Genomic DNA, 72,089 nt, shown 5'->3' with positions numbered 1-72,089 from the left:
ATGTTTTCTTATTATCTCCTTCTATCATTTTGTTAAACTTAGGTTTGATCTGATCAACTTTCCCAGTTGTAACAAACACTTGATTTGGAAAGATAACATCATCGGTACACTTGAAATTTGGATACACAACTGAATGTGTTTCAAGGTAATGGGCACCTTTTTCTTTCATCACTTTGTCGAAATTTTCTGTTTCACCATACACCTTATCTACAACAAGTCTTGGTATTTCATTTTCTTTCGTAACATCTTTTGTTAGGGTTGATTCTTTCAAAATCTCGTCATTATCCTCCTCATCATCACTGCTGTCAGTTTGACTATCTCTGACACTCACATATTCATCATCACAAACTTTCGAAGTTGAGGGTTGGCAAGTGTCAGTCTTCTCCAATGAATCATTATATTTTTCTTTGCCTTTAACCTTTGAAGTTACATTAATGACAGACAACTGAGAGCAATCAATTTCTTCCTCTTCCTCAATTTCACTGATTTCGCTAATAATATCACAATTATCTTCGAGATCAACAAAATTAGATTGAGAGTCAGATTTCGAAGTCTCAGTCCTTTTCAAAATCTTTATTTGTTCATTCTTGGTTAAGGTTTCATTCACAATGTCAACTAATTCATTAGCATCAAAAAATTCATCTATTTTCACAATTCCATAAGCAAATCTATTATCAGGCACTTTATCAAACTCAGCTATTGTCTTTTCGCAATCATAAGACACACAACCAATCTTTTCTCTTTCAAAAGCTAAGAATGGTAGTAACTTCCTATGTTGCTCTTTGCTTATATATCAGAAGAGTGATGTAAAGCAGTTAATTTTGCATAAAGTCTCTTAGCGGAATTACAATATATGTTTCCTTGTGCAAATAACATGCAAACTTCATTATTTAAATTGTCCCTATCACACATGAGATTAGTAATTTGTAACTCAAGATATTCTACTTTAGTTTTCTTCGAATCCAACTGCTTCTGAACTTCTAGTAACCGAGTACTAGATTTCTTAGCCTCATTACTAGCAGATATAACCAAATTATCAAAATAAGCAATAGTATCATCAAAAGCAATTAATTCAGAATTATAAGCACTTAAAGGAATATTGAAAAATTGAAGAATAGAACGTACCTTCGTTGTCATGGGTGATTTGTCTCCATTCTAGGTCATAAAACAACGACCAGTCACCTCTTCTTCCACATCTTCCTCAAACTTAGCATACATTGCCCCATGCGTAGGATTACACATCTCTTCGTCATCGGAACTGGAAGACCAAATGTGATACGCTCCTTCGTCCTCACCTTCTCCTTTCGCCACCAGAGACAAACCTTTTGCCTTTTCTCTCACTTCTTCCAAACGTTCGACATAATACGCTTCATCTTTGATCTTACTCTTCTTCTCCTCTTTCTTTCGAAGCATACAATCACTTGCCATTTGATTTGCACCATGAAAATAGTGACAGTCGACACCTGAGTCACCTTTGAGCTTCTTTTCAACTTTCGAATCTTCAGTATTTGATTCTTTCTTCTCGGACTTCTTCTCCTCATTCACTTTTCCAGCAAAACTTACTTTTGCCTCTCCAATCCTTACTTTTGAACCAAATGGCTTTTTATAAAATTTCTTTACTTTGCTGTTGGAGTAAAAAGCAATGGCTTCATCATCTGAGTTAACGATCAGACCTTCATCATCAGAACTCTCTTTTTCAGTAGCTTCTTTCTCATGTACTTTCGAAACTAAAGCTAGTGGTCCTCCCAAGCCTATCTTTGATTCTTCAGCCATTTCGATAACTTCTGGCTCATGAGTTTTCAGCAGATTGTAAAGATCATTAAGAGTTGAGGTATCGAAGCTCTGTTGAGTTTTCACCATGAGACTAACATTTCTCCATTCTTTTCTTAATCCTATAATGAATGCGAGATTAAACTCCATAGTTGTCCTTGTAATTCCATTTCGAATGCATTTGTAGATAAGTTCATTCAAGCGATCGTAATAAAGTTCGATAGTTTCACCTTCCTTCTGCTTGAATTCTTTCAATTCCACCAAACAATGCTTCACAAAGTTGATTTTTGTCTTTTTACTTCCTTGAAACTTCTCTTTGAGAGTATTCCAGATCTCTTTTGCAGATTTACAACTACAAACGTAGTTATAAACAACAGGAGGAAGTGCACCATGTAGTTAACTCATACATCTTTTCTCATTATTCTTCAACCTTGTTGATTGATCAGTAACACTTTGTGTCGGAGCAGAAGAACCAATTGCTTGAACATTTGCAGGAGGAATTACATTGCTTTAAATATATCCCCAAAGCTCTTCATCCAGTCCATCCAAGTAGTCTTTCATGCGATCAACCCATTGATCGTAATACTCTGGAATTAGCATAGGAATCTTTATTGAAGATCCTAGCAGATGAGAAAAAGACGTCATCGTGTTCATGTTGAAATTTGCAATTGATGTACGGACGAATTCTCGGAAAACTTCAGAAATTTAAGAATTAATGAATGAATTGATTAGAAAAAGCAAGTAGAACACTCGATTAAACAAAATAGTTGCAGAATCGAATCACAAATGAAGATCAAGGATGATTTTCGGTATCAAAAGTGCGGAAACTTTTGAATCTAATTACGAGATTCAAAATACGATTGACACAAAATGAAAATCAGATCATTGTAGTATGATTCCTGCTCTGATACCAATTGTAGATGTTTATTTAATGAGTAATGAAATGAAATCAGATTTCTAAATGATTATGAACACCGAGAGTAAATATAATCTTGTTTCATCTCAATTATGCTTTCCAATACAGAGTGAGTTTAGACAGAAAAGTGACGCAAAATTTCTAGTCTATCTTCTGTACCTTCCCTATTTATAGGAAAAGAAAGCATACAAAAAATACAAAGGACTCGACGGTTAAGTTTCGAAACAACTATGCCTTTGTAAATAACATTACATCTAATAATGAACTCTATTATAATTTCGACACCTTGCAACTAATTTCGACTCCTATATGGAAATCATAACTCTCTTCCTCCACCTCCTCCAGTGATCCTCCCTGACCCACGTTTCCGTTGACTTGAAATGTTCAAGATCACTCAACCACTATTGGCATGCAAACACCTAGATGGAAATTTTGTGTGTGCACATGTTCTAAACATGAAGTCGCACATTGACAGATTGGGAATGTTGGGTGTCGTTTTCCCAAGGGAGCTAGCTGTTGACTTGGTTCTTCACTCGCTTCTTGAGTCGTATAGTCAGTTTGTTAAGGACTACTATATGACTGAAAACGACGTGACCCTAATTGATCTGACATATTTGCTAATTGTTGCTGAAGAAGCAATGCTTTGACGCACTGGTCAAGCAAATTTGTTTGGAGGATCAGTTTCCCAAAGTTCCATGGACATTGGTGATGGCAACGGTGATAGTCCAAAAATAGTTTCTCCTCCTAAGAGAGAGATATCCGTCAAGGTCAAAAAGTTTGACCGTAAAAGAAAGGCTAATTCTGAGATAGTTTCACATGTCACTCCTGAAGAGTCCATCTGTCTCTATTGCCGATTGAAGGGGCATTAGAAGCGAAGCTGCCCAGACTACCTGAGAGATCTTAAAGATGGTAAAGTCAAATTGTATGACTCTACTTCAAGTACATCCATTATCTAACTCTATTAACTTCCTATTTATAGATTCTTATTACATGATGTGGTAATCACATTTTGATGTTTTGCAGGATCGAATAAAATGAAGGAAGCTTAAGAGGAAGTAAAGGCTGATTTTGATATGAAGAAATGGATTTCGGTTGCATGGTTCGATGATCAAAATTTTGATCTGCTGCTTAGGAGTTATGATAGATTGATAGGAATATTTAGAAATATAGTTTTCATGTGTATTTGCATTGTAAGGTCAAGTTTTCCGCACATTATCAATAAAGTGAATTTTGGTTTTATTTGCTTTATGATTACTTGCAATGGCAATTATGAAAATTGGTGTTTATATTTCTATTATTAGCAATGTTGAAAATGGATTTGATTCTTACTTATATCGCTTGTTGTAGTGTTATAATTTACCAAGTGAGGAGGATTCTCATCACCAAAGTTTCAATTGGATAGAAACTTGGAATCATACGATTTGAATTATGTGATGTATGAGATTCTTGATCTTTGGAAAATTAATACTAAATTCCTTGCTCACGTGTATATGTGAGTCAAGTGAAGGATTAAAGGATCTAGTACAAATTGATGTGAACTAGTCACATCCACCACAAAGGGCGATAAAGTCTATTCGTCATGATTTACTGTTGATTTGGTAAAAATAGTTAAGCTTACAAGATTAAGTGTAATTCTGATACCTTGAAAAGTTTCAAAGTATAGCAGAACGAACAAGAATAATCTATTAGGCAGAAAGATAAAAGTTTCTCCAATCTTAAAGGAAAGGAGAGTACTTTAGTATCATGTTTTATGATCATCCTATGGAACCATGTCACAATTGATCCTCTAAGGATACCTTAGTGCATTTATATGACTAAGAAGAGGAATCATGTATTGTTGAAATGGCTAAAATCAAGAAGATCAGTCATACTTCTTTCCAAAATCAAGGTTTAGAGTCATACTTTAGTTACTCTAAGTTGTACCTTGAGTGACATGTTCTAAGTAGGTTTACAAAACCTCATGAAATGTGGAGTAGAAATGTTTCTTACTCTTGCACATTTGAAATTGGTAGTTGTGATGTTTTGGTTTGAACAAACACCAACTAAGACCAATTATATGAAGTGTTTTCTTGATAAGAACTCACATTAACTCTTGAATATTTGTTTATCGAGGAATGTTCCTTGACAGAGAATCTTATATGTCAAGAAGTCAGTGGGAGTCTTGTTGATCTTCACAATTTTCAGGAGACAATCAAGAATAAACCTTTTAGGAATCACTAGCACACGACCTAAGGTTAATAACCTATCGTGTTGACACATTCTTGGTTCTATGCCCATTCCATTTAAGTTGACTATGCAAGTGAGTTCTGTGAATTCTTATTTGACTGCATAAGGCAAAGCACCTTGATTAGTGAAAGTAAATTGATCTGTATGGGTGAGCTCCTCAATAACTTGGAAGCACGGGTAGGCCCTTGTGCTATTGGATGGCAAGAAATTAAGATTAAGCAAGTTCAGCCCATATGAGTTTGAATTTGTCATAAACATAAGACGATGGTTTGAAATGACAAAATTAACATGGATAGGAACACATACACCATAAAATATAAGTGGTAAGAAGTTTCTCTCTATTCATGAAAATGACTGTGAGGAAACACTTTCACGAGTAGATTTTAAAGGATTAGAGTAAGCAGTTGTGGTAATTGCATTCTCAAATTCGAGTATGATTACGACATCCCTTTTCATAGTTCGAATTGTGAGAAATGGCAAATAGTTTGAACATTCGTGACTTAGTACTGAAAGGGTTTAGACACGCACATAAGCTGTTTAATGAAAGGTGTATGAGCTTGATAAGTCTAGATAAAGACTTATCAAAGCACCGTGTATCAGATATCTGAACTTTGGTAAGAAAGTCAATAAGTATTGAATTCAAGAAGTCCAGCTGATTTCTGGATACATGTCAAAGCTAGTGGGAGCATAATTGTTATGCTGGTAAGAACATAATTATTAAGCTAGTGGGAGCGTGATTATTATGTTAAGTGTTGCAAGTTAGCAATGCTATGTATAGGAAACAAAGTTCTAAATCTACAAAGTTGCAGAATTTGGAAATTATTTCACTATAGTAAGGCTTAAGGGAGAGAGTATTTATACTTCATTCCAAATCTAAAAGCTTAGATTGAAATTTTAATGAAACTTAGTCATGGGCATATATGAATATCATGTTGAAATAGGAAATTCAATATATGGAAATATTATAGCAAGAGACTGATCAAGTATCATGTCTTTATGTAAGACATTATGTATCAGATCCTATATGCTTCGGATATAGGATCTATTGTATATGCTATAACATTCACTCATTCGAATTTTCCAAATGCCTATGGCATTAAGAGGGAAAAAGACTAGAACCAGATATGACTAAAGTTGTTAAAAAACTGTCAAGGACAATCTGAAGTTTACCAAAGATTGGTTGCTTGTGGGCAGTTGGAAGTATAGTATTAATTTGGACGGGCCATATTGACATGTTCTGAATAAAGGTAACTCTTGTTCAGAATTGACAGTCATGTGGCAATATGGAAATGTTTCCATAATGGGAGTTGGATATTGAGATCTATGTGTGAGTTAGAAATATTAATGCAAGAAGGATGTTCAAGAATGCTCTTTGAATGTGAGACTTCATCTCCATGGAATTTTTTTTGTAACGAATCTCCAAAGGAATGTTTTGTAGTGTCATTGGCAAAGTCTCTATGACTTTGGTGCCTTGACATTACAATAGGATCATTGCATGTAAGTTTAGAATATAACGGATTCTAGTAGTGGTAAGAATTTGGTATTCTTAAACTTGGGATAAGGATTTGGAATTGCGAAATGAGCATCATTGTAAATGTATTCAATTGATCTATTTCACAACGAAAGGACCATAGATAAACATAGTGTGCGTGTTTGGAGCATGACATGACTATTGTTTTAATTCAAGTATTAATTTGATTACTCGGAACATTATACAATGAATAAAGTTTAACTAATATGGTGATTAAATAATAAGTGGTTTATTTATATTCAAAAGTTTTGAGACCATAGTTAATTAGATTATTCTTGTGTTTCACTTCGCATGTTTTACATCCCAAATAACTAGGTTATTCAAACATCCACAGTCGATCATACTTTTGGAAGTGAGTAGTGAATTAAGACTGTCATGAATCCGACTGTAGATTGTCTAAGAGATTAGATATGGAAAATGTTTGCTGCAGTGTTCATGAGTACTCCTGAAATAGGAATTTGAGTATTCGATTAACCAACGCTCAGTGAATTACTTCATGGATTTTATCACGAGTAATTCTGAGACGATAATATCTTATATTCTTGAAACGGAGACATATGAGTTGTTGTTTACGATTCAGTTATGCATTGATAATACGTAAACACATTAGTAACTTGATGTTATAAAATGTATTGTTGTGTGTGGTTTGATGAGTAAATAGTACAAACATATGAGTCGAAGTTTATCCGTTCCTTTTACCCTTAATGGGATAAAAGCGATATATGTGGGCCCCTCGATGAATTAGTGATGACACCCTATGCGCTTGGCTAAGCCTGGACTGATTTGATTTGTTCAATTAGTCAGTGGTCATAAATCGGAAATCGGTAAACAAATCTTGGACAGATATTGATTATAATCCATGTCTCATGTTCATATGTTATCTTGTAAAACAGTGGGATATTTGATCACTTATCTAAGGACAAGTCATTGACTAGGTCAGAGTTCGACAACGGCTTTTGGTAGCTAAAATTTGCTAGTCAATTTTTGAAATTATACTTGCAACTATAGTTATTAGACTTATCCAAGTGGGAGACTGTTGGATTAGGTGTCTAAGCCCATAAATATAATTGGTATATACTTGAATTGATAGTAGCAATGTCCTTTTGGGTTGCCTTCAAACCTGGCAATTGAATGGGATAATTGTTAATGAGAGAAGAATGATTTATTAATTTATTACTTGGTTAATAAATTAATTTGAAATCAAGATAAATGATTTATTAATGTATTATGGATATAATATATTAATTAGAAATCATACTGTTTAATTAATATTTAATCAGAAATTAATTTGGAATTAATTTTAGGATTAAAGTAATTAATTGAAACTACAGGGAGTAAAGGTGACAATGTTCAATAGTTGAGCATTGAGCATTCTAGAACCTCCCTAAAGGGGGGAACAAATTCTAGGGTGTTCATAGGGTTTCGTTGGGCTCTAAGGGTGCCTTGGATGCCTTAGGGAGGAATTTAAGGGATTAGGGTTATCTTGGATACACCTGCCTAACCCAATACCTTCCTAGAACCTATATAAACCCTCTTAGGGTTAAAATTCGGCCATTGCACTCCAAAAAGAACCTAAGAGCCGAAATTCTACTCTACTTCTCTCTCTCTAAAGTATTCCTTAGTTGGTAGGTTTGTTTGTGAGCCATTAGAGGCGCAACACTTGTGGCGCTTGCTACCAAAGTTTAAGATCTTCAAGAATTTGATTGTTATTACAATATAACAATCAAGGTATGTATCATAACCGTAATTATATGTTATTTTCGAAAATTACATGTGCCTTTTAGGGTTTCTAGTTTTTTTGTTCAATGCTTCTATGTCTAATAATGAAAACATAGATCCTAAAATTAGGGTTGCATGCACACATAGGATTGTTTGCTATGTATAAAACCCATCAGAGGGATGCTTATTCACCTGTTCATGCCCTGCTGACCAGAAGGTTAGATGAGCTCCGAACCTCTTGAGGTCCGGAGCGAAGGACTGGTGGAGAGTTGTTACGGGATCGTACTCTGATGAGCAGAGAGCTGCAATGTCATGGGATCAGTTCAGGGAGATGTTCCGCACTCGCTACATTCCGCATGTTGAGCGAGAGCGGTTGGCTCAGGAGTTCTTGGATTTGAGACTAGGATCGGAGATGGTGACGGAGATCACACAAATGTTTACCGAGAGGGCGATGTTTTACCCAGAGTTTGCTTCTCAGCAGGCTCAGATGACTCGTTATCTGAGCATGCTCAAGACTGACATTAGACAATTTGTTGCTACCCAGCGTTGTGATACTTTACTGGAGTTACAAGAGGCCGCTAGGTGGCATGAGCTTGAGATTGGGTTGCAGTTGAGAGAGCAGAGGCGGGCCCCATCCCAGTCGCAGCCGGCGCCGAAGCGGACCAAGACCACTGATTCTAGGTATGGAGGTTAGCACGGACGCACTTGTGGAAAGTGCGGGAAGGGTCATTCTGGAGCATGTCGATCTAGTGGTGTGTGCCGCAAGTGTGACAAGGAGGGGCACTTTGCGAGGGATTGTTGCCAGTTAGCCTCGGTTCAGGATATGAGGATTTTTTAGAACTGTGATCAGATTGGTCATGTGAAGACCAACTGTCCGTTGCTCGCCGCTAAGTCGGCACAGGCTCCCGCGCCAGCCACATTGAGGATCACTGATAGGAGTCAGGGCAGGGTAGAGCCCCCGAGGGCTCAGGGACGCACTTTCCAGCTCATGGCCGAGGAGGCCAGGACAGCGCCAAATATGGTGGCTGGTATGTTTTCTATCCCTTATCTCATTGATTATGTTTATTGTATGCTCATGTGTTTGCACCTATGTTAGGTACGTTCCTATTGAACTCTTTGCCTGCTATGGTACTGTTTGACTCGGGAGCGAGTCGGTCTTTTGTATCTCGATCGCTTAGTAGGGAGTTTGGTTTGCCTTTAGGAGAGCTAGAGTGTCCGTTGCGAGTTTCCATCGCCAACGAGCATGCGATTTTTGCTTCATCAGTTTATCAGGGTTGCGTACTAGAGATATTCTGGGTGTCTTTTCCGATTGACTTGATTCCGATTCCCAAGGGGGATGTTTGTGTTATAGTGGGTATGGATTGGCTGAATCATTTCGGTGCCATGATCGATTGCGAGCGTCAGCATGTAGTAGTTCGAACCCCAAGTGGGGGCGAACTGGTTATCTATACTGAGGGCACCAGAATGGGTTCAGGGTTTTGCTCAGCTGCCAGGGCACGACAGTATATTCAGCATGGGTGTGCGGGTTATTTGGCGTATCTGGTAGACACGCGGGTCAGGGATCAAGTCTCGGTTTCTGATGTTCCGGTTGTTAGAGATTTCGCTGATGTGTTTCCGGAGGAGTTACCCGGAGTGTCTCCTGATAGGAAAGTCGAGTTCAGGATCGACCTTGTGCAGGTGCGGCCCCTATTGCCAAGGCGTCGTACCGATTGGCACCGCCAGAGATGGAAGAGTTGTCATATCAGCTGCAGGAGCTGCTAAGCAAGCAGTTTATTCGTCCGAGCAGTTCTCCGTGGGGAGCACCGATTCTCTTCGTCAAAAAGAGGGATGGTTCACACCGGATGTGCATTGATTACCAGGAGTTGAACAAGTTGACGGTGAAGAACCGTTATCCACTCCCGTGGGTAGATAATCTTTTCGATCAGTTACAGGGAGCATCTTGGTTCTCCAAGATAGACCTGAGGTCCGGGTACCATCAGGCCAGGGTAAGGGAAGAGGACGTGGAGAAGACTGAGTTCCGGACGCGTTATGGATATTACGATTTCGTGGTGATGCTGTTTGGGCTCACCAATGCGCCAACAGTATTCATGGACCTGATGAATCGAGTATGCAAGCCAATGCTCGTTTGCTCAGTTATTGTATTCATCGACAATATCCTGGTGTATTCCAAGACCAGAGAGAAGTATGGGGAGCATCTCCGAGAGCTTTTGGGAGTTCTGAGGTGAGAACGGCTTTATGCCAAGTTCTCGAAATGTGAATTTTGGTCACGATAGGTTCAGTTCCTTGGACACCTCGTTAACCAGGAGGGGATTTTGGTCGATCCGGCCAAAATCGAGGCGGTGATGCAGTGGGAGGTTCCGAAATCTCCCTCGGATATCAGGAGTTTTCTGGGATTGGCAGGGTACTACCGAAGATTTATACAAGATTTCTCCAAAATTACAGTACCCCTCACTCGTCTGACGAGGAAGGGGGTAGATTTCGGGTGGGCCCCCGAGCAGCAGACAACATTCGAGACCCTATGTCAGCGACTTTGCGAGGCTCCATTTTTGACACTCCCCGAGGGAGTTGAGGATTTTGTAGTTTTCTGTGATGTGTATATCACTGGGTTAGGAGCAGTCCTTATGCAGAGAGGACGAGTGATAGCTTACGCTTTGCGGCAGCTGAAGCCGCATGAGACGAGATATCCCATGCATAATCTTGAGCTGGGAGCGGTAGTATTCGCTCTCAAGATCTGGAGACATTACCTCTACAGGGTCCGTTGTACCATATATATGGACCACAAGAGCTTGAGACATATCATGGATCAGCCGAACCTGAACATGAGGCAGCGCAGGTGGCTGGACGAAGTCAAGGATTATTATTGCGAGATCCTTTACCATCCGGGTAAAGCGAGCATTGTGGTGGACGCCCGGAGTCGCAAGTCGGCCAGATCTTCGGTTTTAGCGATGTGTATGAGGATATTTGTGGATTCTCCACTCGTGAGCTTGATCAGGGAAGCTCAGGTTTAGGGTGTACGGCAGGAGAATTGGAAAATTGAGAGAATCAGAGGCAAGATCACCAGATTCGTGCGAGATAGTCGTGGATTGTTGACCCGTTGCGGGTGGGTGTGGGTTCCGATGTCTGGTGGGGTCAGACAAATTGTATTGGAGGAGGCTCATAAGTCTCATTTTTCTATTCACCTGGGGGCCACCAAGAGGTACCGGGATCTGAGACTGAGCTATTGGTGGTCGGACATGAAGAGGGAGATCGCTTGGTACGTCGAGAGTTGCTTGACATGCAGAATGGTCAATGCCAAGCATCAGACGCTGCATGGCAAGCTGCAGCCTCTGGCGGTTCCCATGTGGAAATGGGACCAGATCACGATGGACTTTATTGATGGGTTTTGAGCAAAACAACAATCCTATGGTGCACATGCAAAACCCTAAAGCTTTTGATCTAGGTTTCTCTATTGTACATGCAAATTTATCCAAAGCTTACAAACCCTAGATCTAGCATACAAAATCTGAAAATAATAACTAAAACAAGTTTAGATGATTACCTTTCACAAGTAGCAAGAATCTTAAACTTCAAGAGCTTAATATCACAATTGTAATACCTCTAATGGCTTACAAACACCAAGGCAAGAAGATGATCTTTGAAGAGAAGGAATGGAGGCACAAAATCGACTCTAAGACTTCTTAGGGTTTCCAGTCGTCGATTTCTGATGCCCTAGGGGTTCCTTATATAGTGGTGTTGCTAGGGTTTCAGTCAAAACCGTAATTGGATGACTTAGGCCTTAAGCAGTCCAAAGAACCTTCTGGAATAAGGCCATGGACGAAATCATAGTGGGCTTCCACTCTAAATTTCGTCCCCCTTCATATCCATAAGGATCTACAGCCCAAATCCAATTATCTTATAATTGGGAATACCAGTTCCCTTTATTTAATTAATCTCTTTTAGCCACAAAATTAATTCTTAATTAATTCTTGACCAATAATAATTAAACAATATGATTTTTCTTGTAATATATTATTCTTATAATATATTAATAAACCATAATATCCTCTCTCTCCAATAATCATCCAGTCCAGTTGCTTTGGTGAAGGCAACCCAAAAGAACCATGCTACAACCGGGTCAAGTACATACCAAATATAGTTATAGACTTAGACACTAATCCAACAGTGTCCCACTTGGATAAGTCTAATAACTATAAATGCAAGTACGACTTCAGGATCCGATTAGCAATCGTAGCTCTTAAAAGCCGTTGTCGAACTCTGACTCGTCCTTTACACAAGGGATCGTATAGTCCTCCGTTCTCAAGATATCGTGCGGACAAATAGATGGAACATAAGCATACTTATTGTCCAGCAGTTTGTTTCTCGATCTCTGATTCGTCTGACATAGAAATTAATTGAACACATCAATTTAGTCCTGACCGGGCCCGACACATAAGTCAAACCAAATCATCGAGGGGCCCAGATATCGCTTTTACCCTCTTAGGATAAAAGGAACAGATAAACTTCGACTTATATGTATTTACTATTCAGTCATCAAATCATGCACAACAATGTGTTTTATAACATCAAGTTACTGATGCGTTTACGCATTATCAATGCACAACCAACTTGCAAACAATAAACCATATATCTAGGTTTAAAGACTATATGATATTATCGTCTTGCGATCACTCATGATAAGTTCCATGAAGTGATGCCAGCAAGCGTGGGTTTAATCCAATGCTCAAATCTTATTTCATAAGCACTCATGAACATTGCAGCAAACCTTTGCTATGTCTATTACACTTTAGACAATCTACAAACCAATTCATGACAGTCTTCTTTCATACCTACTTCCAAAGTATGAGCGGCTGTGGACCGTTCGAATAATTTTATTATACAGGAAGTCAAAACATGCAAAGTGAAACAATAGGTAAATAATTAACACAAGATAGTAACTTTACTTATAAACAATACTCCTTTATTTAATCATCAAATGTTAATTACAATTTATTTGTTACATGTTTCGAAGCTATCTAATCTAAACTAATATCGTCCTCCAGCCCAATGCTCCTAGCGTGCTGCAAGTGCTTAACCCTACTCAGTCCCTTCGTAAGGGGATCTGCTGGGTTATCCTCTGACGATACCCCCTTCACTACGAGGAGTCCCTCTTCTACCTGATGTCTAATAAAGTGATATTTCCGGTCGATATGTCGGGATCTGCCATGATCCCTCGGTTCCTTGGTCAAGGCAACCGCTCCTTCATTATCGCAGAAAATCTCCATAGGCTCCTTTATGGCTGGCACAACTCCAAGGTCTTCGATGAAGTTATTCAACCATATCGCCTCCTTTGACACTTCGCTTGCCGCTATGTACTCTGATTCGCATGTTGAATCAGCTACGGTCTCTTGTTTGGAACTTTTCCAAGTCACTGCTCCTCCATTCAGGGTAAAGACCCAGCCCGACTGAGAGCGGTAGTTGTCCCGGTCGGTCTGAAAGCTGGCGTCACTATACCCTCGCACCCTTAAGTCTGTTGGATATAGTGTCTAAGTCCATAACTTTATTTGGTATGTACTTGACCCGACCCGGCATGGTCCATTTGGGTTGCATGGCATTGCAATACTTGGATAGACTAAATGAGAGAATAAGGCACTTATGATTATTAATATATTATAAGTCCTAATATATTAATAATAGTATTATTTAATTAGTATTGATCAAGTATTAATCTAGTATTAATTTGGTGATCAAAGTGAGACTAATTAAATATATAGGGTTGATTATGACAATCATCAATTCTTTTATGGTGGATTAATGATCCATGGTTTATGGGTTTGGTTATAACCATATGGAGCTCCATGGATAGTTCATGGGAGTTACAAACCCATGGGTCATGGGAAATCAAGAGTCATGACAATTAAGGGCATTCATGTGTAAACCCTAATTGTGACAACACTATAAAACGAACCCTATGGCTAGCAAAATCGTGACCTAGTGTTACTAGAGAGGGCATAACCGATTTTGAGTGCTAGAAGTATTATCTCAAGTTATTCCAAGTCTTGTGGTGCTGTGTGAAGCATTTGAGGCACAACATTTGGGGTGCTAGGCTCACAAAGTCTTGAAGGAATCCAAGCAACAACAAGGTATGTATTTCTATTAGTTTTTATGTTTTATGTAATCCCCATGCCATGCTAGTTAGGAAATAACCTTGAAAAACAAATTTGCATGTATATAGAGAAAACATAGATTCAAGGTTATTAGGGTTGCATGTACACTTAGGAAGTGTTAGAATGCTCAAAAACCCATCAGTGGTATCAGAGCCTAGGATTGTTTTCTGTATACTTGATGCAAAACTGCTTAAAAATAAAAAATTCTGCACTCTGAGGACTGAACTCGCCGAGTCCATGGGGAGGACTCGCCGAGTCCATGAACAAATTCATTCTACTCGCCGAGTAGAATAGTGCACTCGGCGAGTAGGAGCATGCTGGGCAGTTTTTTTCGAGTTTTGTTGTTGGAAATGGATTAAGATCATTATCCCAATCTGTTTTGGACTTGTAAAATCTGTTTTTCAAAATGATAATGATTATGTTAACCCATTTTACATGACTTTTATCAATTTTCAAGTATTGTATATGTTTATATGATTTCTTGAAATTGCTTGACATGAATTTGTGTTCTTATGAGTTTTTAGAAGATCATAGGAATTATGTGTAACCACCATGTGTGTTTAATTCATGATCTTAATGGCTATGATGGTGTCCATAACTTGTCCTCAAGTTATGGATAACCAAAAGTCACTTCTTTTAATTGTGATTAAAGAACTAAAGAGGTTTCATAAAATGAAGAGTCTTCATTTTATGAACCATTAAAACTCATAAGTTACAAATTGAAGAGACTTGGAATAGTTTCAATTCTTGCCCTCAAGTTTTGGAATTTGAAAAGTATTACACTCTAATACTTTAATTCCAAATTGAACCTTAGATTTTTAAAAGGTTTAAAAATCAACACTTATACTATTATTATAATTTTATTATATAGATATGTATAAGAATATGTCATTCTTACCGTTAGTAGGCCTCATTCACGAAGCCGGTCTATAAGGGGGGTATAAGGTTGTTGCCTATAAAATGGTGACTTAATGGGTGTCCACTCTCACCCACCGCTTCCTTGATCGGTGGAGGGTCGTTAGCCGAACGGGTAGGATACGACTTTAAATACTCGTTAAAAGTATAATGAATTATAAAGTAACTATACATTATAAATTCCCAATCTTAGTTACTTTAGGAAAATGTGAAATTGGTGCTAGCCCATAAAATTACACTTTGTACCTTACCAAGTCGTTAGTGGAGCGTGTGTGGTTAACCGGCACACTAACATGGACTAGTAAGGGTGGCAAAGGGTAACTTGACCTTATTATAGATCGGTGGAGCGTGTGTGGTTAACCGGCACATCGATTAGGTAATATTGTTGAGGGTACCAAGTCAATTTGTATGGTTATTCACACCTTGTTTGTGATCCTCGGCATCCCAGTCACAAACTTGAGAGGGCACAATCGAGATTCAAACATGCCATTGAAAAGTTCAATGTATCTCAAAAGATCTAGGAGTTTCAAAACCAATAAAACCTAGAAATAAAATATTTCGTTCTTATGGTGGAAATTGGTAAATCGTCATTTACCTACCTTCAAATATTTTATAGTATGGATTACGGCATCCCTCTTCCAACTATAAATAGTTTATTGGATCCTAGCCTTAATATTTCATTTGGGTGAATTATTAAGGATTCCTAATCTAATGAAACTTGTCTTTCTTTCCTTTCAGATGTCTTCCAACAATGCTTCTAGCTCAAACCCAATAGGCTCCTTTTCCCTTATGAACTTGTGTGGTAAGGTCATCTTTGATGGATCCAATTTCAATGAGTGGATCAGAAACATCAGAATGATTACCCGCTATGAGGACAAAGAATATGTCCTCGATAGGGAGCTTAAGGTTGTGAGTGAAGCCGCTGCTACTCCTGAAGAGTTTGCGGAGTTTGTTGCACATGAAAAGGATGCTACTAAAGTAGCATGCATCATGATGGCCACCATGACTCATGAACTTCAAAAATCCTATGAAGATTTCTACCCCTATGAGATGCACCTGGATCTGATGGAAAGGTACCATCAGAGCGCGCGTCAGGAGAGGTATGAAATCATCTCCTCCATGATAACCGCAAGGATGAAGGATGGTGAACCCATCACCGGTCACTTGCAGAAGATGCAAAGGTTCGTTGACCGGTTGTTGAAGCTAAATGTTGACTTTCCTGAGGAAATGGCGATTGACATCATTCTCCATTCCTTACCTCCAAGTTATGATCAGTTTCGTATGACTTATCATATGAACAAGGAGGAAGTCACACTTAGCAAACTTCAAGGACTCTTAAGGACAGCTGAAAATGGCCTTAAGGGTAAAGCGGTTGCTACTTCTACTCCTTCAACAACCCCTGTTCTGGCTATTGGGCAGGGAAAGGGTAAGAAGAGGAAAAACCCTTCGAAGGGTACCAAGGGTAAGACTCTTGATGGTTCCTCTTCAAGTGGGACAAAGAAAGGTCCCATTACTCCTTCTTCAAACCCAAAGGAAGCACAATGCTTCTATTGCCAGGATAAGGGACACTTCAAGCGAAGCTGCCCTAAATATCTGCAAGATGTAAAGGATGGGAAGGTTAAACCCACCCATGCAGGTATTTACACAATATTGTCTAATAACTCATCTAATGCTAATTCTTGGGTGCTTGATACAGGTTGTGGTATTCACATCTGTACTGATTTGCAGGCACTAAGAAGAAGTGAGCAAGTGGAGCACGGGAAGATAAACTTAGTCATGGGCAACAGGAAAGCATCACCTGTTACCAAGATAGGAGTTTATTCTTTATTGCTTAATAATGGGTTAATGTTAGATTTGAATAAGTGTTGTTACTCGCCCGAAATGGCGAGAAATATTATTTCTTTTCATGGCTTGTACAAACAAGGTTTTTCTTTTTCATTTGATAATAAAAATGGTGCTATTAATGTTTATTACAATGATGTATTTTACTTTAAAGCATTACCTTGTGATGGTGTATATGAAGCCGTGAATGTTGTAGACAATCTAGGAAATAATGTGTTGTATATTGATTCTTCAGATAGCTTGGATAAAGCATCCTTGTGGCACTGTCGTCTTGGACATGTTAACAAGAAGCGCATAGGCCAACTCCAAAAGGCTGGAGTCTTGGAATCATTTGACCTCAAGTCAGGTGATAGTTGCGAGTCTTGTTTACTTGGAAAAATGAAAAAGTCACCCTTCACAGGTACTTGTGATAGGGGTGAAGGTTTGTTGGACCTTGTACACACGGATGTGTGTGGGCCCTTCAGAGTTGCTACAAGGGATGCTAATCGCTATTATGTGACTTTTACAGATGATTACAGTAGATATGGATATATTTACTTTATCAAGCATAAGTCAGAAACCTTTGAAAAGTTCAAAGAGTTTAAGCAGGAAGTGGAGAATCAATTGGGCAGGAACATCAAGATGCTCCGTTCCGATCGGGGAGGAGAGTATCTTAGCATTGAGTTCCTTGACTATCTTAAGGAATGTGGGATTGTCTCACAATTGACACCTCCCAGAACACCACAGTTGAATGGTGTAGCTGAAAGGCGCAATCAAACCTTGCTGGATATGGTTCGTTCCATGATGAGTCGAGCTTCGTTACCAATCTCTTTCTGGGGGTATGCCTTAGAGACTGCCGCCCATATCCTTAATCTAGTCCCTACTAAAAAAGGTTGCCAAAACACCTCACGAGATGTGGACTGGGAAAGTTCCCAATTTGGACCACATCAAGATTTGGGGTTGTAAAGCTTTCGTGAGGCGTGAGACTCATGATAAGCTTGAACCTCGAAGTGAGAGGTGTATTTTCATCGGCTACCCACAGAGATCCTTTGGTTACCTCTTCTACAGACCCAGTGATAATGTGGTCTTTGTAGCAAGAAGAGGAGTCTTTCGTGAGAGAGAATTCATAAGCCAAGGGGACAGTGGGAGGCAAATTGACCTTGAAGAGCTTCAAGAGTCAAGTGGTGAAGGAACCTCAAATGCTATCGAACAACCTGAGGAGGAAACTCCTGTTGATCCGATAGATGAGTCTGTACCTCCAAGACGTTCCACTAGGGTGAGGAACACACCTGATTTTTATTATGGTTATCACATCACCACTGAAGGTGATACATTTATTAGTGATAGTACACTAATAGATTTGGATGAACCTAATAAATACAAGGATGCCATGGCAGGCCCTGAGTCTGCTAAATGGAAGGAGGCTATGGACAGCGAGATTCAGTCCATGTATGACAATCAAGTTTGGAACTTGGTTGACAATGTACCAGGTCGTAAGACAATTGGGTGCAAATGGATCTTCAAGAAGAAGACCGACATGGATGGGAAGGTACATACTTACAAAGCGCGACTGGTTGCGAAGGGCTTTACTCAAACTCCGGGAGTTGACTATGATGAGACCTTCTCACCAGTAGCTAAGATTAAGTCTATTAGAGTATTGTTAGCCATAACTGCATTTCATGATTATGAAATATGGCAAATGGATGTCAAAACCGCTTTCCTTAATGGAAAGTTGGATGAGGATGTTTACATGGCTCAACCAGAGGGTTTTGTCGATACAAGATACCCTAATAGAGTGTGTAAGCTTGATAAATCCATTTATGGATTGAAACAAGCATCTCGCAGATGGAATCTTTGCTTTGATGAGAAAGTCAAAGAGTTTGGCTTTTCTAGGAGTGAGGATGAGTCTTGTGTGTATGTCAGGGCTAGTGGGAGCATAGTTAGCTTCTTGGTGTTGTATGTGGATGACATACTTCTCATAGGAAACGACGTCCCAACCTTGCAGGAGGTTAATACCTGGCTTGGGAAGTGTTTATCTATGAAGGACCTTGGAGAAGCTGCCTATATCCTAGGGATAAGGATATTGAAAGATAGGAGTAAGAGACTAATTGGACTTAGTCAAAGTACTTACTTGGATAAGGTGTTGAAAAGGTTCAGCATGCAAGAATCCAAGAAAGGAGAATTACCAATCCAGAGTAATGCCAAGCTGAGTAAGACTCAGAGTCCGAGTACAGAGGCTGAGATAGTTGAAATGAGTCATATACCATATGCTTCCGCTGTGGGCTCGATCATGTATGCTATGACTTGTACTCGCCCTGATGTGGCTTTTGCTTTGAGCATGGTCAGTAGATATCAAGGGAACCCTGGCAAGGCACACTGGACAGCGGTAAAGAACATTCTCAAGTATCTGCGGAGGACTAAGGATTGGGTCCTTACCCTCGGAGGCAGTGATGACTTGAGAGTGGAAGGATATAGCGATGCTAGCTTCCAGACTGATAGGGATAATTTCCACTCTCAGTCAGGCTGGGTCTTTATCCTAAATGGAGGGGCAATTAGTTGGAAAAGTTCCAAGCAGGAGACAGTAGCTGATTCTACTTGTGAATCAGAGTACATAGCAGCAAGTGAAGCAGCTAAGGAGGCGATATGGCTAAAGAACTTCATCGGAGACCTTGGAGTTGTACCAGCTATAAAAGAGCCAATGGAAATTTTCTGTGACAGCGAAAGTGCGGTTGCTTTGGCTAAGGAACCGAGAGATCACGGGAGATCTAGGCACATTGACAGAAAATACCATTTCATCAGACATCGAATAGAAGAAGGACTCCTCGTAGCTAAGAGGGTATCATCAGATGAGAACCCGGCAGATCCCCTCACGAAGGGACTGAGCAGGGTTAAGCATTTACAGCATGCGAGGCGCATTGGGCTGAAGGATGATATTAGTTTCAATAATTAGATTCCTGAAACTTGTAAAATGTAATTGACATTTGATGATAAATAAAAGTTGTTATTTATTTATGAGTAAGGTGTTACTATCTTGTATTGATTGTTTACTATGTTTCAATTTTGCATGTTTTTACTTCCAGAATAATTATGTTATTATTCAAACCATCCACAGTCAGTCAAACTTTGGAAGTAAGTATTGATTTAAGACTGTCATGAATTTGGCTTGTATGATTTGTTTAAAAGTGCTTTGGACAATGCAATGGTTGCTACAACATTCATGAGTACTCATAAGGGCTGAGTATTGGATCCAACCCACGCTCACTTGCATCACTTCATGGAATTTATCTCGAGTGATCGTGAGACGGTAATATCATATAAATCTTCAAACCTAGAGATATGAGTTGTTGACTATGAGTTGGTTATTCATTGATTGCACGAAAACGCATTGGTAACTCGATGTCATAAAACGTGCCTTTGTGAATAATTCAACAAGTAGTTAGTACAAGCATATCAGTCGAAGTTATCTGTTCCTTCTAGAAATATAAGCGATATCTGGGCCCCTCGATGATTTGGTTTTGACCTATGTACCGGGCCCGGTCAGAACCTAATTGATGTATTCAATTTAGTTCTATGTCGAAACAAATCAGAGATCGAGAAACAAATGCTGGAAAGTAAGTAAGACCATGTTCCATGTGTTTGTCCGGCTGATATCATGAGAACAGAGGATTATATGATCACTTATCTTAAATGGCGTATCATCATCATCTCAGTTCCGAGAGTCTTTGAAAGAGCTACGATTGCTAGTCGGATTTTGAAGTCATATTTGCAAATATAGTTATTAGACTTATCCAAGTGGGAGACTGTTGGATATAGTGTCTAAGTCCATAACTTTATTTGGTATGTACTTGACCCGACCCGGCATGGTCCATTTGGGTTGCATGGCATTGCAATACTTGGATAGACTAAATGAGAGAATAAGACACTTATGATTATTAATATATTATAAGTCCTAATATATTAATAATAGTATTATTTAATTAGTATTGATCAAGTATTAATCTAGTATTAATTTGGTGATCAAAGTGAGACTAATTAAATATATAGGGTTGATTATGACAATCATCAATTCTTTTATGGTGGATTAATGATCCATGGTTTATGGGTTTGGTTATAACCATATGGAGCTCCATGGATAGTTCATGGGAGTTACAAACCCATGGGTCATGGGAAATCAAGAGTCATGACAATTAAGGGCATTCATGTGTAAACCCTAATTGTGACAACACTATAAAACGAACCCTATGGCTAGCAAAATCGTGACCTAGTGTTACTAGAGAGGGCATAACCGATTTTGAGTGCTAGAAGTATTATCTCAAGTTATTCCAAGTCTTGTAGTGTTGTGTGAAGCATTTGAGGCACAACATTTGGGGTGCTAGGCTCACAAAGTCTTGAAGGAATCCAAGCAACAACAAGGTATGTATTTCTATTAGTTTTTATGTTTTATGTAATCCCGATGCCATGCTAGTTAGGAAATAACCTTGAAAAAGAAATTTGCATGTATATAGAGAAAACATAGATTCAAGGTTATTAGGGTTGCATGTACACTTAGGAAGTGTTAGAATGCTCAAAAACCCATCAAAGTCATCACTCCCACCGAGGACAAGAAACCATTCTTTGGTCCTCTGAAGGTACTTAAGAATATTCTTGACTACGGTCCAATGTGCTCTGCCAGGGTTCCCTTGATATCTGCTGACCATGCTCAAAGTGAAGGCAACATCAGGGCGAGTACAAGTCATAACATACATGATCGAGCAAACTGTGGAAGCGTAAGGTACTTGGCTCATCTCTGCTATCTCGACTCCGGTACTCAGGCTTTGAGTCTTAATCAACTTGGCATTGCTTTGGATCGGTAACTCCCCTTTATTGGAATTCTCCATACTAAAACACTTTAGTACCTTGTCCAAGTAAGTATTCTGACTAAGTCCTATTAGTATTTTACTCCTGGTTCTCACTATCCTTATTCCCAGAATATAGGCAGCCTCTCCGAGGTCATTCATAGCGAAACACTTCCCATGCCAGGACTTAACTTCCTGTAGGGTTGGCATGTCGTTTCCTGTGAGTAGTATGTCATCGACATACAATACGAGGAAAGTAACTATACTCCCACTGGCTTTGACATATACACATGACTCATCCTCGCTTCGCAGAAACCCAAACTCTTTGACTTTCTCATCGAAACAAAGACTCTATCTGCGAGATGCTTGTTTTAATCCATACATGGATTTCTCAAGCTTACACACTCTATTAGGATGCTTCGCATCGACAAAACCCTCTGGCTGACTCATGTAAACATCCTCAGCCAACTTCCCATTAAGGAAAACGGTTTTGACATCTATCTTTCATATTTCATAATCATGAAACGCAGCTATGGCTAGCATAACCCTAATAGACTTTATCTTGGCTACTGGTGATAAGGTCTCATCATAGTCAACTCTGGGAGTTTGATTAAAGCCCTTCGCAACAAATCGCGCCTTATAAGTGTCTACCTTCCCATCCATGTCGGTCTTCTTCTTGAAGATCCACTTGCACCCGACCGTCTTATGACCTGGCACATTGTCAACCAAATTCCAAACCTGGTTGTCATACATGGACTGAATCTATCTGTTCATAGCCTCTTTCCATTTTGCAGACTCCGGGCTTGACATGTCTTCCTTGTAGCTATTAGGTTCATCCAAATTTATTAGTGTACTATCACTAATAAACATATCACCCTCACTTGTTATATGAAAACCATATAACACAGGCGTATCACTAACTCTACTAGAACGTCTACGAGGTAAGGACTCGTCAATCGGTTCAACAGGAGTTTCCTCCTCAGGTTGAGCGCTAGTGTTTGAGGTTCCTTCATCGTTCGGTTCTTGAAGCTCTTCAAGATCGATTTGCCTCCCACTGTCCCCTTGGCTTATGAGTTCTCGCTCTCAGAAAACCCCTCTCCTCGCAACGAAGACAACATTGTCACTCGGTCTGTAGAAGAGATATCCAAAGGACTTTTGAGGATAGCCGATGAAAATACACTACTCACTACGAGGTTCGAGCTTGTCGTGAGTCTCTCGTCTTACGAAAGCCTCGCAACCCCAAACCTTGATATGTGCCAACGAGGGAGCTTTCCCTGTCCACATCTGGTGAGGTGTTTTGGCAACCTTCTTGGTAGGGACTAGGTTTAGGATATGGGCGGCAGTCTCTAAGGAATACCCCCAAAATGAGATAAGTAACGAAGCCCGACTCATCATGGAACGAACAATGTCTAGCAAGGTTCGATTATGCCTCTCAGCCACATCGTTCAACTGCGGTGTTCTAGGTGGCGTCAATTGCGAAACGATTCCGCATTCCTTGAGGTAGTCGTGGAATTCAAGACTAAGCTACTCACCACCTCGATCGGATCAAAGCATCTTGATTTTCCTGCCCAGCTGATGCTCCACTTCTTGCTTAAACTCTTTGAACTTTTCAAAGGTTTCTGACTTGTGCTTGATTAAGTAGATATATCCATATCTGCTATAATCATTGGTGAAAGTCACATAGAAGCGCCTTGCATCCCTTATGGTGGATCTAAAGGGCCCACACACATCGATGTGTATGAGATCCAATAAACCCTCACCCCTTTCACAAGTACCAATGAAGGGTTGGTCATCTTTCCAAGTAAACAATACTTTCACACGTCATCGTCCCTAAGGTCGAATGACTCCAACACTCCATCCTTTTGGAGTTGGGCTATGTGTTTCTTGTTGACATATCCAAGACGACAATGCCACAAGCATGCTTTGTCCAAACTATTGGAAGAGTTGATATTCAACACATCATTTCCTAAGTTGTCTACAACCATCACAGTTTCATATATTCCATTACAAGGAAATGCTTCAAAATAGAAAACACCATTAAGAAAAGCATTAATAGAACCTTTTTCATCATCAAACAAAAATCTAAATCATTGTTTATACAAACCATGAAAAGAAATGATGTTTCTTGCCATTTCTGGAGAATAACAACAATTATTCAACTCTAGTCCTAACCCACTGCTAAGCACTAAAGAGTAAACTCCAATCTTGGTGACAGGCAACGATCTTCTGTTCCCCATGATCAAGTTTATCTTCCCATGCTCCACATCCCTATTTCTTCTTAGGCCCTGCAAATCAGAACAAATATGAAAACCACTTCCTGTATCAAGAACCCAAGAAATAACATGCGATGAGTTATTAGATTGAATAGTATAAATACCTGCGAAGGACGGCTTGATTTTCCCATCCTTGATATCTTACAGATATTTCGGGCAACTTCGTTTCCAGTGCCCTTTGTCATGGCAGTGATAGCATGCTGCATCCTTCGGGTTCGAGGAGGGTGCAGCGGGACCAACCTTGGTTCCACTAGAAGAGGTACCATCATGGGACTTTCCCTTGTGGTGGCTCTTTGAAGGATCCTTCCTCTTCTTACCCTTCCCCAGCCCAATAGCCAAGACGAAGGCAACAGTAGCGGGAGTTGATGCAACAGATTTGTCCTTGAGGTTGCTCTCAACAGTCCTCAACAAGCCTTGAAGCTTGCTCAAGCTGACCTCCTCCTTGTTCATGTGGTAGGTCATGCGGAACTGGTTCAAACAAGGTAGCAAGGAGTGAAGAATTATATCAATCGCCAACTCTTCATCGAAGTTAACATTTAACTTGAGCAGGCGGTCGACATATCTCTGCATCATCTTGGTCGTGATCATCGAAGTGATGATCTCGTACCTCTCCTGCCTGGCACTTTGGTAGTACTTGTCTAGTAAATCCTAGTGCATCTCATAGGGATAGTAGTCCTCGTAAGACTTTTGGAGTTCTGCAGTTATAGTCGCGCGCATGATGCAATGGACTTTCGTAACATCTCGCTCGTGGGCCTCAAAGGCAGCGATCTCCTCGGGAGTAGCAGTGTTGACATTCACTTCTTTCAGCTCCTTATCGAGGACATACTCCTTGTCCTCGTAGCAGGTAACCATTCGGATGTTGTGTCTAATCATTGAAATTGGTCCCATCGAAGATTACCCTCCCACACAAATTCATGAGTGAGAAGGAGCCGGAAGAGGTTAAGCCTGAAGCGTTGTTGTTGTTCGAGTTAGACATTTGAAAAGGAAAAGAGACAAAGTTTGATTAGATAAGAATCCCCAATTAAACACCCAAATGCGAATTTAGGGCTAGGATCCAACAACATTATTTGCAATTTAGAAGAGGGATGTCGTAATCTAGACAACAAATAATTTGAAGGAAAATGAATGACGATTCACTAATTTCCACCATGAAAAACAAAAGGAAATTAAGTTTTAAATGTATTGAAAATTCCTAGATTTTTTGAGATTCATTGAACTTTTCAATTGCATGTTTAAATCTTGATATGCCCTTCCAGTTTGTGACTGGGATACCGAGGATCACAAACAAGGTGTGAATAACCATGTAAATATACATGGTGCCCCCAATGTTACAGTCACCTAATCAATGTGTTGGTTAGCCACACACGCTCCATTGATCTATGACAAACATCGAGTCACCCTTTGCCACCATTGCTTAGACCCAAATTAGTGTGCCGGTTAACCACACACGCTCCACTAACGTCTGAGCAAGGGTACAAAGTGTAATTTCATGGAATAACATCATTTTCACATTTTTTCTAAAGTAACTAAGATTGGGAATTTTATAAAAACATTTAGTTACTTTATTAATCATTATATTTTTAATGAGGAATTAGTTTCCCTATCCTACCCGTTCGGCTAACGACCCTCCACCAATAAAGGAAGCGATGGGTGAGAGTGGACACCCATTAAACTGCCATTTTATAGGCAGCAACTTTATACCCCCTTATAGATCGGCTTCGTGAATGAGGCCTACTAACGGCAAGACTAACATTTATCTTATACATATGTATAATCATTATTCCTATAATATTATATTAGTATAAGGGTTGGATTTTAAACTTGTAAAATTCTAGGGTTTAGAATTTAAATATTTCATAATTAAACTTTTAATCAAAAATTTAAATTCCAAAACTTGAGGGCAAGTTTTGAAATATTACAAAACTATCTAGATCAAAATCCAAATAATATAATTAAACAATTAATTGGTGATTATCTAATTTTGACTTAATCCAATTTCATACAAGATAATTGATCAAATAATTCAAATAATTAAGGTTTATCAAATAAGGCAATAATTATCTAATTAATTGATAGATATCTTTTATTTTGACAACGATAATCACATGGAATCAATAAAAATCGGATTTTATTAATCAAAAACATTTTTGGTAATTATCCAAAGTCAAAATAAGCCAAAATACCAAAAATCCATCTCTCTAACACCCCGAGTCGCCGAGTCCCTTACAGAACTCGCCGAGTTCATCTTGGGACTCGACGAGTCTGTCATGCAGAAGGCAGAAAAAATCGATTTTAAGCAATGAATAAACACACAATGCATCAAATACAATAGAAACCAAGCAAGGCTCTGATACTACAAATGGGTTTTGAGCAAAACAACAATCCTATGGTGCACATGCAAAACCCTAAAGCTTTGGATCTAGGTTTCTCTATTGTACATGTAAATTTATCCAAAGCTTACAAACCCTAGATCTAGCATACAAAATCTGAAAATAATAACTAAAACAAGTTTAGATGATTACCTTTCACAAGTAGCAAGAATCTTCAACTTCAACAGCTTAGTATCACAATTGTAATACCTCTAATGGCTTACAAATACCAAGGAAAGAAGATGATCTTTGAATAGAGGGAATGGAGGCACAAAATCGGCTCTAAGACTTCTTAGGGTTTCCAGTCGTCGATTTCTGATGCCCTAGGGGTTCCTTATATAGTGGTGCTGGTAGGGTTTCAGTCAAAACCCTAATTGGATGACTTAAGCCTTAAGCAGTCCGAAGAACCTTCTGGAATAAGGCCATGGACAAAATCATAGTGGGCTTCCACTTTAAATTTTGTCCCCCTTCATATCCATAAGGATCTACAGCCCAAATCCAATTATCTTATAATTGGCAATACCAGTCCCCTTTATTTAATTAATCTCTTTTAACCACAAAATTAATTCTTAATTAATTATTGACTAATATTAATTAAACAATATGATTTCTCTTTTAATATATTATTCTTATAATATATTAATAAACCATAATATCCTCTCTCTCCATTAATCATCCAGTTTAGTTGCTTTGGTGAAGGCAACCCAAAAGGACCATGCTACAACCGGGTCAAGTACATACCAAATATAGTTATGGACTTAGACACTAATGCAACATTTATCACTAAGTTGCCGAGGACGGCGAAGGGATATGATGCTATATGGGTAATCGTGGATTGATTGACCAAGAGCGCCTAGTTTCTGGCGATACGGAGAGTTCGTCGGCCGAGAAGTTGGCCGATATGTATATTCGTGAGATCGTTGCTCGCCACGGGGTGCCGACCTCTATTGTCTCAGACCATGATTTTCGATTCACCTCCTATTTCTGGCAGAAGTTCCATGAGGAACTGGGAACGAGACTGCATTTTAGCACCGCTTACCATGTACAGACAGACAGTCCGTGCAAGTAGACCATTTAGACCCTCGAGGAGATGTTGAGGGCCTGCGTCATTGATTTCAGTGGGAGTTGGGACTCCTACCTACCCCTTGTAGATTTCTCCTACAACAACAACTTTCATTCCAGCATTGGTGATCCACCTTTCGAGCTGTTGTATGGGCGGAGATGTCGTACCCCAGTCTGTTGGGGCGAGGTCGGTCACTGGGTCATGGGACAGACTAAGGTCGTGCTGCAGACTATCGAGTAGATTTAGCAGATCAGGCAGCGATTATAGACTGCTCAAATTTGCCAGAAGAGTTACGCCGACCGGCGCCGATACGAGTTGGAGTTTCAGGTCGGCGACATGGTGTTGCTGAAGGTCTCACCCTGGAAACGTGTGATTCGCTTCAGGAAGAGGGGAAAGTTGGATCCCCGATATATTGTACTGTTTCGGATTATTGACAGGGTTGGCAAGGTGGCGTATAGACTGGATCTTCCGAAGGAGCTCCGTCAGATTCATAGAACTTTCCACGTTTCGCAATTGCGGAAGTGCATATTAGACGAGGAGCCGATGTCTGTCTTAGAGAGGAAGATAAAAGTCCTGCGCAACAAGGAGATACCTTTGGTAAAGGTACAGTGGCAGCATCGGAGGGGATCCGAGTGGACTTGGGAGCCGGAGGCCGATATGTGGGAGCATTACCTGGAATTGTACGTCGCAACAGACTTCGAGGACGAAGCGTAGTTCAAGTGGGGGAGAGTTGTAACATCCCAATCTTCAGGTATGAATTTAAATGATTATTATTTAAATTTTCAGGGCAACTCGACGAGTTGGAAGGCTCCAACTCGTCGAGTAGAAGTATATTAAGCCGCATATCTTTCGAGGTCTACCCAACGAGTTGGAAGGCCCCAACTCGACGAGTTGATGGCTGTTTAAGAAACCCTGATTTTCAGGGTTTTGCACCCTGTTTAAAGAACTTATGACTCATTTGTGGCCTCCCTCATCGTCCCCTCAGTCCAGAGAAAACCGTAATCGCGCCTCTTTCCCCATTTTGAGTATTTGTGAGCTTAAAGATTGTTCTTTGGTGCTTTTCTTGAAGGAGCTTGAAGTTGGTGGTGCAAGGTTGAAGGGAGAAGCTTTAGATCCGGGATTTTTATTGTTGTTACAGCCGCTTGGAGGTATAAAGTCGTTATCTTGATCATCCCTTCTTCTAGATCTCTTCTTTTAGAAGTTATGGCCATTATTAGCTTATTTTAGGACCATTCTTGGATTTGAGCATGTTATAAAGCCATGGTTTCAGATCTGGTCATTTCATGGACCCTTTTGACATAAACTTATCATATTTATCAAGTATTGGCCCTCCTTCATGCCCTAGGTCCCTTGATAAGCCTTATTTGAGTGTTTTAGCCCCTTTGATGGCATGCATAGACGTAAAGTTAGCAACTTTACGTGGTATCTCGGTCCTAGGGGACCAGATCTGTAGTTTGGAGCATTAAACTCGCTTGGAAGCGTCTGAATGCATTAAGTCTAGGAAAACTCGACAAGTTGGTGAGGGTTTTCCCGCTTTCTGGATGCTGAAGAACTCAACGAGTCGCTCTGATCACCCGGTGAGTTGCCTCGAGCTTTTCACGATTCTCTGAATACTGAAGGAACTCAACGAGTTGCTAGATGCACTCGACGAGTTGGGTCAACATGGACTGTTTAACTTGACTGTGGACTGTTGACTTTGACCATGGTTAACCAAGTTTGACTTTAAGGTTATGTTGGTAATTCGGGATTTTAATGAAGTAAGTCACATGGCGGTTGTAGGCAGTCGAGATGGGAGCTGAGAGTTGGGGTTTGATCTTCTTGATTCAGCACTACTTGTGAGGTGATTTTTCCTCACTGTACTAACAGGGTCGAAGGCACCAATGTCGGCCCTTTTGAATTGTTATCCTGGTTATCGCATGATGATATGCTTAGTGATATGTTAGATATGTATCCTGGTATATAGGATGGTGCTATGGTTAGTGATCCGTTAGATTTGTATCCTGGTATATAGGATGATGCTATGATTAGTGATCTGTTATATCTGTATGATTGTCTATACGTGTTGGGAGTTGGTTCCCCATATTATATGGAATGTTTGACATCTTTGTGGTGTATTTTTAGTATGGTGGTTACGACGCGATTTGAGACCGGATCCGGGTCGGGATCAGGAGCTGGCAGTCAGGGCGGGCCAGCATTGTCGGGGACCATTGGTAACATGACATCAGATGAGTTGGATGCCAGGATTCAGGTGATCCTGCACGATGAGGTTGCTGTACTATTCCAGATTCAGTTACCGGATATGCTTGGTTCTATTAAGACCGCCATGGTGGAGTAATTTGATTAGAGCTATGCATCCGTTGTTGAGACGGCTGCTGCTGCAGCCTCCGCTGCTGCAGGTGGTGGGGATGGTCAAGCTTTTAAGTATCGAGACTTCGATAACACGAAGCCCTCGACTTTTGATGGAGTTCAGGACCCGATTGTATCCATGAGGTGGATATCTGATGTGGATGGATGCTTCTTCACCTGTTCATGCCTTGCTTACCAGAAGGTCAGATGCATTCTGAACCTCTTGAGGTCCGGAGCGAAGGACTGGTGGAGACTTGTTATAGGATCGTACTCTGATGAGCAGAGAGCTGCAGTGTCATGGGATCAGTTCATGGAGATGTTATGCACTCGTTACATTCCGCGTTTTGAGCGAGAGCGGTTGGTTCAGGAGTTATTGGATTTGAGACAGGGATCGGAGACGGTGACGGAGATCACCCGGATGTTTACCGAGAGGGCGCTAATCTCATCCTAGGCTTACCCTAGGGTAATCTCTGACCCACTCTCTACCATCAGCTGCATAATAAGTCTCTACTACCTTTCCCTAACTATCTCACGAATACCATTACATATTACTAAGACTAGATAATTCTACGAATGAGAGGTCTCTCCCTACACCGGTTGGAATCAAACAAGAGCTACGAAATAAGGCTAAACCTAACCTTCAGAAATTATTTAGTCCTTATAATATGTAACTTATCTTATTCGTTTACTAGTTAGTTAAAGATAACTAGAACTCCTAAAAGCACAAAGTAAGCAGTATTCGAGCATTGAGTAATCAAAACCAAGCATATCCTAATCAGGCCATCATATCACTGACTAGTCAGTACTAGCATGCAGTTCAATAAGCTCTTACAGTAGGCATACAAGGCATCCTTCCTAGATCCTTAGCACTAATCTAGCATGCCGTTCACATATTCACAATTCATATCATAACATAAATGTGTATGGGTAATTTGGGAGAACTTACTTGAGCTCTGTTGATTACATGCACCACACCCTTTTCTCTTTAAAAATTCCTTTTTATAAAAATGATTTTCTTTTGAAAACTTTCAACCAAGTCCTCAGTTTGAGTTCAGGCACACCCAAGAGTGTACCCGAATCCCTCAAACCAAGGCTCTGATACCAACTTGAAGCATACCAAAAATTTATGACCAAAAATTTCATTTTAAACCGTTAAATAAACCATATTTATTAAAATCATTCTATTAAAAACATAAGTCATTGTATCCAAACTGTTGGATTTGGTGTCTAAGCCCATAACTATACTTGGTATGTACTTGATTTGATATCTAGCATGGTTCTTTTGGGTTGCCTTCACTCATGCAACTGGATAGGATGACTAGTGGAGAGAGAAAGTATTATTTATTATATGAATAATAAATTGGTACTCAGAATGATTTTATTAATATATTATAAGATTAATATATTATTTGGAAATCATATTAGTAATTAGTAATTAATCAGAAATTAATTTGATATTAATTTTGGATTAAATGAACTAATTAATAATGGAGGGTCTGGTTTTGCAAATCATTGATAGTTGCAAAGTTGGGCTGACGGACTCCTATGGAGGACTGGACGAAATCTATAGGAGAACCTATAGAATTCGTCCAAGGCTTCTATTATGGAGGTTCATGGACATCTTAAGGCCTAAGCAAGGAAATTAGGGCTTCCAACTGAAAACCCTGGCAGCCGCAGCTATTTAAAGACCCTCTTGCTTAGATTTTCGGCCACTCTTGTCTTTGGAACAACCCTGGCTGATTTCTAGCATCTCTCCTACTCATCCTTTGCATTGGGTGTTTTTGACTCCATTAGAGGTGCAACACTTGGGGCACTAAGCTTTCAAGAGTCAAGGTGGTTCTTTTTATTACTACATAACAAGTGAGGTAATCATCTAACCCTAGTTTATACATGAAAATTGAAATTGTATGCTATGCTATAGGGTTATTGCTTTGGTGTTCATATTCATATGTTCAATAGAGAAAAACTTAGATCCAATGCAATTAGGGTTGCGTGATCACGTATGTAGATATGCTCAAAACCCATCAGTGGTATCAGAGCCTAGGATGTTTTTCAATTGAATTGGTGCAAGAGTGAACTATCCAAAGCAAAAAAAATTCGAAACTTGTTGTGTGGAGGCTGGACTCGACGAGTTCATTCTTGAACTCGACGAGTTGGGTGAACTCGACGAGTTCCTTGCCCAACTCGATGAGTTGACTCGTCGGTTTCCAGTTTTTTCGAATTTCTGATTAGATTTTAAATATGATAATTACCATAACTCGTTTTTATTGCCTAAAATCGATTTTTCTGATTGGTAACTTGATTTTCTTATCTAAATTAAAGATTTGGTTAAATTTGGATAATATAAGATTATTTTGATTTTAAATTTAACCTAGAAATTTTGAATAGTTTCAAATTGCACCCTTTTGGTTTCGGAATTTAAAAATTAATTAAAAGTTTAATTTTGAAATATGAAATTCTAAAACCCTAGTACTTTGAAAAGTTTTTTAAATACACCCTTTTGGTTTTGTGATTTAAATTTGAAATTACAAGTTTTAATTTTGGAAATTTAAATGGAAAAAACCTAGAAGACATCATTATGGTTTTGTTAATAATTTAATTAAAAGATTAATTAAAAGACAATTAATAATTCTATGATATGGTTTAAATTTAATTAAATTAAAAGCTTAATTTATTAAAAGATTAAACCTTAGTATTTTAAAAGTTTAAAATACACCTTTATACTATATAAAATTAAAAGTCTAATATAATATATACATATGTATAAGAAAAGTCAGTCTTACCGTTAGTAGGCCTGATTCACGAAAATGGTCTATAAGGGTGTTTAAGGAAGCGGCCTGTAAAATGACCACCATTGGGTATCCACTCTTACCCACTGCACTCTTGACTAGTGGAGGGAGCCGAACGGGTAGGATAGGACTCTAAATCCTCATTAAAAGTATAATTAATTATAAAGTAACTGAACACCTTTATAAATTCCCAATCTTAGTTACTTTAGAAAAAATGTGAATTTGATGCTAACCCATGAAATTGCACATTGCAGCTTATTAGCCGTTAGTGGAGCGTGTGTGGTTAACCGACACACTAATGTGGGACTAATGAAGGATGGCAACGGGTAACTCGTAAATTATCGTTGATCAATGGAGCGTGTGTGGTTAATTGACACATTAATTAGATGATAATTGGCATCGAGAGTACCAAGCTAATTTAAATGGTTATTCACACCTTGTTTGTGATCCTCGGTATCCCAGTCACAAACTTGAAGGGTATAAAACATGCCATTGAAAAGTTCAATGAATCTTAGAAGATCTAGGAGTTTAATCTAAAACCTAATTTATTAAAATTTTGTTTTCATGGTGGAATTGGTAAATCATCATTTACCTACCTTCAAATAATTTGCAATTGGATTATGGCATCCCTCTTCCGAATTGTGAATTATTGTGTTAGGTCCTAGCCTTAATATTTCATTTGGGTGTTATATTAAGGATTGTATCAACTAACTTGAATTTCTCCTCTTTGTAGATGTCTACTTTTGACAACTATGGTCTTCCTCATGCTTTTGGAAAAGGCTTTCCGTCTGAAGATGATCTTCCACGTGTCGATCAAGGTGAAAGATCAATCCCTTCTTCGTGCATTGGTGGAACTGGAAATCATTCTTCTCTTCCTCCACCTCCTCCAGTGATTCTCCCTGACCGACATTTTTGTCGACTTGAAAAGTTCAATGTCACTCAAGCCCTATTGGCATGCAAGCATCGAGATGGATGTCCTGTGTGTGCACACGTTCTAAAGATGTAACTGCACATTAACAGACTGGGAATGTTGGGTGTCATTTTCCCGAGGAAGTTGGCTGTTGACTTGGTCACTTCCTGAGTCGTAGAGTCAGTTCATTAAAGACTCTATATGACAGACCACGACGTGACCCTTATTGATATGACATATTTGCTAATTGCTACTGAATCACCAATGATTTGGCACACTGGTAAAGAAAAATTGATTGAAAGATCTACCTCCCAAATTTCCATGGATATAGGTAATGACAACGTTGATAGTCCAGAAATGATTTCTTCTCCTAAGCGATACAAATTAGCCAAGGTCAAAAAGTTTGACCGTAAGAGAAAGGCTGATTCTGAGATAGTTCCACGTGTCACTCCTAAAGAGTCCATTTGTTTCTACTACCAAATGAAGGGGCATTGGAAGCGAAGTTGCCCAGACTACCTGAGAGATCTAAGAGATGGAAAAGTCAAATTGTATGACTCCACTTCAGGAATATCCACTGTCTAACTCTGTTAAGTTCCTATTTATAGATTCTTATTACATGATGTGGTAATCAGATTTTGATGTTTTGTAGGATCGAAGAAAATGAAGGAAGCCTAAGAAGGAAGTAAAGGCTGATTCTGATTTGAAGAAATAGATTACGGTCGCATGGTTCTATGATCAGAATTTTGAGCTGCTGCTTAGGAGTTATGATAGATTGCTTAGGTATATCTAGAAACATAGTTTTCATGTGTATTTGCATTGTGAGGACAAGTTTTCGCATTTTATCAATAAAATAAAATTTGATTTTATCTTATTTTACGTTTCCTTGCATTGGCATTTATGAAAATCGGTGTTTGTATTTCTATTGTTGGCAATGTTGAAAGTGGATTTGATTCTTAGTTATGTCGCGTGTGGTAGTGTCATAATTTACCAAGTGAGGAAGGATTCTCATCACCCAAGTTTCAATTGGACATAAACTTGGAATCATACGATTTGAATTGTGTGATGTATGAAAATCTTGATCCTTGGGAAATTAGGATTGATTCCTTGTTCACATATGTATGTGAGTCAAGTGAAAGGCGAAAGGATCTAGTACACATTGATGTGCATTGGTCAGATCCACCACTAAGGACGATAAAGTCTATTCGTCATGATTTACTGATAGTTCAGTAAATATGGTTATGCTTACAAGATTAAGTGTAATACTCATACCCTGAAAAGTCTCAAAGTATAGCAGAACAAATAAGAAGAATCAATTAGGCAGAAAGATTAAAGTTTTTCCAATCTGAAAGGAAAGGAGAGTACTTTATTTTCATGTTTTATGATCATCTTAATGATTTAGGAACCATGTCACAAGTGATCCTCTAAGTACACCTTAGTGCATTTATATGACTAAGAATAGGAATCAGGAATTGTTGAAATGGTTAAATCAAAAGGATGAGTCATACTTCCTTTCAAAATCAAGTTTTAAAGTCATACTCTAATTACTCAAAGATTGCACCTTAAGTAATATGTTCTAAGTTAGGTTTATTACACCTCATGAAATGTGGAGTAGAAATGTTTCTTACTCTTGCACATTTGAAATTAGTAGTTGTGATGTTTTGGCTAAAATAAAGACCAACTAAGACCAATTATATGAAGTGTTTCTTAATAAGAACCCGCACTAACTCTTGAATATTTGTTTGTCATGGAATGTTCCTTGACAGTGAATCTTATCTGTCAAGAGGTCAGTGGGAGTCTTAATGGTCTTGAATAGTTTCAAGAACTAAACAAGAATAAACCTTTTAGTTATCACTAGCACACGACTCGAGGTTAACAACCTATCGTGTTGACATATTCTTATTTATGTACCTGTTCTAGTTAAGTTGACTATGCATGTGAGTTCTATGAGTTCTCATTTGATTGCATAAAGGCAAAGCACCTTGATCAGTGAAAGTACATTGATAACTATGGGTGAGCTGCTCAATAACTTGGAAGCATTGGTACACCCTTGTGCTACCGGATGGAAAGAAATTAAGAATAAGCAGGCTCAGTCCATATGAGTTTGAATTTGTCATAAACTGTTGAGAGAAAAACTTGAGACACTTGAACAAACGTTATAACAAGTACAGTTGCGGAATAGTTTATCTCAAAGGATCTAAAAGCTCAACAATAATAAAGAGTTAACAAGTTAGATAGTTAGAGTGTTAGTTGCGGAAATGTAAGGAATATAAATGACAGCAGGTGATATATCAAGTATACACATAAGTTAATTCATAACATGGAATGCATTCAGACCAAGTTAGTAAATGAGATCGAACTTAGTGATTAAGTCACGAATGACTTGCTCCGAAGAGTAATAATATGCAGTAATGTTCTAGTGAACTTTGAGAGTAAGGATAGATTTTAAGGTGCCTAATCAGATAGAGATGAGAGATATATTAGATAGCATAGAAGTTGCGATAGATTGTAGAAGATGTGAAAGATTGTTCTTGAATCAGAAAGATTGAGTCCTTTATATAGACTCAGGAGTTACATGGATCAAATCTCTAAGAGTAGCCATGCAAGGCATACTAGACAATAGAGAGTATTACAATAAAAATAAAGTAATCTAGTAAGTAAGAGTGACTGCGGTTGATGATGACTTCGGGTGCGGTTGCTGATGGAGATCTGACTGCGGATTCTCGAGGGCTGCGATAGCTGAAGTTCAAGAGGGTCACTTTTATGATTCAACAATTTCCCCCCAAGTGACCTCTTTAACTTCTCTTCAGTTATCAAGTTTTAGGAACTTGATCAGAATCCACCAAAACTTTCTGATATTCTCCAACCATGTGATCCTTCTTAAAATTTCGAACTTGATTTCTGCAGTCATGAGCTTTGATCTTTCAACTGTGGTTCGACAGATTTCAAGCTGCTTCCTTGTGAGGCGATTCATGGCAGTCATAGGAATGAAGTATTTGATTTTATCGACCTTCCTTTTGAAAATGACTCCGAGCTCAGGGAATTTTGTTGCACCTAGGGGTCTTTCTTGATAACCTTCGGTAGGCATCGATGCAGGATCGAGTGGTGGTAGATCGAACTTTTTAGCAATTGTGGGGTAGATGTCTGCATCGATTTTTGCAAAGTCACAGACGGTTTCCCTCATAAATGTGCTCGCCATTTCAAGTGTTATCTTCATCTTCGGATACTTCTCGCTTTTGTTTTTGAACACCTTTGCTATCAGGAAGATTTCTTCTGGATTCATACATGGGAAGTCAGCTTGGGTGCGGACATAGTCATGATTCCTTCTTATAAGCGTGTATTGAATGAATTCAGCTTTCATGAATTTCTGGGGCTTAAAGTTCTTGACTGCGGATGGTCTATCATTAGACCAGATTTTCTCTATGGAAGAAGCATGTTTGGCATAGAAACGGTTAAGTCTTTCGAATTCCATAGGCAGTCTCTTGTGATCGGGTAGGCTACGGTCAAACTGCTCAAATACAGTGAAGTATTTAGCATTTGGGGAGATTGGAACATCCCAGTAGCCATCAGAAGGGGGTTCAGCGTAGGTAAGGTAGGGTTTGTAGTCATCATCCAGTAGTCTTCGGTAGGGATTGATCCAGGAATTGATTAAGGATTCATCCATAGTAATGTCAAATCCGTTCTCTCTCCAGATGAGTTCAGCAAACTTGGCTGCTTTCCAATCTGCTTTCTTCTGTTTCGTAGTGGGAGAGTCGTCGGAGTGTTCGGATGACATATTGGATGCAAGATTCTTGAAGTGGGGAGGAGTCTCCGGTCCCTCAGAAGAACTTTCTTGAACGATTTTGTGTTGCGGTGGAGACTGATGAGGTGTGAGTGATGAGGTGGTGTTTGATGCGGTGATGGTTGCGGTGAGGGAATTTTTCCAGTTATGATGGGGGGGCTTTGATGATGAGAGACGCTATTTGAGTGATGGTCTTCATCACTTCCCCCTCTTGAGGAATGCAATGCCGGAGCATCCTCAAGCCATTGTTTGAGACCATCAACTTTGGCATATACCTCCTGGAATTGATCTTTAAGAATGTCAGCCAGTTGCTGATTGTTTGGGATGGCAGTGTTGAAGAGTAGTCGATGAATCTCCTTTGTCAGTTGAAGAATCTCCGGGCCATGAAAATTTGACGATAAGGATCGTTGAAGTCTGTTGATTGTGGATTGAAGGACTGAGATGGTGGACTCATAAGCAGTGTGAGTCTCTGCTATAAGCTTTTGGGAGTGAGTAGATTGGTCCGCAATGGCTGCTTGTAAGTCTGCCTTGATTGCGGATACCCTCAGAGATGAGGCGCTCCGCAGTAGCCATGAATTGCTTGTGATCAGCTTGGCGACTTGTATCCTGGGATCGGATTCCCATTTCAACTTTCAGGGAAATGCGCTCAGCAGCCAGTCTTTCACGGGTTTCCAATCTTTCAATTCGTTCAATTAAGGACTACGGTCCTGGAGTGTCTTCAGGTTGCGGTTGAGTAGGTTTGACCGCAGCGAGGATCTGGTCTACTTTGGCTTGTAGACTCAGAAACTCTTTTCTGGACACAGCCATCTTCTTTTTCTTCTTCTTCTCTTTGGTATTGGAGGTTGAGTGGTGAGAGCCACTAGATTCTTCTTCTTCATCAAACATCATTAAGTCATCATCAGAAGGGTTAGGTTGGTTTACCTCATTGAGATCGACATCGTCGAAACCGAAGCTAGGAGCAGAGCTAACTTCGAATGCGGTTCCCTCTTCTTGAGAATCTCTGATAGTTGGAGTTGGAGTTGGAGGGAGCTTAGATGTACCTTCACCACCATGAGTGGATTGAGCCTTGCGGATCGTCTCAGCCATTTCGGTCATCCACTCTTGTACTTTGAAAATGGTGGCTACGGTATTAGCATTGTTGATTGCGTCCGCCCAATATTTGGCTACAGATTGGATCTCCTGTTGTTTCTGTTGAAGTTGTTTGATTTGCTAATCCTTCCTTGCTTGAAATGCCCTACGGAAAGCGGCATATTTCTTGACATCGGAGTCAGATACCGGAGTGTAATGTAACCATGAGTCATTCGACTCATCACCGTCAAATCCTTGGAAACGCAGCGAGGTGTCCCTCGGGTCCACGGATCCTTGCACATTAGTGCTCACCGTGCCTAAACCACCTGTTACAGATGTAAACAGAGTAGGATTTCATGAGCTTCCTCGGTTTCCTTGACCAGTGGTCAAGTCTGGCCTCGGCTCAGTTCTGGAAAAGGCAGAAGAATCGCCTTGTGGTTGGGAAGGTGTTTGTAGTGTTTGGGTGACAGACAAAAGTATGGAGTTCAACTCCTTAGGGGAAAAGAAGTGTATACGGGAAGCCCTGGAGACCTTAGGGTGAGAACCAGTTCTATCCCCTTGGGAGTGAGCTGGGGGTGAGTCTCCACGTTGAGATGAAACAGACTCACTTTCTGAGTCTGAGTGGAATTCGATTGTGGTATTGAATGGGTCTGCGGCCACCCCAAGGACAACCGGAGCCTTTTGAGAGGCTTCAGTCTCAGTCTGGTCACGCATTTGGTCTGTGGGATTGGTTTTTATTTTCTTAAGGATGGAGATGGGTTGTGCATCCTCATCAGAATCACTCACAGAGGTAGAGTAAGGTTGACGTTCGGATGATTCGTCATCTGAGGGCACAGTTTGTATGATCTTTCTTTTCTTTGAAGGTTCAGCTTGTTTGGGAGTATCTTTCTTCTTTGGAGTTCTTTGTTTCTTGGAGACGTTGCGGGGGCCTTGATGGGCTGAGGCTAACTTCTTTCGTCTTTGTGACAGATTGGAAAGAGTGGTGGAGGATGGGACTGCGTTACTACCAGGAGTGGTGAGTGCGGTTGTGGCTTGTAGAGGCGGGGTAGAAAGATATGGGCTAATACCTTCCGTAGCCTCGATATGGTTTGTGACTTCAGGGGTTTCAAGACCAAGGGTAGATAGAATATGGACTGGTAGTCGTCGGATGGGTCCAAAAATAGATTGATCAGTAGAGGGATTGTACCTTTTCAGATCTTTGGTGATGAAGAGATTGGTGTCGTTGCCCATGCTAAGTCCTGCATCCGCATGAAGATCTGAGATGCAGAGAGACCAAAACCTAGAAAAAGTGAGTTTGGTAGGGTTTTCTCTTGGACTCTCTTTGGGAATGTACTGCAGAAAGTCATCCCATAGTATCTGACCGTAGTTAACGTCGTGGCCAGTAAAGATACTCCATACCAGCTCCAAACGTTTGAGACCCATATTATCAGTGCCTCCGGTTCGGCCTGATAGACTGCGGATGACAAAGTGACAAACGAATTGCCACACTGCAGGCAGCTGATTTTTCTTGAACTCGCCTATTCCTTTGATTTTCTTCTGGTAACCCATTTGGTATAGAGCAGAGAGAATGTCTGCCATGCTTGGAGTAAAAACCTTGGTGGAAGGATGAACAAGCAGATTGATGGCATTGAGGAATTTTTCTTTGTTCAGAATGACCAAAGAACCATTCACCAAATTGAGATGCACCTCTTGAAGATTTTCGAGGGGTCTATATGCAGAAAAGGCGCATTTGAATAGAGTTGAGAGGGGAACCACATATGTGAATGAATCGAAGGGGCCAAACACGGGGTGATTGTTCAAAAACTTGATCATTAGCTTGATCGGAGCATTATAGGAGGAATGGTCTTCAAACACAACCCTAAAATTGCTTGAAGCAATCGTAGGCATTTGGTTTCTTGTTGCAGAATCAGAGCCAGTTGGGTTTACAGAGGCAGAGGCTTTGGAGAGTTTCTTCGAAACGCCGGATTTCACCATTTTTGAGAGTTTGAGGAAGGTTGCAGAAACAGAGTGCAAGAAAGATGGAGAGGTTCGATATTCAGAAAGCGTAAACCTTTCTTGGGGAAGAAGATGGGGTTTTATTGTGGGGGGTCTTGGAACGGTAATCGATTTTTACCCTAGGTGAAATAAGATAAGGTAAAAACGTTTGGGTGTTTTTCTTCGATTGGGAGATGAAATCTCAGCCACAGATTAATAAGAGGTTTTAATCTATTTTTCGAGATTTACCAAAAAGGGTTGGCATTTAATGAAGTGTCAGTCAAAAAATGTCACGTCTGAAGAACGTGTGGTGAGGGTGGGTTTAATCCGTTGTGTAAAGGGGAAGGTGTAACGGATTGGACGTGTTGGGGGTATTGGAAGGGACAGCTTAAAAAGATTTGTTTATGGAAAAACGTTCTTTTTGTCATCATACCTAATATAGGCCTGACACAAGGTTTATTCAAAAAGGGAAATGGGACAGTTACACAAAGAATGTTTTTTTAATGATTTTCTTATTTAATGAAGGATCATTAAATAGCACACCATGAATCAAGAATTAATGAAACAGTTTAGAAAACAATCAATGTGGTTGCGGATTGAGATTTCATTGCGGATAGATCATTTGTCATTGCGGATGATTGGATGACTGCGGTAGAAGAACTGAGGAGAACACTTGAACAAAAATTAGTAACAACAAACAATAAGGACCATTGAGAGATAAATATGATATATGGTTGCGGTATATAGACTGCGGTACACAGGATATACCAAAACCATCTATCATAAGTAACTTCAGTTAGGACCGCAATCAGAGACCAAGGATGGTCTGCGGTACCTATCAACTCAAGAAGAATTGTGGGTCCGGATTCATCATTCCTAACATTTGTAAGAAACTGTTGAGTTTTGTAGAGTCAAGTGCCTTTGTGAATACATCAGCAATCTCTTCATGAGTATGGACAAAAATAAGTTCAATGTTACCTTTCAGAATGTGGTCTTTGATGAAGTGATACCGTAGTTCAATATGCTTTGTCTTGGAGTGCTGAATTGGATGTGAGAAATCGCTATAGCACTTTCAGAGTCATGGTAAATTGGTATCCACAGCATTCTGTATCCGTAGTCCATGAGTTATGTTTTCATCCATAAGACTTGTGAACAACAGCTGGCTGCGGCCACATATTCAGCTTCTGCGGTAGACAATGATACACAACTTTGTTTTCTTGATGACCAGCTGACGAGTCTTCCACCCAGAAATTGACATCCACCGGAGGTGCTTTTTCGATCTAGTCTGCATCCGGCATGATCCGTATCAGTGAATGCCTGTAGGCTGAAATCATTCCCTGCGGGGTACCATAAGCCAAGAGTCTTGCTACCCTTTAAGTATCTTAAAATCTGCTTGGCTGCTGTCATGTGTGACATTTTTGGGTCAGCCTGGTACCTTACGCATACACCTGTTGAAAAAACAATGTCTGGTCGGCTTGCGGTGAGGTACATCAATGAGCCAATGATACCTCTATACGTCTTGTGATCCACTGATTCGCCAGAGGGATCAGCAGATATCTTATATCCGAAGGCCATAGGGACCTTAGCCGAAGAAAAGTTGTCCATTGAATATTTCTTTAATAGTTCAGTGGTGTATTTCTCCTGATGAATGAATATCCCTTGAGGGACTTGTTTCACTTGAAGTCCTAGAAAGAAGTTAATCTCTCTATTCATGCTTATTTGGAATTTGTTGGTCATGAGCTTAGCGAATTCATCCACCATTTTTTGATCAGTTGATCCGAAGATGATATCATCCACATATATTTGTACAAGCATAAGGTGATCACCATTTGCTTTTCTAAATAAAGTGGGATCAATCACTCCTCTTTTGTATCCGGACGAGACAAGAAATTCAGAGAGAGTCTCGTACCACGCTTTTGGGGCTTGCTTTAGACCGTAGACTGCTTTTTCAAGCTTGTAGCAATGGTCTGGGATTTCAAGACTTTCAAAGCCCGGAGGTTGCTGAAGATAAACCTCCTCTTTTAATTCACCGTTGAGAAAAGCACTTTTCACATCCATTTGATGAACCTTGATGTTCTTGTGAGCTGCATATGATAAGAATATTCAGATGGCTTCCATTCGTGCTACAGGAGCATACGTTTCATCATAGTCAATACCTTCAAGTTGACTATATCCCTTGGCTACTAGTCTTGCCTTGTTTCTGACGACCGCACCAGATTCATCCAACTTATTCTTGTACACCCATCTAGTACCAACGATGGTGTGACCTTTAGGCTTCGGAACGAGCTGCCATACTTTGTTTCTTTTGAATTCTTCTAGCTCTTCTTGCATTGCAGATATCTAGTCTGGTTCTAGTAATGCTTCTTTGATCGTTTGGGGCTCAACCGAGGACATAAATATTGCGTAGTGACAATGATCAGATAAATCCTTGGAAGATCGAGTCTAGATACCTGCGGATGGGTTGCCGATGATTTGACCTGGTGGGTGGTCCTTCGTCCATACGTGTAGACGGGGTTGCAGATAATCAGCAGCTGCGGTAGAGGGAACATCTTCAATATCGGAAGACTCTGCGGTTGGAGACGGCAGTTCCCCCTGGACTTGAGAACATCCTGCTGAGTTGTCTTGAACTGAAAAGGTATGTTCAGAGTTTGCTTGGGCAGATAGAGAAGGTTCCTCCTGGATTGCTGACGGGAGTTCCCCTTGAACCTGAGAAGGTGCCCCCTGGATTGCGGATGGGAGTGTGATAATCCTCGATTCTGTTCTTGTGTCAATGTTCTCTATTATTTCATCATCCGAGTCCGAAGAAACGTTTGATGGTTGAAAGTCTCTGCGGATAGGGATTGGAGCTGCATCTTCTAGTACTGGAACCTCGATGGTTGCTGTATGGTCCGGAGTTGAGTTTTCCCCCTCAACCGGCAAGGTGGAAGTATTTAGTGATACCTCATCGGACGGTGTAGGACCAGATACATCAGCATGCTGCTGTTGAGCTTCCTGGGACACAAGAACTTCGGATAACTTGGCTGTATCTACATGGTCGAAGAGATCGTCATAGTTTACTTCAACTAGGTTGAGTGGACCCGAAGAGGCCGGAATATCACTTTCTAGGATTGTTGTGGTTTCGGTTGATGGAGCAGTGTTGCGGATGTGATAGTCATCGAATTTCACATCGAAGCTTTCAATTATCAGCCTTGTGCGTCTAATGAGAACCCTATAAGCAACTTTGTTAGTGGAGTAGCCAAGGAAGATGCCTTCATCAGACTTCGGTGCGAATTTGTTGAGGTGATCTCTGTTGTTGATTACAAAACATCTACACTCGAATATATGAAAGAATCAGACATTTGGCTTGCAGTTGTTGAGGCCCTCATACGGTGTTTTGCTGAGACGTTTGCACATAATGCTTTGGTTCTGTACAAAACAAGCTGTGGCCACTGCTTCGGCCCAGAAGTAGAGAGGAAGGTGTGCGAAGTTGAGCATAGATCTGGCAGCTTCTACTAGAGTGCGGTTCCTTCGCTCTACTACCCCATTTTGTTGCGGTGTGTAAGGGGCTGTGAAGTTGTGAGTGGTGCCCTTTGAAACCAAGAAACTATTTAGAAGATGATTAGTAAACTCGGTTCCATTATCACTTTGGGTACGTCGTACTAGTAACTTGATCTGAAGTTCAATTTCCTTGATGAAATTGATCATGATCTGCGGAGTTTCTGATTTGAGTATTAAGAAGTAGACCCAGGTGAACCGTGTGAAGTCATAAACTATAACCAGTATATATTTCTTGTGATGGAGACTAGCTACGGTAGATGGACCGCAGAGATCAATGTGTAAAAGTTCCAATGGTTCAGAAATTGAGGAGTCAATCACCATGGGGTGACTTGCTTTGGATTGCTATCCACATTCACATGCAGGACAGAGAGTATCATTGCTGAACTTGAGGATTGGAAGACCTCTGACTAGTTCTCCGGTGACCAAATTGTTGATGTATCTAAAGTTGAGATGAGCTAGCTTGCGGTGCCATAGCCAGCTGAGTTCGGATACTGCATTGGATAGGAAGCATAACTGCGGTTTGCCTATGATCAAAGTTATATCCAGAGGATACATAGTACATTCGGATTGGGACTTGATCAGACATGTGCTCCTATCACTTGTCATTACATAGCAAAATTGGTCATCAAATTCAACTCGATGGCCTGCCTTACATAGTTGACCAACACTGATGACATTATGTTTGAGGCCTTCTACATAAGCAACCTTTTGAATAGAGAAGTTTCCCGTAGTAAGAACACCATAACCTCGGATTATCCCATTCGCATTGTTGCCGAATGTGACATTTCCACCGTTGCAAACTGGCCTGAAATCCCGAAGGTATTCTAACCTTCTGGTCATGTGCAAGGAGCAGGCACTGTCAATTAACCATTCTTCTTCTTGTTCCTCCTTGCACAAAGCCTGAGAATTACACGGTTAGTTTAGGCATCCAAACTAGTTTGGAGCCTGGGCCAAAAGCTGAGTTTCTAAGTGATGCATGAACCGAGGTTGCAGGGACTGGTTTCGTGTCAACTTTTAATCCTAGTCCTGGGTGTTTGTCAATTTTTGGAGTGTTGCGTTTTTTGGAAAAGTTACGAGGTTTCTGAAAAGAATTAGATTTGACATGAGATGAACCATTTTGACAACTACACTGACATTGACATGCTGAAATTTTGTCTTTTGTTCTGACACTTGGTTTGGTCAACGGTCTAAAGGATGAAGTAGACTTGTGACCGGTTCGAGGTTGGTAATCTCTGACATTTGTGTTGTTGGAATTTGAAAAAGTTTGTTTCGAAAAGGATTTAGCACGTGTAGACTCTTTGGACCTTTTTGTAGGATTTGGTAAAATTCCCTTCCACTTGTTAAAATTTTGATGTGATTTTAAAAATGTTGGAGTGGGTAAAATACCCTTCCATTTCGAATCATCTGAGGAATAGATTTGAAAACCATTGCTTCGAAAAGACCTTACACCTTTTTGGGTTGTGTCAGATGAGTTAGGAATGACTGTTGAAATTGTACATTCCTTTTTGCATGTTTTCTTGATGGGATAGTTTTTTGAAAAATAGTGAGAGAAAACAAACTTTTCTGGACTCTTAGATTTTGGAAATCTGATATGTCTTTTGTTTTTAGAAAAGTTTTGTCGATTTGTGCCTCGGGATCGAATGTCCTCTTTGAAAGCCTTTTTTACTAAAGTTTTTGGAGAACCGCAGTCATTAGTGTTCAGATGCGGTTTCCTGGAAGCCTTTGAAATTTTTTGAAAATGAGGGCTTGAGTCATCCGAACTTGAAGATTCAGGGGTTTGAGAGCATTGACGCACTTCAAAGTTCTCTATGGGTAATTCATGATGAATTAGCTGAAGAGTCACAAAGCCTTTAATTGATGACTGCGGTAAGGATGATTTGACTACCGCAGAGTAAGTCTGAGTTGGGACTACAGTGGGACTTTTGTGGGACTTCTGTGGCTCATGACTACAGTGAGAGACACTGCGGTCTGAGGGCAGAGATTGGAAGTCCTGTGAGACTTCGGGACCCTCTATGACAATTTCTTTATCAACAAGTGATGAGGTCTGAGAATTTGGATATATTGTGCCACAGATAGGGATTTGATCACATGTGTGACCCGAAACTTCAGGCACAATTTCCTCTATGACACAGTTATTACTTAGATTATGAAGTCTACCGAAGTGTGTTCTGATATCTTCAGGAAAGGTCTTGTCATTGACTGGAAAATGAAATTCTCGGTCCGGAGGGACATACAGTCGATCTTTGTTGAACCGGGGTGAGGAATCCTTTGCGGTAGGATATCCATTGGACCAACCGCAATTGTATGTATTTTCCACAGTTCCATTATTCACCAAATTTTCAATAGCTTCACTTTCATTGAACATATTTTCTATTAAAAGATTTAAGCGTACAATCTCACTCTGAGCTAAATCTCTTTGGTTCAAAGCTATCTCTAGTTGTGTTTCACTCAACATTCTTGCATCTTTTTCTAACTCTAAGTCCTTTTCTAACATAGCCATTTTGAGTCTTTTGTTGTCCAGTCGTCCTCTTACATGAAACATCTCTTGGGACGCTATGTTCTTCTCATCTAAGGCTTTGTTATAGTCTGTAAGGACAGCAACACATGTGTCATTAAGATTGTATATGAATGGTTGACAGTCATGCATGCTATAGTTTAGAGTTTGAATCATGAGTTTTACCTGTTCGACGATGCTTAGAGTGCCATCATTTGCCATGTAGCAGTAGTTCTTTTCCAGCTTTGTAGACTCATCATCATCCGTAGTTGCCAGCATGCAGATTTTGCCTTTTCCTTTGACATTGCTGATGGCTTCTTCTTCATCTCCGGATGACCAAACTTGATTCTATTTTGACATGGACTACGTATGCCCTAGCCTTTTCTTTTTCTTCCAATTCTTGAGCCATTCTAAGGTAGAATGCTCTGTCTTTCACTACATTTGCCTTGCAATCTCTTGCAAAATGATTCTCTTTGTTGCATTTGTGACAAATCACAACATTAGTTTTGTCTTCTGAGGGAGTACCAGAGTCAGAGGTTTGAATGGACTGCGGTGCCTCCTTTGGTTGAGTATTTTGAGATTGCGGTGGTGGATGAGAACTTTTGGGATAACGTGAATGGTTGTTTTGCAGGTTGAAGTTACGGTTGAATGGAGATTTGTTGAACTGTTGATTTTTACGAAATGAAGGTGGTAGCCTGTTGAACTGTTGACTAACAAGAGCAATAGCTTTCTGAAATTCTTCTTCATCATCATACTCTGAGTCAGCTTCGTATGACTACGGTGTAGTGTCATACGATGGAGAGTATGATTGATTATGTGGAGCTTGTGCTATAAGAGCAAGTGGTCCTCCGAAGTCAGCACAGTCTTTGAGTATGGTTGATTCTTGTGCTTGCAGTTCCCCGTAGAGCTTGTAGAGGGACTAGAATAAATCTTTCTATCCCCTTGGACTATCATATTATCAGTAGTCCAATGTCTTCCCAAACCGTTGAGAAACTGAAGGTTTGTTTCATGGTTCTTACGGATTGTGCCAGCATTTGATAACTTGGTGACTATCAGATTGAACCTTTTAAAGGAGTCTTCTAAACTTTCACCAGTATGAGCTTTGAAGTTGTTGAACTCATTGAGGGCAGTTGTAAGCTTCTTGTCTTGAGCTTTGTTCTGAACCTTCGTACAAATTTTTGAGAACTTCCCAGATCTCTTTTGCTGATTTGCAGTTTATGATAATGTCGAAGTTGTCAGGAGCAACTCCACAAGAGATTTCATAAAAAGCAACATCATCATTTTCCATTTTATCGAGATCATCCTTGGTGGGACGGTTCATGACTGGTTGTCCTCCTCCTAGTCTGGCTGTGGCGCCATCGGTTTGAACTGGTGTAAGAACAGGGACATGTGGTCCTTCTTCTACGGATCGCCATATATCTCTACCAAGTCTTCTTAAGTACCTTTCCATTCTCTGAGCCCAGTGATGATATTCATTTGCAACCAGTATTGGGGCTCGATTCGAACCACCAACACTGTTGGAGACATTCAGAGATAATGCTTGTGCCATTTTTCCTTGTTTTTTAAGTTTTTTTTTAAGAAATGAGCTTCAGTGGTATAGAAGGCCCTTTGAAAATCAGAGTTTTGTTTTCAAAAAGCAACCACTATGGCTCTGATACCAATTGTTGAGAAAAAAACTTGAGACACTTGAACAAACGTTAGAACAAGTACAGTTGCGGAATAGTTTATCTCAAAGGATCTAAAAGCTCAACAATAATAAAGTGTTAATGAGTTAGATAGTTAGAGTGTTAGTTGCGGAAATGTAAGGAATATAAATGACAGCAGGTGATATATCAAGTATACACATAAGTTGATTCATAACATGGAATGCATTCAGACCAAGTTAGTAAGTGAGATCGAACTTAGTGATTAAGTCACGAATGACTTGCTCCGATGAGTAATAATATTCAGTAATGTTCTAGTGAACTTTGAGAGTAAGGAGAGAGATTTTAAGGTGCATAATTAGATAAAGATGAGATATATATTAAATAGCATAGAAGTTGCGATAGATTGTAGAAGATGTGAAAGATTGTTCTTGAATCAGAAAGATTGAGTCATTTATATAGACTCAGGAGTTACATGGATCAAATCTCTAAGAGTAGCCATGCAAGGTATACTGAACAATAGAGAGTATTCCAATAAAAGTAAAGTAATCTAGTAAGTAAGAGTGATTGCGGTTGATGATGACTTCGGGTGCGGTTGCTGAAGGAGATCTGACTGCGGATTCTCGAGGGCTACGGTAGCTGAAGTTCAAGAGGGTCACTTTTATGATTCAACATAAACCTTGTCTTATGATAGTTGTTCAAAATGACAAGTTCACATAGATAGGAGCACATGCACCATAAAATCTAAGTGGCAATAGGTTTCTCTCTACTTTATGAAAATTATTGTGACAAAAACGCTTCCACTGGTGGATTTTAAACGGATTAGAGTTAGCAGGTGTGATGATTGCGTTCTCAAATTCGAGTATCATTACGACATCCCTTTTCATGGTTCGAATTATGTGAAATGGCAAATAGTTTGAACATTCAGGTCTTATTGCCATATGTTCTGAAAGGATTTAGACACACACATAAGTTGTCTAATGAAAGTTATATGAGCTTGAGAGGTCTAGGTATTGTTTCGCCATAAGTTTGAAAATCTGAACTTTGGTAAGAAAGTCAATAGGTATTGATTTCTAGAAGTCCAGTTGATTTCTGAGTAAATGTCAAAGCTAGTGGGATCATAATTGTTAGGCTTGAAAAAACATAATTGTTATGCTAGTGGGAGCATGATTATTATGTTAGGTGTTGCAACTTAGCAATGCTATTTATAGGAAACAAAGTTCTAAGTTTGCAAAGTTACAGAATTTGGAAATTGTTTCGCTATAGTAAGGCTTAAGGGAGAGGGCATTTATACTTCATTTCGAATCTAAAATATTAGATTGAAATTTTTAATCAAACTTAGTCATGGTCATATATGAATATCAAGTTGAAATGTTTCAACATAGGAAATTCAATATATGGGAAAATTTTAGCAAGAGACTGGTCAAGTATCGTGTCTTTATGTAAGACATTATGAATCGTATCCCATATGCTTCGGGTATAGGATCGATTGCATATGCTATAATATTCGCCTATTCTGATTTTTCCAAATGCTTAGCGCATTAAGAGGGAAAAAGGGCTGGAACCAGATATGACAAAAGTTGTTAAACAACTGTCAAGGACAATCTAAGGTTTACCGAAGATTGGTTTCTTGTGGACAGTTGGAAGTATAGTAATGGATGGACCATATTGATATAATTCTGAATAGATAGGATTCTATTAAGAATAGATTGGCATATGGAAATTATGGAAACTATGGAAATGTTTCCATAATGGGAGTTGGATATTAAGAATCTGTATGAAAGTTAGAAACTTTCATGCCAGAAGGATGTTCAAGGAATGTACCTTGAATGTGAGACTTCATTTCCGAGGAATTGTCTTGTAACAATCTCAAGTGGAATACTTTGTAATATCATTGGCCAAGTCTCTGTGACTTTGGTGCATAGACATTACAAAAGGATCATTGCATGTAAGTTTAGACTCTAACATATTCTAGTAGTGGTAAGAATTTGGTATTCTTACACTTGTGATAAGGATTTGGAACTGTGAAATGAGCATCATTGGAAATGTGTTAAATTGATCTATTTCATAGGGAAGGACCATATATAACATAGTGTGCATGCTTGGAGCATGGGATGACTATTGTTTTTAATTCAAGTATTGAGTTGATTAGTTGAAACAGTAAACAAGGAATAAGGTCTAATTAATATGGTGATTAAATAATAAGTGTTTTATTTATATTCAAAAGTTTTGAAACCATATTGGATTAGGTAAATCTTGTGTTTCACTTTGCATGTTTTACTTACAGAATAATAAGATTATTCAAGCATCCACAGTCAATCATACTTTGGAAGTAAGTAATGAGGTATGACTGTCATGAATTCAACTATAGATTGTCTAAGTTCTTAGACATAGCAAATGTTTGCTACAGTGTTCATGAGTACTCTTGAAATAAGAATTTGAGTATTGGATTAAACCCACACTCATTTGAATCACTTCATGAATTTTTATCACGAGTGATTGTGAGACAATAATATCTTATATTCTTGAAACGGAGACATATAGTTGTTGTTTGCGAGTCGGTTGCGCATTGATGATACGTAAACGCATCAGTAACTTGATGTTATAAAATGTATTGTTGTGTGTGATTTGATGAGTAAATAGTACAAGCATATGAGTCGAAGTTTATCCGTTCCTTTTACCCTAAGTGGGGTAAAAGCGATATCTGTGGGCCCCTCAATGATTTAGTGATGACACCCTAAGCGCTTGGCCAATCCTGGACAGATTTGATTTGTTCAATTAGTCATTCGTCATAAATTGGAAATCAGGAAATAAACCTTGGACAGAGAGAATGATTATAATCCATGTCTCACGTCCATACGATATCTTGTGGAATGGAGGAATATTTGTTCCCTTATCTAAAGGACACGTTACTGATAAGATCAAAGTTCGACGGTGGCTTTTGAAAGCTACGATTGCTAGTCATATTCTGAAGTCATACTTGCAATCATAGTTATTAGACTTATCCAAGTGGGAGACTGTTGGATTTGGTGTCTAAGCCCATAACTATAATTGATATGTACTTGATTTGATATGTAGCATGGTCCTTTTGGGTTGCCTTCACTCATGCAACTTGATAGGATGACTAGTGGAGAGAGAAAGTAGGATTTATTATATGAATAATAAATTAGTAGTCAGAATGATTTTATTAATATATTATAAGATTAATATATTATTTGGAAATCATATTATTAATTAGTAATTAATCAGAAATTAACTTGATATTAATTTTGGGATTAAAGGAACTGATTAATAATGGAAGGACTAGTTTTGCAAATCATTGATAGTTGCAAAGTTGGGCTGATGGACTCCTATGGGAGGACTGGACGAAATCTATAGGAGGCTCTATAGAATTCGTCCAAGGCTTCTATTATGGATGTCCATGGACTGCTTAAGGCCTAAGAAAGTAAATTAGGGCTTCCAACTGAAAATCCTAGCAGCCGCAGCTATTTATAGACCCTTTTGATTGGATTTTCGGCCACTATTGTCTTTGGAAGAACCCTGGTCGATTTCTAGCATCTCTCCTACTCATCCTTTGCATTGGGTGTTTGTGACTCCATTAGTGGTGCAACACTTGGGGCACTAAGCTTTCAAGAGTCAAGGTGGTTCTTGTTATTACTACATATAAAGTGAGGTAATCATCTAACCCTATTTTATACATGAAAATCGAAATTGTATGCTAGTCTATAGGGTTATTACTTTGTTGTTAATATTTGTATGTTCAATAGAGAAAAACTAAGATCCAAAGCAATTAGGGTTGCATGATCACATAGGAATGTAGATATGCTCAAAACCCATCAAAAAAATCAAATCAGAGTATCATATCAAAACATCAGAGTAAACATCCCAGGCTTAACGTCGTGGTGTGTGCAATGCAGTCAACCTGAGCTCTTCCCTTTGTTACCAGAAGTACCTGAAACCAAAACTGAAAACCGTAAGCACGAAGCTTAGTGAGTTTCCCCAAACTACCACATACAATACTTATAAACACATACCGGGCCCCCGCCCAACCTCGGGCCCCGCCCGGCATCAGGCTCTGCCTGACATCAGGCCGCGTCTGGCATCAATCTCCGCTCGGTATACAGATCTGTTTTTCCCAAGCCCCGCCTGTCAATGGACTTCGCACGCTATACACATAAAATCAATATCATATAATCATGCTACTCATAAAGAAATCATACACAAGACTATACATTCCAGTCCTAAGGCCTTGCCTATCGTGGGCCCCGCCCCTAATCTGCTAATTATGAGATATGGAACCCCGTCCACACTCAGCTAATGATGAGATACGGGACCCCGCCCACACTCACCTCCCTAACCAGGAACATGCAAGTATCACACAGACAACAAGTATAATCAAACATGTACATATCCATCGGGTAGTACCTGCCATCGAACCGTAGTCCAGAAACACATATAAACCTACATCGGGCACTGCCCAGTCATTGGACCATAATGCGAAAAACATATAAACATACATCGGGCACCACCCGGTCATTGGAACTTAGTACGGAATACATACAGTCATAAATACGGGCAGACATTGGTGCCTTCAACCTCTTCAAACATGAGGAAAACTCACCTCAAACGCTAAAGCTCACTGCAAGAAATCCCTAGTTGTAGTCCTGCCGACTCCGCGAGCTATGCATGCCAAATATCACCCAATTAACAATTAGGTTCCACACTGTAATCCATAATCCTTACTTGGGGTGAAATGACCATTTCACCTCTAGTCCAACAAGACTCACAATCGAGGCCCAAGCCCAAAACCATAAAATCCATAAAAGCCCATCAATGGTCCAATTTTCCAAATTGGCCCAACCCCTTACATGGAACAACCCTTTTGAACCTATTCCATACTTCATAACCCTCCAGGGTCAACATCCAAGTCAAAGTCAAAGTTAACGCTCCGAGTTGACTCAATTCGTCGAGTTATTTCTTCAACTTGTCGAGTTTCCGTAAATCACAAAATCGCGATATCTTGTGTCAACTCGTCGAGTTTTCCCCAATCTTATCGAGTTCTTCCATTTCAACAGAATCGGGATACTTCGAGTCAACTCGTCGAGTTCCTCTGATGAACTCATCGAGTTCTTTAGTCTGTTAACCCCTTCATAACACATTAAGCCTTTATTCTTCAGATCTGAACCCAATACTCTAGATCTAGACTAGAAATACCTTTTAGACCCGTAAAGTTTCCAACTTAACCCATTAATCCCTTCCTAAAGAGAATAAGCTCAAACGCTAACCTAAAAGGGCTAAAGTCTTAATCCAAAACCACCAAAACTACAAGGTAGACCATGAGGTCATAAATCTGGACCATAAGAACCAAAATATCATGTAAAGTCCTAAACTTGGTCCACATGCATGGCCATTTAGGGCTTGAAAGGCCAAAACAAGAGCTTAGAGGTTGCATGGGGCTACTAGGGCCACAAAGTTGAAACCTTTATGCCATGAAAGCCCCTTAAGACCTTAAATCAGAAAGGGTTTGCCCAAATGGAACGTCCAAATCTCAACAACCATTATACTTGGACCAAAACATGAAATAAAGCATCCTAAGACTAGGTCTAAGCATGCCATGGACAAGTTTGAAGCTTTATACCTCAAATGAATTAGACACGAAGCCTAACTTCTGGATCTACAATCCTCCTACACGTTCTTGGTCCTCCTTCAAACTCCTTCTTCTTCAAACTCACCAAGAATGCACAAGATTAGCTCATAATCACCAAAACTGGCTTAGGGTATCGAGGTTTTGGGTTAGGACAATGAAGGTTGGAAATGAGGCTAAATCCTAAAGCTTAAGGTGTTTAAATAGGGTGTAAGATCCCGGATTTAGGGTTTCCCAAAACCTGTTTAACTTGTCGAGTTGGTCCTCCCCAACTAGCCTTCCGGATTTAGAGTTCTCACCCTTGAACTCGACGAGGGGGAAATTAAGGCCCCTAGTATATTTGACCATTTCGGGTGTTACACAGGAAGAGGGGGAAATTAAGGCCCCTAGTATATTTGACCATTTCGTGTGATCACCAGGTTAGGCGGGATGGCCTACCGATTGGATTTGCCGAGTGAGCTCAGCCAGATCCACAACACTTTCCATGTTTCGGAGTTGCAGAAGTGCATGTTGGACGATGAAGTAGTGGTCCCCTTGGATGATATTCAGGCCGATGAGCGCCTGAATTATGTTGAGAGGCCGGTAGCTTTAGTGGAAAGGAAGATGAAGATTATGAACAACAATGAGATACCTTTGGTAAAGGTTTAGTAGAAACATAGGAAAGGCTCCGAGTGGACCTGGGAGCCGGAGGTGGAGATGAGGGAGCATTATCATGAGTTATTCGCGACGGCCGACTTCGAGGACGAAGTCTAGTTCAAGTGTGGGAGAATTATAACATCCCGATGTTGAGGTATTTTCAATTGTAACCCTATGTATGATTAAATATTGCGTTTTGGTCCCTGAGTATAAGAAAGAGTACAAAATGGGCTATAGTGGCATTTTGGTAATTTGGGAATTAGAGTAGTATGTTGGGTGTACATTGCGTAAGCTGAGCGTATTAAGGTAGACCCTAGTACGCTGGGTGTGCACCTCGTACACTAGGCGTATGTGGATAAACTCCAAACCCTAGTTTTTAGGGTTTGTTCCATATATAAACACCATTATAGCCTCACATATCATTCTCTCATCAGCCCCCATCTGAGATTTTGACCCTCTATCAAACCCGAAGTGAGAAATAGTGCCTTTTTGGTGTTCAAGTTGGTTCAAGAACCTTAAAGCTTGGAAGCAACTTAGATATGGGATTCCACATTTGCTAGCAACATCTTGAAGGTAAAAAGTTCACAACTTGATCACTCTATCTTGTAGATCGGGCCATTTCCTCCTTTAGGGCACTTTTTGGTCCCAAATATGGTGATTCTTGAGCATGCATGTTCTTGATCAAATAAGTCGTCCTTTCAGATCTTATCGGGGGTCTTAAGTCACAAAAATGTGGTCTTGATGGTTAGTTTTACTCCATGCATGTATAGAAGGTCTTAATGCATTAAGATTTTGAGATTTTGTGTTTTAAGCACTTAATGGGCATGCAAAGTCAGAAAGCCAGAAACTTTATGACTCATGATGGTATTTTAGCTTTGGATTTGCAATTGGACGTGTTAAGTCGAAGAAATAAGTGCTTAATAGGTTAAGAGGAGGGTTGTTGCGTATACCGGGCGTACCGCAGGGCAGGCTGCGTGTACGTAGATCTGGCCATAATGCCTTGGACATGCTTGTACGCCCCGCATACCTCCACTGTACGCTGCACATACGAAGCCTGAGTTAAATCGACTGAGTTGACTCGGCTGTGTTGACTCAGTTGGTTTGTTGACTTTGACCAGTTTTGACCAAGCTAATTTGTGGGGAAATGTTATTAATCTAGAATGGAAATGTTTTGACATTTAGGATTTGGGTTGAGTCGGTATTTGGAAGTAGAGTATTGATTAGATATTCATCATACTGTAAGGAGAGTTTTCTTCACTGTACTTACGGGTTGAAGACACCAAGTACGACCCACTGGATTGATATCCTTGTTACCGTATGATTTTATGATGTTATGATGTGTTTGATCCGTATGATCATCTGTATTTTCCGGATTTGTGTTCATGATTGTTTGTTGCATATGTCGACATGTTGGTTTGGGTTGAGGCGGTCCTACTTTGTGCGGTAAGCCAAGACACCCGAGGACGAACAGATAGGCTGTAGGCCTTGCAAGGCGGTCCAGTCAGGCCGACGGCTCATAGAGCGGTTCGGATAGGATGTAGGCCCTACGAGGTGGTTCAATCAGGCTGAATGCTTGCAGAGCGGTCCAGATAGGTTGTAGGCCCTACTAAGCAGTCTAGTCAGGCTGGATGCTCATGTTTGCATGCTTGTTTGTTATGTCTATGTGGTGGTACTTTGGGGGAACTCACTAAGGGTTGGCTTAGAGTTTTAGTTTTGTTTCAGGAAATTCAGAGGACCATGGCAAGGCGAAGGCGTGACTGTACACATCTTTGGTTTTATGATTGATTGGATCTTGGGAGACTCTGTTTTTTAATAATGTTTTGAAAACAATGATTATGTAAACACTTCTTTTCAGTAAATGGGTTGCTTTAAAAAGTTTAAGTTTATTGTGATTTTTGAGACATTATAAATGGGGTTATGTTGCCCCGTGAACAATTTGAATTTGAGGATGATGCTCCCCCATAACTTTTGAAACAGATATGTCAACGTCATCATCGTTAGGAAAGTCAAATAAGTTGGCATCATCTTCATCATTGTTCGGTACCAAAAATCACTAGGGTACCGAAAATCACTAGGGTAATGTCAAGGATGCCACGAGTAACCTCGACTGCGATGAGCTCGCGCAACCTCTCATCAATCGGTTCTGCATCAGAACTTGAACCCGAACCAGAACTCGATTTCAAACTTGAACCTCCTCGAGTAGCCATCACCATCCTCAACTGAAAGTACAACATAGAAACCATTGATAAAGAAGTTCGAGGATATTCCTCCTCACTAGACTCATTAGAGTTTCTAGGTCTACTCCTGTCTCGGGTACAGGTCCTGTGCTTTCAGTAGTACGGGCCCAATGCTAACTTCCACACCTACATGTAGCCTCCCCAAGGTCATACTTGATACCTCTAATTCACCAAACTACACTCAGACTCCCCTAGGATTTCTCAATCCTCAAACCTCAATCAACACTGCAGGTTGCCACATGCATGCAAGTTATACATAAATAGAATTATAGACTATTAAATAAAGTTTCTACCCTAAGTCCACAACCAAACAAGGAACAAGAAATGAGGCAGAATCCATCATTCTAGGGCTATGCAATCCTAAGCATATATAACTTTGAAAGCATACACTTAGCAAATAGCAGAGTCAAACATTGATTCCAAGAAATATATGGCATCACATTTTCCTAGGCTATAAGGCATCACACAATCATGCAATTTTATCACACAATCCCTGAAGGTATCCTTAGCCCTACTCTACCATGAATTTCACATATCAACATACTTATGCAATACATACACATGGTTAATTTTTGGGAAACACTTACTTGAGCTCGACTGATCGCACGCATTGCACTCTCCCTTTTACTTAAGAAAAACATTTTCAGGAAATTTTGATTCTTTTTCTTCTTATGAAAAGATTATCAGTTCCTCAGTTTGAGTTCTGACTCACCTGAGGGTGTGTCCGAATCCCTCAAACCAAGGCTCTGATACTAACTTGTAACAGCCCAAAATCCAAGTAAAATTTTTCATTCTTTTAAAAAGTCCTTACATGCATAAAATGTTTCCAAAATCCATTACACCTTAAACATGTTCAATTATCAGAGTAACAATATCGGTAAGTGCGGAAAATAGTGGAGAGTAAATGTTGTGCCATCAAGCCGGGCCCTTCCTCTTAGTACCAGAATTACCTAAAAACACAAGTCAAACTGTAAGTAGATGCTTAGTGAGCTCCCAAAAATACTACATAACATACAATCACAAAATACTATGAAACATATGTAAGATTGCCATGGGCTACCGCCATGGTCTTTCCCTGGAATGCCATGGGCTACCCCCATGGTCTGACATCTAAGTGCTATGGGCTACCCCCATGGTCTTTCATATAGGTGCCATGGGCTACCCCTGGAGTCTTCAGACAAGTAAGCACATAGACAACATTCAGTTCCACGTGTCAAGTAATGGGCCGGCATTGTTGCCTTCGACCCATTGGTCCGACAAATCCCCATGCTATCAATACCAAGTAACATCCCATAAATATTTGGATTTCAAATCCATAACCAACAGTCCATAAGTAGGGTAAAAAGACCATTTTAACCCTTACCTAGTTTGGTCCAGGACTAAGGACCAAACCTACAATCCAAAGGCCCATTTACCAAAATAATTATCCAAGGCCCATTCATGGCCCAATTTTCCAAATTGGGTCCAAACCCTCACATGCGCCTTACCCCAAGGCCCAAAAATATTCTTAGTCCAAAACACTTGCATTTAGATGGCCCAACAAAGCCCTAAGCATCTAAGCCCAAAAGAATGGCCCAAACCGAAGCCCAAAATGTATGAAGCCTATTGACTGAGTATGATGGGCGTACTCAGCTGTACACTAAAGCATATACTCTTTAGGGTTTATACGTGGTGCTTACTGGCTTGTACACCCATCATACTTCCCCATTCAACCATCTTCCATTTTTGACAGTTAATCCATTAATACACTACTCCAAAACATATATCTGACTTCCTTAAACCGGATTATCATGTAATGTTGCTAACTTGACATTCATGCATGGCTAAATGAAGTTCTTAAAGCTCAAAAGGACTTAATAGATTACTTATTGCATGCATGAGCTCAAAAACCCCATAAAGTTTCCACCTTTATAAATAAAAAACTCCTAATAAGCTCATATCTAAAAGAATATTCCCTTCAAACTCCCAACTCATCAAACCAACTCAAAAATTATCAAAAGCATAAAAACTAAGACATGAAGAAATCTAAGCATGGAGAAGACAAGGTTTGGACTTGATACCTCTAGAAGCTTGCAAAATGAGTGATGATTATGGATCTCTAAACTTCCCTCCAAGCAAAGCACCTTCACCTTTCTTCAAAATCCTTCAAAGGATCAAGGACACAACAATGGAGGCTTAAGGTTGATTTTTAGGGTTTAGAAGATATGTAGGCTAGTAAAGAGGCCATCCATAAGGACTTAACGTCTATATCTAGGGTACAAAACCCTAAAATTAGGGTTTCTTAAACTCCGAGTACACTAAGCGTAACTCTCGTATACCCAACATATGAGGCCTCTCACCTGCGACCAACATCTCCTTAGTACGCCTCACGTACTAGCTTCTCAGTTAGTACGCTAAGCAAACCATGAGGTACGCCCCACGTACTACTCCAAGGACCATAATTGCAAAAATTCAAACATAAAGGGTGTAACATCCCAAAAATCAAGGTTAAAAATTTCATTTTTAATATAACTAAAACATTGATACCATTTAATTCCAACATTTCAAATCATAGTCAAGCAAATCATTTATCAGAGTTTAACCCAAAATCATTCCTTGCGGAAATCGTAGGTGTGTGCACTGCGATCAATCCGAGCTCTTCATTTCCAAATTGATGATACCTGAAACCAAAACTGTAAACCGTAAGCACAAAGTTTAGTGAGTCCCCCAGAGCATACCCCACACACAATCCACATAACACAGATCACATCTCATATTAGCTATACAAGCTATCTCTACCACATATTGCATATCAATTAGCTATAAAGCTATCTTTACCGCATACCACATATCAATTAGCTATAAAAGCTACCTCTACCACATAATACAGATCAATTAGCTATAAAAGCTACCTCTACCACATATCACATATCAATCAGCTATAAAGCTATCTCTACCATTAGCCACAAATGTTATCTCTACCCTTAGCCCCAAAGGTTATCTCTATTGTTAGCCCCAAAGGTTAACTCTATTGTTAGCCCCAAAGGCTATCTCTACCGTTAGCCCCAAAGGCTATCTCTACTGTTAGCCATAAAGGCTATCTTTACCATTAGCCACAAAGGTTATCTCTACCATCAGCTATAAAAGCTATCTCTACCATGTATCACTGCATAAATATGCCACACACCTCTACACAACAAGTATACCAACTATCATAAAATGGGCTGGCCTTGGTGCCTTAGACCCATTGGTATGGTGAGAAGACTCACCTCGCACTGCAGAAGCTTCCTGCATGAATTCCTTAGCTGTTGCCCCGCCAGTTTCCCGAGCTTCATCAAGCTGAGAATGAGTGCCAAATGCCCGATCCACAAGCTCATCCTTGATTCCCATCTTTGCAACAAGTTCCATCTTCTTGAAATGCACCAAAAACCACCCAAAATGCACCTACAAAGCTCACAACATTCTTGGATGAAGCTACCACTCGAAATTAGGGTTTAAGGCTCTGAGATTGAAAGGGAGGCGCACCCCCTCGGACTTAAGGTGCTTTAAATAGTGATCCAACCCTAAAAATTAGGGTTTAGGGACTCTGAGCGTATGCTGGGCGTACGCCTCCAACACCCGCAACTCCTCATCCCCTCTATGCTGGGCGTACTCTTGTGCTGGCCACCTTCCTTGTCACTTTTCTCCACTAAGGACCAATAATGCCAATACCCCCAAAGTACTATAACTTCCTCATTCTAAGTATGTTTCCTACGAACTTCATATCCAGACAAAGGTAGTGAGAAACCCTACGCTCCCAGCTCCACACCCGAGCTCTACAACCTTCCGCATAAGACCCAAGACCCATAAAAGATCGAATCGTCAGATTACGCTTATACCCTTGGCCCCCGAAGACACAATCGAACACTTTCAAAACCGGGTGTTACAACTCTCCCCCACTTAAATTAGATTTTGTCCTCGAAATCATGCATCTCCATCCCCGACATATCAAACAACCTGAGCAACACGGCCATAAGCCCGAGAATACCTGCAGCCTTTCCAAGGCAGCTAAGACCAAACCCGCAGGGTTCTAAAACCCGAAGGTGAAACGAATTCCTTGCAACATAATTCCACTTACTCAATCTGAGACTAAAGTCTCGATATGGCCTGTCTCCCTGACAGACCGCCCACGTCGAATCATTGCCGAACTGTTTCCACAAGAACACCAACCTAAATAAATACTTTCCACCCGCAATACCTTGAGGCTTCCATAAGTACAAAATCACCGGTCAACTGCGACTACCGAATAACAAGCAATTACACACACAGACCCCAAATCACTGAAGTCGCTCCTACTCCTCTTGCTGCCACATGGATGCTTTCCTGAAGAACAACCGGGGACCTCCCTGGCCCCAACCTCTCAACCAACGGTCCGGAACACCGTACACCTAACCGATTGCTGAGCCAAAACACACTCAACAGTCCCCTGCGACCTCCGAAGGATACCTCGTCTAACCATAACTGCCCTATCTCCTTCCATCCGATTGATCCATCCGATCGTGATAGGCTGACAACCTGTCGCCACTGAATCCAACGCAAAAAGGCGAATACTACCAAAATAGATGTAGTCTTACATCATACCTGGTCTCCTTCGACCTACCGTTTCCTGATTCTGACTATCGTGGCTCTATTACAGATAGAGCCACCCGAGACACATCACAATGGCTTAAACTACCATCAAACCAACCCATTCACCACCCTAGAAATCTGCCCTCGATGCCCTTGGAATACTAATGCCCCACATCCCATCTCACTGAAACAAAATCCTGCACGAACTCCGATTCGGGTTCCTATCCAAATCCGAATTGTTACTCCGCTCCTATCCAGAGATCCTCTAATCGGCACTTGCATAATGCGCCATCACTTCCCGTCATCCTTTACTCGACCGATTAATAAATACCCTTAGCCGATTACCTGAGATTTCCAGTCTCGCACCCGGTCCAACCACCAGGTTCTTATGAGATCCAATAACAGGGATACCCAGTCGTAGCCCTAAAGAAACATGCACTACTCGACCACAAGATCATGTATCACAAAGTCCAACCCTTAGCTCAGCAGTCTCTACCGGTTCCATCCTAAATTTCCATAACCATCCGGACTCGCCCCCGAATAACTGCTCGGTCAATCACCTATGGTCATGATCCTAACTAAGTTGTGGCTCCCCTACAACCCCGCGAACTAGCCTGCCCTAGACCAAATCACCTGAAAGGATCTGTGAACACTACGACACCCCCGCAGTCTTACAACACTCTCTACTGCTAGTGAATGATACGGATCCTCTGCAGTCTTACAACACTATACCCTAACTGACCATTAGTGAATGCTACGGCTCCCCTTAATCTTACATCATTTTCACCCTTGCTTCTACCATGGATACCTGAACGGTTCTCCCCCACTTATATTCAACTAAGTCCGCTCGGCACACGAAAATTAAAGGATTCCCAATCCTCATTATGTTCCCATGCTCACCATGTTGACGGCCGGTGCTTACTAAAGCTAGCATACAAAAAATATCCCTGCCTAAACAACACACTTCCTGAAATCCAGCTAACACTTCCTGTATCCCAACAACATCAATGACTTCAAACGCGTTATCACACTCAGATCTCGGAGTCCAACGAACGGATAGTCTAACCAAACCTCAGCGACAACTCTCTCTTCCCTCGGCAATCCCGATGGCTCTTCCAAACATAAAAACTAAGGCTACTGTAAACTAGTCATAACTCCCTTGTTCAAGCCCTTGAACCAACCTTGAAGATTACTAGAGCAGGTCCACTCACTGATCCTCCCTGATGGTCAGACAGTTGACCTCCTTGCCGTCCACCTGAACACAATGAAAATATAACGGGCTTGATCCCTATGGGCAATCCATGAAGATGTGGCCAAACATGATACACCCGTAGCAACCCAGATCACTGAACAGATTCCGACAACAACTCGGAGCAATCACGGTACACGCGGAATCCTCTCCTCGATATACATCCGTCTAAAGATCTCTCAAAGATTCCTCGACATGTAGAATGGCATCTGACAACCCTTTCTAACCCAGACAATAGCAGAAAACCGACCCGAGATCCAACTTATCACAATTCCCAAGCGATACAAGTACCTGATATCCACCGGAAATGGCCGAAGATAGCATATCCGCAAACATCTGAAGGAATCCTCACCACCTCCTCCTGTGATACCTCGACCACCCTGAGAACATGATGTAACACCTCATTCCAATCCCAATGACAATCCAAACCCTTGGAATGAAACTTCATCCCGCAGTCCTTCCGCTAACTGGCTCACCACCGGATCTGGGGCCAAACCCTGGTCCCATCCCTGCGTGCTCATCCTCATTTTGCAAAGCAGCTATTCCCACGATCAAGGCATAACCAAGAATTCTCCTTCCCATAAACTTCTCAGATTCTGCAAGACTCTCACCAATTCGAGTATGGATCCTGTGCTTTTAGTAGTACGGGCCTAATACTACCTTCCACACTTATCCATACTTTCCTCAGCAATCCTCCTGAATCCTCTAAGTCACTTACTTCACCGGTATACTAAATGTTTGCTAAACAGCAAGATGATCTCTACTGTAGCACCTCCTAGGCTCCTCCTAGGTTCCCAACTTTATCGAACCGCCCCAGTGAGCTCACTGGAGCATATCCTAGGCTTTCCTAGGTTTCCAACCTCACCCTGCCCTCAGCTGCTGAAAGATTACCATTAATGTCAACTAGCTACCTCATGAATATAGCCACATGTAGCAGAGATCAGACAATCCTTCAAGTAAAAGACTCATCCCTAGAACGGTTAAGCTCAAACGAGAGCTGCGCAATAGGGTCAAGTCCACCACTCTGAGATTATCCAGTCTGTGCTACATATGACTTAGCATATTCACTTAATAGCTAACTCACATTAATAAAAGTCCTACAAAGCACAAAGCAAGCAGCATTCAGGTAATCGGTAAATCTAACCAGCATACACTAGACGAATCAGTCTATTCGCACATACATCCCGCAAACAGGTAACACTTGTTGCTAACCTCATCCTAGGCTTACCCTAGGGTAGTCTCCGACCCACAAACTATCATAGAACATTCGGCCCATATACCACAACCCATGCTGTCCACATCCACCCTCGCTGCCGGCTGCCTTATGCATGCAAATTATACACATAACATGATCTAATAGACTGTCGAATAATAGACTCTACCCTAGGACCACAACCAGACAAGGAACAGGAAATAAGGCCAAGTCAATCATTCTAAGGCTATAAGATCCTAACCGTATACAATTTTCAAAACATACACATTGCAGTTACAAATACCAATTATCATTCTCATTCCAGCACGACATCCAATATCCTCAGGACTACAAGCACCACATATCAGGCCAACCTATTGCTGACTACTCAGCACTAGCATTCAAGTCTACCAGCTCATACAACATATACATGCATCTCCCCTAGCCCTAACTAGCATGCGATTCACAGATTCATAATCAAATCATAACAGATAACAAATGTAGGTATTCTGCGGAAACTTACTCGAGCTCGGCTGATTGCCTGCACCACACCCTTTCTTGTCTTAGAAATTCTTTACTTAAAACATTTTTCTTTTGAAAGATTTACTGATCCTCAGTCTGAGTTCAGACACACCCAAAAGTATGTCTGAATCCCTCAAACCAAGGCTCTAATACCAACTTGTAACATCCCAAAAATCAAGGGTAAAAATTTCATGTTTAATATAACTAAAACATTGATACCATTTAATTCCAACATTTCAAATCATAGTCAAGCAAATCATTTATCAGTCCCAAAATCATTCCTTGCGGAAATCGTAGGTGTGTGCACTGTGATCAATCTGAGCTCTTCGTTTACAAAGCGATGATACCAGAAACCAAAACTGTAAACCGTAAGCACAAAGCTTAGTGAGTCCCCCAGAGCATACCCCACACACAATACACATAACACATATCACATGTCATATTAGCTATACAAGCTATCTCTACCACATATCGCATATCAATTAGCTATAAAGCTATCTCTACCGCATACCACATATCAACTAGCTTTAAAAGCTACGTCTACCACATAGTACAGATCAATTAGCTATAAAAGCTACCTCTACCACATATCACATATCAATCAGCTATAAAGCTATCTCTACCATTAGCCACAAAGGCTATCTCTACCCCTAGCCCTAAAGGCTATCTCTACTGTTAGCCCTAAAGGCTATCTCTACCGTTAGCCCCAAAGGCTATCTCTACCATTAGCCATAAAGGCTATCTCTACCATTAGCCACAAAGGCTATCTCTACCATCAGCTGTAAAAGCTATCTGTACCACGTATTACTGCATAAATATGCCACACACCTCTACACAACAAGTATACCAACTATCATAAAATGGGCCGGCCTTGGTGCGTTAGACCCATTGGTATGGTGAGAAGACTCACCTTGCACTGCAGAAGCTTCCCGCATGAATTCCTTAGCTGCTGCCCCGCCAGTTTCCCGAGCTTCATCAAGCTGAGAATGAGTCCCAAATGCCAGATCCACAAGCTCATCCTTGATTCCCATCTTTGCAACAAGTTCCATCTTCTTGAAATGCACCAAAAACCACCCAAAATGCACCCACAAAGCTCACAACACTCTTGGATGAAGCTACCACTCAAAATTAGGGTTTAAGGCTCTATGAATGAAAGGGAGGCGCACCCCCTCGGACTTAAGGTGCTTTAAATAGCGAGCCAACCCTAAAAATTAGGGTTTAGGGCCTCTGAACGTACGTTGGGCGTACGCCTCCAACACACGCGACTCCTCATCCCCTCTGCGTTGGGCGTACCCCAACTTACGTTGGGCGTACTCTTGTGATGGCCACCTTCCTTGTTACTTTTCTCCACTAAGGACCAATAATGCCAATATCCCCAAAGTACTATAACTTCCTCAATCTAAGTCCGTTTCCTATGAACTTCATATCCACACAAAGGTGGTGAGAAACCCTACGCTCCCAGCTCCACACCCGGGCTCTACAACCTTCCGCATAAGACCCGAGACCCATAAAAGACCGAATCGTCAGATTACGCTTATACCCTTGGCCCCCGAAGACAGAATCGAACACTTTCAAAATCGGGTGTTACAAAGGGCAAGTAAGAACATACCAGCATCTAAGTGTTACACCTTTAGTGTTACAGTTGTCTGAGGATTAAAAAATCTCTAAAGAATCTCTCATATTCATATTTAATCAGATATCCCTATCAACTAAATGAGGCTTCCAGAACCCTTCCGGAGGAACTTTAAAGCCGTCCAAGGCTAGGAGGTTCTAGAATCTCTCATTTTCTCAAAAATTGAACAATTGCAATTTAACCCTTGTACCTCTGATTGATTCTAATTAACCCGAAATTAATTTCCAATTAATTTCGTTTAGTTCTAAATTGATTTTAATAAATTTCTAGTTAGTTTATTAATAATATAATAAATTAATAAAAAAATTTGTTGTCGCTTCTAATATCATTGCTAGATATTTCTAGATATGAGGACAACCCAAAAAGGACTTTTCTTTTATTTAGAAGAGTATACCAATTTAGTTAAGACCTTAGACACCTTAATCCAATAGGATCGCCTAACACCCCCTCCCACCGGTCAAGTTGGAACATGGAGATCGTAAATTCCCAACTTTTCAATGAGAGTCTCAAATAGCATTTTGCCAAGAGGTTGCATCAAAATGTTCACAAGCTGCTCCGAGGTGTCTACGTAAGCAAGAGATATCTTTCCCTCAAGAATTTTTGCCCCACACAAAGTGACAATCAACCTCGATGTGTTTTATACTTTTATGAAAAACTGGATTTTTTGCCAAATGAAGAGTCGCCTTGCTATTACAGTAGAGAGGAAAGGTTGCAAATGTTTTACACCCAGACTTTTCAGTATTCCTTTTGACCACTTGAATTCAAACGTAATTACAGTTATGGAGTGATATTCCACCTCGACTGATAACTGAGAGATTGTTGGTTGCTTCTTTGTCTTCCACACAATAGGCAAACCAACTAGATACACAATCCATCCTTACAAATATCCTAAATTAGCATACACGTTGTCTAGTCTAAATCATACCAACCTATCAAAGCCAAATCATCCTTTGTGTGCAACTGAATACCATTTTCAGTAGTATGATTCAAGTAACGAACCACTCTTAAAATACCATCCCATTGTTCCATATGAGGAGATTGCATAAATTGACACAAGATATGCATCGAGTAGGCAATGTTGGGAATAGTGACTGCTAAATAGATTAATCGGCCAACAAGTCTGCGATACTGTTCTGGTCGGGCATTTTGGCACTTTTCGGAAGACCCAATTGATGATAATGTTCAATGGAACGTGCAGATGGTTTGGCTGCCAAATCCCTGCTTCGGTAACAATATCCAATGTGTGTTTTCATTGACACAGGAACAACCTGAAGGGACTTTGATCCGCCTCTATCTTGAGAAAATACTTCAAAGGACCTACATCATTTAGTTTGAAGTAGTCAATGAGATAAGAATTGAACAAATATATAGCCTATGAGTTATTTCCATAAATATTCAAGTCACCTATGTGTACGAGCACATTTAGTTGTGCATTGTTGGTGGAATAAGTAAAAATATGTAGTATGAATATGATTTTAAAAAGTCATGCCTTTTAAGAGCGATGGCTAACTTTTCGAACCAACATCGAGGTTTTTGTTTTAAGCTGTACAAGGGTTTTCGAAGACGACACGCAAGATTATAGTTAGAACACTGAAACCTGGGAGGAAGCTTCATGTACATTTCTTCCTCCAAATTGTTGTGTAAAAAGGAGTTATAAACATCCATTTGATGAAGTTCCCAGTTTTTTATGGCTGTCCCAGTGATAAAAATATGTAGATGTTTCTTTTGACTCTTACATTTTGTTGTAGAATTATCGACAATTGATTTTTTAAACATGATCCCATTTGTAGAAAAGTAATCAAGCAAACATTTAAATTCCATTTCGTTGTCACTTTGAACGATTTTGCTATTTCATAAAATTGTCTTTCTACCATTGCAATAAAGGACATAAAATTTTGATAAATGTATGCTTTACTAACCAAGAAATATACCCAAACATCTCAAGAAAAATCATCTACCAATGAAAAAAAATAATGATCACCTCAAGAAGTACAATTGTATGGCCCCTGGAAATCACAATGTATCTTTCTGAAAAATCCTAGTCACTTTACTTTTACTCAATGAAAAACTATCTCTAGGTTGCTTTGCTCGGAAACATACTTTGCAAGATTTATTCAAACTCCCTCACAAATTACTGACCGAAGGAAGTAATTTCACTACTTTTCTTGAAGGATATGTAGAGTCTATTTATGTTGTGAGATGACGAACCTTAGGTAGTGTCTTAGATGTCGAATAGTCTGTAAATAGCGAAGGTCAACAAGATTTAGTTATGTAATATATATATACTAGGCACTTTGCAAATTCATAATGTAATGTCGAGTCCTAGTATTCTTGGTTTCCTTGAGTATCCTATAAATTGTGTACGTACAATAGAGGGTTGTAATTTTTGCACTCTTGTATGCTCTGAGCTTTCTCTCTCAGCAATACCTCTTGTACTCATTCCGGAAGTAATTGAGCCGAAACCATATCTTATTTAGATGTTGTGTTCAATCTTACTCTGATTTTACTTAAGATTGATTAAAACATAATTCAAACACCCTTTCAATTGGTATCAAAGCAGGAATCTACACATGTTGAAGAATATTTTTCAATTTTTCATCTTAATTGAATCATTTGCTTCGATTCATTTTTTCCTCAAGATTGAAGCATAATTCTTGGGTCGATCCTTGTCATTAAACGGTTATGCGTTTGTTTTGTCAATCGTTTTGCATTCGATTTCTTTCTTTTCAAAGTTTTTATTCTTTTCAATCAATTCAATTGGCAAATTAGAATGTCAACATCGTGATGAACTACGCAAACTTTCTTGGATCCCCTACAAAAGTTCCAATGTCTCTTCCTGATTATTACGATCAATGGGCAAATCATATGGAAGACTATCTTAACAGGAATGATGAAGATGCTTAGCGATCAATCAAAAAAGGACCCTATCGCACAGATCTTATTCAAGCAGTTAGAAATGTTGGTGCTGCTGAAGACATGATTTGCTTAATGAAACAAGAGGAAGCTGAATGACAAAAGATGTCTCCATGAACTATGTGGACCTTTGCCACCAGTTTTTGACAACTATGTTCGAGGCTGCAAGACAACAAAAGAGATTTGGGACACTTTGAAGGAGAAGTACCAAGGGAATGAACGAACCAAAAAGAGTTTTGTGATGCAATGCTTGTCGGAATTGGGCAATTTTAAGCAAAATAAAATTGAATATATCGAAGCATATTAGGATAGATTAAATAAGCTCATCTATAAGTGTAACAGATATGGAGTCATTCGTACCACATTGGATTTCAATCCCACCTTCATTTTAGGACTGAATAAGGAATGGAGGAATATTTTTCTCATAATCAAGACTCATGAGAATTTTGACACCTACTCACTATCAAATCTCTACAATATCTTGAAAGCACATGAGTCTGAGGTGAAGGAGATAGCCGAGGAAAACAACAGGATGAATTTTTGGTGGTCTAATGGCAATAGTTTCAAAGACAACTAAGAAAGTGAATAGTTATGATGACGAAGAAAAGGAAAATGAAGAAGGTTTTCTACTAAACTCAGACGACGAAGTTGTTTCCTATTTCTCCAATAATAGGGTAAAGAAGTTCTACAAAAGCCAATCAATGGAAACTTCAAAAACAAATTCTGTAAACAAAACAATGTCGAACTCTAGTGTTAGACAAAAGAGTGTTTAGAAAGTAGAGAATAAAGAAGAAGATATTAAATTTGATAAGAAGCTGAAAGGTTATTTCTGTTACAATTGTAACTATTGTAATAGGCATAATCATTTTGGCATCTTGCGAAGGATTTTATGTTGAGAAGGCAGGAAGAGAAGAAGGAGAATGTGAAGGATGAGGCGTGCTATGCGATGAAGATATAGGAACTTCGTTCAAAATCCAAGAATCTATCCTTATTTGTGAAGGGTGCCGATGATGAGGACGTAACCTATCAAATATGGTCCTCTAGTGTCGTGGAGCCTACGAACGAACATGTAATCGAAATTTTTAACAAGATGGGTTATCAGCCTACCATTATACTTGTAAGCAATTTCAAAAAGTCAAATCTTCCTGGGGTATGGTACTTCTTCTTTGGAATCACACTTCGATGTATAACTAATAGAAGTTTTGGTCTCGATAAGGCAAAGCTCAAATTCTACTATGTTATGGTTGGTATCTACTATGGGTTGAATGTGGATGATGCTTTGTTACTATGGGTTGAATTTGCTTCATCAATCAAGCAATTTAAGAAGTTGACAGAGGTTTCCCATGCTTTATTCTAGAGTTTAATCTTAAATGAAGTCTATTGTCAAGAAGATGTTCTAGTACCTGAAGATGGTGAGGTTACTATATCCTCACAGCTACATGTTCCCAAATCAACACTTGGTTATCCAATCATGTTTCCTGCTGTTGGTGGCATTCTAGATGCCATGTTAAAATTTGTATCTCCTACAAACTCCTCGTTGATAAAATATAAAGACTCTATCGACTCAAATTCTACAGGTATTATCCTAAAAATATGACTTTTAAATCCACAGAAGGAACTTCATAGATTCACAAGTTACAAAGAAGAAGTCAAAAGCGAAGCCTAAAACTGTTAAATAATATGTTTCAATGAAAAATACTCTTGAGAAGTATGGGAAGGGGGTTTCTAAGAAAGTTACAAAAGTTGTTCCTTAGAAGCCTGTTGCTCGTGGTATTGAGAAGGAAGTTGCAACTGTTGTTAAAGAAGGTGTAAATGAGAGTTCTATTCCTAAGGTTGTTGTCAGGAAATTCAAGAAGTTGAAAACAAAGTCAAAATCTTATGGTGTAGTTATTTAGGAAGTTACTAAGGAAGAAAGCTTAAAAAGAAAAGTTTTTGGTGTATTAAAACGAATTAATAAGCTTAGGCTTCGAATGATGAAGAGACTTCAAACAAAGCTTTATCACCAATAAATACCTTTGAGGCCGATAGAGATAGTGAAGAGATAGAAGATGATTTCTTTCGTAATGATGGTCAAACTTTTAGTGTTTCACCTAGAAAGGATACCAATGTCAAATCAAATTTCAAGGAGATACGTATTCCTGATTTCAGTGTCAATGCATCTGATGCGGATGTAAACACCAATTCTAGTGAACCTATTATCATTTCACTCCCTGAGAAGATAATAATCACACCAGCCAAGGTTTCTATTTCTGAGCCCAATGTGGAGGAGGGTAGGACTTCAAACATCACCAAGAACTTATCTAATAAGGAATCAAATGTAATCATAGGTGAAGGGAGTTCGACATTAGAAATCGAGACTACAGTTGTTCCACCACCACCACCTTCGTCACCATTACAAACCTACATAATCCCTCCAAAATCAGTTCCATCTGTCTCAACAACATTTCAAGAAGTGATGAATGAACCACTTACTACAATGTTCTCTTCTCAATCCACAAATTTTGAGATGTAGTCTCACGAAGAAGAATATGAAGATGAATGGTTAGATTCGCAATGTTAGAGTTCAATCCAGAAGAAGTAAATGTTGATGACAATTCCATCATGTTTGGAAAACAGTACACAATTCTCAACTCTAAATTCAATTTAATTCTTCAATTATTGAATGACAGTGCTGGAAACTCAACTGTTAGCAATAAAGAAATCAAACTTTTGTTAAAATCTCATGAGTCCATATTTAGATATTTACTCGATGGTGTTGTTGAGGGCGTTAATGAACGTTTGTCTACTCAATCTCGAACTTTCAATCATGAAATCGAGAAATTATAAGATATTGCTAGCGAGCGCCATGCGATTTTTAAGAAGCTGGTGAAATCTTCTAAATAATCAATTGAGTCAAAGCTCAAGGATTTTACTGATTTGTTTTCTAACAAAGTCCAGAATCGTGATAAGTGTTAGGAAGTAAAGCGGATAACTAGCAAAACTATAAGCACACAAGACATAGTATTTACGTGGTTCGGTCAAGATGACCTACGTCCACGGGCAGAAGGGGAGTATTCTTTATTTCAGATCTCTCAAACAGAGGTTAAAATTACAATTACATAGAGATTCGCCTATCACTCTAAAATTAAAGATGCAAAATGACCTAGCATGCATCCCTATTCATACTTGAGAGATCAGACCTAAAACCCGAATGGGCCAAGCCCATTTGCCCATAGACCCATGAAAGGTGTCAACCAATCACAATCAGCCATGCAGCATCTTATGGAGCATTCATCCATGTAATACAACCCATGAGCATCATCAACACACATGACAGAGCACCTTGTGTCATAGTGGAGCAACATGATGTATAAGTG

The sequence above is a fragment of the Lactuca virosa genome, chromosome 9 (assembly GCF_052849685.1).
Source record: "Lactuca virosa cultivar CGN04683 chromosome 9, Lactuca_virosa_CGN04683_v6, whole genome shotgun sequence".
In the NCBI taxonomy this organism is placed as follows: domain Eukaryota; kingdom Viridiplantae; phylum Streptophyta; class Magnoliopsida; order Asterales; family Asteraceae; genus Lactuca; species Lactuca virosa.
This window is presented reverse-complemented; position numbering follows the sequence as displayed.